At 39.9% G+C, this 72,089-nt stretch overlaps 1 non-coding gene and 2 pseudogenes across 2 annotated transcripts; all 3 read right to left on the bottom strand.

Moving 5' to 3' along the window:
* Positions 1 to 14,673: 14,673 nt before the first annotated feature.
* Positions 14,674 to 57,385, bottom strand: LOC126929777 (putative ankyrin repeat domain-containing protein 20A2; annotated as a pseudogene). Its single transcript, XR_007717260.1, has 16 exons — positions 56,906 to 57,385; positions 52,796 to 52,910; positions 52,460 to 52,633; positions 48,452 to 48,558; positions 47,231 to 47,372; positions 44,540 to 44,596; positions 38,010 to 38,035; positions 37,078 to 37,082; positions 35,316 to 35,385; positions 32,085 to 32,169; positions 29,590 to 29,618; positions 29,425 to 29,497; positions 23,355 to 23,425; positions 19,286 to 19,449; positions 17,747 to 17,927; positions 14,674 to 16,254 (listed from the first exon to the last, which is right to left on the bottom strand). The product of XR_007717260.1 is annotated as a putative ankyrin repeat domain-containing protein 20A2 (transcript).
* LOC126929885 (U6 spliceosomal RNA) lies at positions 45,753 to 45,859 on the bottom strand. The gene has a single exon (XR_007717323.1). It is a non-coding gene; the product is annotated as a U6 spliceosomal RNA (small nuclear RNA).
* An 8,936-nt stretch (positions 57,386 to 66,321) lies between the features above and the next one.
* LOC126929720 (uncharacterized) lies at positions 66,322 to 67,086 on the bottom strand (annotated as a pseudogene).
* Positions 67,087 to 72,089: the final 5,003 nt, after the last annotated feature.

Raw genomic sequence — 72,089 nt, 5'->3', positions numbered from 1 at the left:
TACCACTTGACACTTTGGGTTTAGGTTGTGATCTACCAAAAATTAAATTAAAATCATTAATATTTCTATTTAGGGAAATTCTGACAAGTAATCTTATAACAAGATCACTTTATTAATGATAAAACTTCAAAAATACTTAGTGAAAAAAACTAACAGATCAGGTTAACTACATGAGACTTTTCAGGGGAAAAAAGCCATACAAAAGCAAAAAAACAAAAAAAAAGTGAGAGGAGAGACAGAAACTATCCTTGACTAACATTTTAAAGGTAAGATTATTTACTAACATTATTTTCCAAAATTACATGATCAAATTAGCGTTCACTTCCTACTAATATCCTGAAGCCATCTCACTAAAAATTATGCTTTCAAAACAAATTAATGAGCTTAATTCATTCCCTATGAGTGTATGTTTTGACTTACTTCGTTAATGTTTTTGACACGGAATTGTTAGCTTTCAATGCTATTGCAAAAGCTTCCTTATATTCTTCTAATTCAGTTGTAACCTCTTTATAAGCAGTCTTCATTTCGGAGAATTTACATTCCGCATCTTTAAGCTCGAGTTTCTTCTTATTTAGTGAAGTCATATTATCCTTATTTAACTGCTCTAATTGTTTTCCATACTGCTTTCCCTAAAACAAATGAAAAGAATACACTTTTAAAACAATTATAACCTAATTATGATGTTTGTTGCCTTTCACTTTGAGTCAGTGATTCAAAGAGCAATTTTGAACATGTTAAAAAAAGAGGCTGAAGCTTAAAATGTTTATCAGCAATATCAAAACTAATAACTGAATTCACAATTAAGTCTGATTTATAAAAATTTGAAATCATAATTATGTTAGTATTAATGTAATCTGGTCATATAAAAATAGAATCCATTCATAATTTTAAAAAGTGATCAATGAACGATGTACCTAAGACCAATTCAAAAGTATCACATGATTTCTAAATCACAAGTTTTTCTTATGCCAACTGGTCTTAATCATCAAATGACTCCATAGTGAGAACCAAGAGTTTGAGGCTGCAGTGAACTATGATCAAACCACTGTCTCCAGCCCGGGTGACTACAGTTGCCCAGAGCCCAGACTACACTAGCAAGATCCTGTCTCTTAACAACAACAAAAAAGCTCAAAGAACTAGGGGAAGGTAGTTTGGTTAATGGATATAGAATTACAGTTAGATAAGAGGAATGAGTTCTGGTATTCTGCGGCATTGTAGAGTGAATATGGTTAACTATGATTTATTGTATATTTTTTAAAAGCCAGAAGATTTTGAATGTTCACAATTCAAAGAAATGAAAAATGGTTGAAGTAGTAAATGTGCTAGTCAGCTTGATCATTACATCCTATATACGTGTATCAAAATATCACTAACCCATAATTATGGATATATGTGTCAAAAGAAAAGCTATATTCATCCCATTTAAAAAAACCGAATATAGGCCAACCTTACTGACTTCCTCCTAATGAATAGAATGCAGTAAAAGGGATACCATGTGGCTTCTCTATCCCAGACTGCTTTCACTTAGAATCCAGCCCCCAGATTGTCAGCACACGCAGGCCACAAAGAGAACCTGGCAGTGCCAGTGTCAGTATTCATGCTGCCTGCCCAAACAAAGGTTCCAGCCAATGGCCAGCATCAACCATCAAACACATGGGTGAACAAAGGCTTCAGATGATTCCATTTCCCCAACTGATCAGCTGTTCCTAGGGAAGCTGAGAGGAGCAGAGACAAGCTGTCCTGGCCAAACTTTTTCCAAACCACAGGTTCATTAACAAAAAAAATGTTTTTCTTTTAAGCCACAAAACTCTGGGTAATTGTTAGAAAAATAAGTTTCCAAAAGAGACAACAGGAAACACAACATGCAACAGAAAAGAGTCTCCTTTAAAGTAGGATATAATAAATGTTGAGGTTAATTTATTGATGGCAAACATTACTGAGAAGCAGCAGATAACCAGGAGAGAGACATAAGCTGCTGAGGAGGAACTTTTCCTAAAACCCCTTCAATTATGAACTCTAATAACAAGGCAAGGGTTCCCCTCAAGTTAGGAAATAAGACTGGGAAGCAAGAAGACATATGATTTGAAAAACAACTAGAAATACTTGGTTACATAATCAAAATCAGACATTGACCTAATTTCAATTAACTAAATTTCTAAAAGGTAAGCTTTGAGTGTTTATTAATCAATCTAGTATTTAATTTTTATTTTCCTTTTCTCAATAAGGAAATAAGGAGAACATTATGGAGTGATTTTCTGTCCTCGCAGAAGTAAAATAAACAATGTACTTTGAGTGTTAAGAAATCCAATGCAATTTCTCCTTTACCTTACTCCAGGCTTGTTTGTATGGAGACATTAAGACCATCCCATCTCTGTGTTATACCACAAGGGCTTCTCTATAGCACACAAGCTGGCTCTGAAATTTTGAAAGTCAAAATACTAATCTACTATGTGTCTCTGATAAATTGCCTGAACATTACCTGATTTTTAAGTGCTGCACTCCTAAGACTTTTTCTTGGAATGAGTTAAACTTTATATTCTAAGAATCCTCTACTGAGCTAGAAAGCAGAGCTGTGCATCTCTGTTTCAGTAAAAGGAGCTCTACACAGGGAGCTGTGGTTTCTGAGAATGCAAGATCTGCACCAAGAAAAGGATTAGCCACACAGTGCTACACAACAGAACTAGCTACCGGGTGGAAAGAGGATCTGCAAACTGAAAGATGATGACTTCACTTGATTTCCACTGAGGAAAGCTGGTGGCCCAGACTTAAACTTCTCCTTCCTGGATGGTAAATATCTATGGGAGATTCTATGAATTATAATGAGTTAGCAAAACATAATGCACTAAATATTAGACTATGTCAGCAGATCCTGTGACCAAAACTTTTTTTTTTTTTTTTTTTTTTTTTTTTTGAGATGGAGTCTCACGCTGTTGCCCAGGCTGGAGTGCAGTGGCGCGATCTCGGCTCACTGCAAGCTCCGCCTCCCGGGTTCCCGCCATTCTCCTGCCTCAGCCTCCTGAGTAGCTGGGACTACAGGCGCCCGCCACCGCGCCCGGCTAATTTTTTTTTGTATTTTTAGTAGAGACGGGGTTTCACTGTGGTCTCGATCTCCTGACCTTGTGATCCGCCCACCTTGGCCTCCCAAAGTGCTGGGATTACAGGCTTGAGCCACCGCGCCCGGCCTTGTGACCAAAACTTAATGAAAATAAAATGACAGCAGGAGGCAATGGAAAAGGTACTACAGATTTGAATGGAGAAAAAAAGAAATAAAGTATGTCTTGTAGGCCTGGCTTCCCATCAAATCTTAGAGTAAGTGAGGTATAAGCTGTCCAGAGACTCCTCTGAGACACAAAAGGTGAAGTTAAAGATATTCCACTAAATTTAATTTTTATTATGACATAAGACAACTGGTAATATGCAACATGATTAAAGAAACTTCTCAGTAAATTCAATTTGACCTTGGCATAAGAATAGACATAAACAAACTAAGAGTTGATGATCTAAAAATAAACCTGCACATTTACAGTCAATTGATTTCATATAAGGTTAACAAAAGAACAAAATGGGAAAAGAATAGTCTCTTCAACAAATGGTGCTGGAACAACTGGGTATCCACATGCAAAAAAATAAATAAATTTGGACCAAATATCTTATTTAAAAATTAACTCAAAATAAAACAGTTAACTGTAACAGCGAAAACTATAAAACCCTCAGAAGAAAACACTGGCATAAATCTTTGTGACTGCATTTGGCAGTGTTTTCTTAGCTATGACTCCAAAGGAAAAATGGATTCAATGAACTTCAAAATTGAAAACTGCTGTGCCTGAGAAGACAGTATCAAGAAGTGAAAAGGCAAGACACTAAGTAGAAGAAAGTATTTGAAAAGCATATGGCTGATAAGTGACTTACATATATAAGACATGTAAAGAACATTTGCAATTCATAAGTAACAAGATAACTCAATTTTAAAAATGGGCAAAGATTTTGAACAGATACATCTGCAAAGAAGATACAAAGATGGATAATGAGCACATTAATAGATGCTTGATGTAATTAGTCTTTAGGAAAATGTAAATCAAAACCACATGTGGTATCACTTCACACCACAGGATAAAAATCTTTGTTCAATAAAAAAAGAAAGTAAGTGTTAGGAAAAACGTAGAGAAATTAAAACCTTACCCAATGCTGCTGGGAAAGTAAAGTGGTGCAGCCACTTTGGAAAACAAACTGGTAGCTCCCCAAAAAGTTACACATGAAGTCACCATATAACCCAGAAATTCCAGTCATAAGTATATGCTCCAGGAAAATAAAAACATATGCAAGCACAAAAACTCATACATAAATGTTTACAGCAGCATTATTCACAGGAGTCAAAAAGTAGAAAGAACCAAAACATCCATCACCTTTGGGTGGGAAAGAACCCAAAAGTCCATCACCTGGTGAATGGATAAATAAAATGTTTGACGTATCCATACAATGGAATATCACTCAGCAATAAGAAGAAATTAAGTACTGATACTGATAGGAGGAGGAGACAGCAAAATGTCTAGGCAGATACAGAAGGGTCGCCAGAGAATCTCCAACCAGCCCTTAAGTGTTTACACCAGATGTTATGTGCAGATAAAGGAAACTGGACTTGTCTTGCCTAGACATGCTGGCAGCGAACTGGAGGCCCCCATGCATTGCGGGGATGGGGTGTAGCCACCAGGAATTCACATCTTATGCAGGGGAGGAGCCTGGCCACTTCAGCTCATGTGCTCCGGGTATTCAATTGTGAGGTCGAAACCTGTTGGCAGGACCCCTCTCTTTGCTGAGAGCTTTCCTTTCACATAATAAATTCTGTCCTCCTCACCCTTCAGTGTGTCTGCGTGCTTAATTTTTCCTGGTCACGAGAGAAGAACCCAGATTTAGCTGAACTAAGGAGAAAAATCCCGCATCAATACCTGCTACAACACAGATGCAGCATGAAAAATTATGCTAAGTGAAATAAGCCAGTCACAGTAGACCACTTGCTTTTTATTTCAGAGGCTTATAGGCAAATCCATACAAAGAAGGTGGGTGGTTCCCTAGGGCTGAGGGAGGAAGGGAAAACTAGTGAAGATGGCTAAATGATGTGGGGTTTGTTTTTAGGGTGACGAAAATGTTCTAAAATTGATTGTAATGATGACTGCATAACTGTCTGAAAATATTAAAGTCAATGACTTGTATATTTTAAATGAGTAAATTGCATGGTGTGTTCAAGATTTCTCAATAAACCTGTTACGCACCACCCCCCTCCCACACAAATTAATTTGGTACTAGTGGTCTGGAGACAGGTACTGCTTCGTTTCACATCACTTGCCAGAATTCAAGACATAAGAGAATCAACAGCATGTCCTTTTTATAGAAAAAAAAAATTTGTATTTTAAAAACTATCCTTTTTATTAGTATCAAGTCTGTAAAATTAAATGAAAAATCTTTCACTGCTTAAAGCACTGAGAGATTTATATTGAGGAATAAGACCTTGTTTCCTTTGGCCCCAATAAAGGGTCTAGGAATCGCATGCTTCAAACTATAAAATCTCATCAGATGGGTTTTTATTAACTCTTATAATGTGGCTTACTTTCTAACCTGATTCTGGTACAGCATCACAGAGAGAAGCTGCTGAAGGAAATCAAAATATTTAACCCCAAATATATACTTTTTACATATTTTGAAATGGCTGCTGCAGGGCCAAGAGATTCAAATGGCCCTCATTAATGTAACCCAGTCTCTCCCCTTCTAGGTCTTCCCAGATATGGGGAAGATTAAAAGCCTGAAACATTTAAAGTCTGAAAAGATATATTTACCCTCTATTTTCTCAACATATTTTGACAGAATTTGGGCTTTTCCACTATTAATATTTTCCCAAATTACATGACTTTTAAGCCCAAAACTGATTTAAAATTACCGTATGTTGGAATATAAATTTTTCTATTACAAAGATACATGCGTTTGTATGTTCATTGCAGCACTATTCTCAATAGTAAAGACATAGAATCAACCCAGATGTCTATCAGTGATACATGGGATAAAGAAAATGTGATATATATACACCATGGAGTCATAAACATGAATGAGATCATGCTCTTTGCAGGGACGTGGATGAACTCAAAGCTGTTATCCTCGGCAGACTAACGCAGGAACGAAAAACCAAACGCTACATTTTCTCACTTATAAGTGGGAGCTGAACGACAAGAACACGTGGACTTGGGGAGGGGAACGACAAACACTGGGGCCTGTTGGGGTCAGGAGGGAGAGCATGGAGATCAATAGCTAATGCCTGCAGGGCTTAATATCTAGGTGATGGATTGACAGGTGCAGCAAACCATCGTGGCACACGTTTACTTATGTAACAAACCTGCATATCTCACACAAGTAATCTAGACCTTAAGATAAAATAAATTTTTTTAAAAAATTACCTTATGTTTTAGCTTCTTAATCAGAATATCCATTTTCAGTTGATCTGTTTTTAAGTCTCGATGGCAACCGAAGTCTTCATTTCCAAATGCACTTAACATATTTATTGCCATTTCCAGGAGTTTCTTATATCTGCAGAAATGCACAGAATTAGTAAGTATTTTTAAGAGTAAATATTTAATAATTGTTTAAACAGATATTATGTCATGGCATATCAAAGAAGCAAATCTATAAACTATGATCCTTTCAGTTTCAACTGAGCATAGTTTGGAAGCATTCTATATGAAATTATAATCTTAGATACATAATATGAAGAACATTTTATGGCATATATGGCAGGCAAAGCGGTATTATAACCCTACAGTTTTTGTTTTTGTTTTTGTTTTTTGAGATGGAATTTCACTCTTGCTGCCCAGGCTGAAATGCAATGGTGTGATCTCAGCTCGCTGCAACCTCTGCCTACTGGATTCAAGTGATTCTCCTGCCTCAGCCTCCCAGGTAGCTGGGATTACAGGCGTGTACCACCACGCCTGGCTCATTTTGTAGTTTTAGTAGAAATGGGGTTTCACCATGTTGGTCAGACTGGTCTTGACCTCCTGACCTCAAATAATCCACCCACCTTGGCCTCCCAAAGTACTGGAATTATAAGTGTGAGCCACCACACCTGGCCTAACCATCCACTTTTTGTAAATAAACTATTCATATCCATGTTGGTATGCTAAGATAAAATAACCTATTACTAAATATAAGCCATAACCCAGAGATTAGTAACCAAGATAATAAAGTAAAACACATAACATTTGAAAAAGACACAAAAATAAATTTTGATACCCACTGACCACATTCCCCAAGAAGAAAAAAAAGTACACACAAAAAGCATCAAGGACATTATTCAATGTAGAAAGAGAAATAAGAAAACATCTTTAATATCTGAGTTAAGGAGAAAAAGGAAACAGGCAGTTTTAGAAAAAAGGAAAGGGGCAGAGAGACGTGTAATGATTTAAAGACTTTGAAGAAGAGATCTAGAGATCTTTGCTGACGTAATGTCAACAAAATGAAAGAGATACAAAACCATATAGAGAAAGGCAATGACAGAAAAATGTCGATTAGAATCAGAAAACCAACTTAAGTGCTCAGTAAATAAACAGAAAAGTAGCTGAGTTCAGGGATTCAAAGACACATTCCATTTAAAAAAAAAATCTGGGCCGGGCGCGGTGGCTCAAGCCTGTAATCCCAGCACTTTGGGAGGCCGAGACGGGCGGATCACGAGGTCAGGAGATCGAGACCATCCTGGCTAACACGGTGAAACCCCGTCTCTACTAAAAAATACAAAAAACTAGCCGGGCGAGGTGGCGGGCGCCTGTAGTCCCAGCTACTCGGGAGGCTGAGGCAGGAGAATGGCGTAAACCCGGGAGGCGGAGCTTGCAGTGAGCTGAGATCCGGCCACTGCACTCCAGCCTGGGTGACAGAGCGAGACTCCGTCTCAAAAAAAAAAAAATCTGTGATCAAAACATGAATGCTCATTTTACTTTTAAGTTATACATATATTTATATACATATGGAATTTATTTCCATAAGACAGAAGTTTAATAACACATATACTTCATGTATAGAACGGAGGTATCTGTGTAAAATGAGTAAATTTCCATTGTTTTATATCTAAAAGAAAAAGAAGCAGAACAAAATATAAGCTACATATCAAGATAAATTTTGATGTTAAAGAATGACACAAATAGGTCTTCTTTAAAGAATCTGAATGCAGCAGAGGATACTACAAAAGGAAGAAAAGATGACCACAGACAGCAAAAGTATCTTCAGAAATAAAAATTCAAACTAGATAATGAAGAGTGCACTTGACGTTGTCCAAAGCTTTGTCATTGTTTTCAAAATCATTAAAGAATAAGTGGCCAGGCACGGTGGCTCATGCCACTTTGGGAGGCTGAGGCAGGCAGATCATGAGGTCAGGAGTTCAAGACCAGCCTGACCAGCTTGGCAAAACCCCATCTCTACTAAAAATACAAAAATTAGCCGGGCATGGTGGCACACACCTGTAATCCCAGCTACTCAGGAGGCTGAGGCAGGAGAATTGCTTGGAGGCGTAGGTTGCAGTGAGCCGACATGGCGTCATTACAGTCTAGCCTGGGAGACAGAGCCAGACTGTGTCTCAAATAAAAATAAAAATAAAAATAAAATAAGTATATTTTGGCATTCTAAAATAATTTCAGATTATGTTGTTTCTCTTATATACATATTTTTAATATAAATTTTTTCATCCCAACCTTGCCCCAACAGCTCAGCTGACTCCCGCCCCCCATGAGGCACATGCCTATAAAGTTGTGTTGTGAGTTTCTGAAATACATTTTAAAGTAGAATTCGTTTAATTATGAAAATGTAGACATAAAATGAATTTGTATCTTGATTATAGTCAAGTAAAATTATAGTTAAATCAATTAATAAAGGATTAACATGTTCTACAACATTAAAATCAAACCCAGTTGCCTCTTCTTTTAATTCATGATTTTTCTTTCTTATTTGATTCACATTATACTCCAGTGATGATACTAACTCAAAAAGTTTTCTTAAGTCTTCATTTTTTTCTTCAGGCTTAAAAAAAGTGTTTAAAATTATTTTTGTAAAATCCAGAGACCCTCTTTTATCTTAAAAATATGATTTCTCATAAGTTGATGAGTAATATGTATTTAGGCAGGGCTATAAAGTGCATTTTATAAACCTGATGCCAATAAGGGCAGATTTTAAAACTAGTCACTTTTCTCAAAATGCTAAAAATGATTCATACTTTCATCATTATCTTTTCTGAAATTTAAACTGTCAAAAATGTTTGTTACAAATGAGGGGTTTTACACACAAAATACTGAGTTAGTAAAAAAAAAAGGAGTAGTTATATTTACATTTTAGTTTTTAAGATGCTCTAGAAACATTTTCATTAATAGTTTAAGATATTCCAACTTTTCTTAAATTACATCTTACTAAGACGATTTTTAGAAAACTCTTATCTAGTTCTCATTACATTTTTGGTCCTCATCTGTCTTCAGGTTGAGCTAAATACTGTCATTCTCTGTAAGTATTCACCCATAGGTTTCAGTTTTTCCCTTTCTCTTAACCATTTCTTTTTAAATAAAGTTTTTTTTTCTATAATAAACAAAAACACAACTTTTGTCTACGTTTTGTGGCTTTTCTATTTTCCTGTTTCTCCCCTTCCATTGGACTCTATGACACATGGTCTCATCCAGTAATCTATTTTTCATCACTAGTTGTTTTTAACAGTGAAATCTAATTTTTAATAATTCCAATAAAAAAGTCCAAGGGTCATGAAGGACTTTATCCTGCTTTACTCAGCAGCAACTGCGAGCAGTGACCAAATGCTCCCTCTGCTCCTCTGACCCCACTTTATTTCTAAATGCAGCAACCTGTTGTTCGGCCCTATGCCTTTCTGTTTTTATTGTTGTTGTTCTTGTTTTTGAGATGGAGTCTCCCACTGTTACCCAGGCTGGAGTGCAGTGGCACGATCTCCGCTCAACACAACCTCCACCTCCTGGGTTCAAGCAATTCTCCTGCCTCACCCTCCCAAGAAGATAGGATCACAGGTATGTGCTACCACGCCCGGCTAATTTTTCATATCTTTAGTAGAGACAGGGTTTCACTATGTTGGCCAGACTGATCTTGAACTCCTAACCTCATGATCTGCCTGCCTTAGCCTCCCAAAGTGCTGGGATTACAGGACTGAGCCACCACGCTCAGCTGCTATTCCACTTTTTAAATTCTCTCAGGACTGCTAAAATCTCAAAACTTTGATCTAGATTCTCTAATCTACATTTCCAGCTCTGACCTTTTATCTTGAGGCCTCTTCCTTCTAGTACACATATTATAGACAATATTCTCAACCACACACTCATACATTGCTACTTTGTGCAGATTACTTTTGCAGATAGTGAATCTTGTATATTCTATTCTTGTCTATTCTGTTGGTTCTTATTGATATTACTTTGAGTATACTGTTATTTTCTAATCTCAAAGGGGGACAGTCTCACCATTATGATACTGACCAGTATACTTTGTCCCTTTTTTCTTTCTTTCTTCTTTTTTGGACCAGTATACTTTGTCCCTTTTTTCCCTTTTTTGAGATGGAGTCACACTGTGTCATCCAGGCTGGAGTGCAGTGGTGCCATCTCAGCTCACTGCAACTTCCACCTCCTCGGTTCAAGTGATTCTCCCGCCTCGGTCTCCCAAGTAGCTGGGACTACAGGTGCCCACCACCAAGCCTGGCTAATTTTTATATTTTCAGTAGAGACAGGGTTTCACCATGTTGGCCAGGCTGTTTTTGAACTTCTGACCTCAGGTAATCCACCCACCTCAGCTTCCCAAAATATTGGAATTACAGCACCCAGCCCTTTTTTTCCATCAGATTATCACTTGTTTGCCTTTGTTTTCTTTTAAAGAGTTTCCTTTGCCATAGAGATATAGCATGATGAAAGTCTTGTTCTAAAGTTTCTTCGGGGGACACTCAGCTATATCATTGGGAAGCTCCAGTCAACTAGAGGTCTCCCTTCCTCCTAATCGAGATACTTCATCTCAAAATGGTGTCCACCAAATGTCTTAATCCAGGTAGTCTCTTGCTTAGAAATTCATGAAATAAGAACATTCTCAAGAAGTTAGAGGCTATTGATTGAGATGGTTTAATATTGTCCCTTATATGTTTTACTCCCAAGGCAGACATCAAAGTGGCTAATAACTCTAAGCCTGATGTCTAACTCACTTCTATGGGAATCTATACAAAACTTTTTATTTATGAGACAGAGTCTCGCTCTGTTACCCAGGCTGGAGTGCAGTGGCTTCATCACCGCTCACTGCAGCCTCAATATTCCAAGCTCAAGTGATCCTCCTACCACAGCCTCCCAATGTAGCTGGGACTACGGGCATGCACCACCATGCGTCAGCTAAGTATTTAATTTTTTTTTTAATGTTTAACTGAGGACTAACATGAAGCACTTAGAAGAGTACATGGAACATAGTGAGCTACAAAAATATTTGTTCCTAGCATAATAATTGAATTGTGTATCTTAACAAAATTGTGTATGTTAGGCAGGTGGCATGCCAATGGAAGTGGTCTCCTATAACTGCATGCAATCATTCTTCTCATCACTGAGAGTTGCAGCAAATGGGGGCATATATTTATAACTTTTCTCTCTGTGTGACTCAGTAGGCAATGACTATGCATGTACTACCATGTAGATAGCACCTCCTGGATTGAATAGCACATAACTGACATAACCAGCAGAGACAGGCTAAAGACACTGAGCCAAAAACCCTGGATGCTACTGCTAAATTGAAGTTCCTGAATCAGTTCCCTCTGACCAACTGTTGCTGTGGTGCTGCCTTCACAAGCATTCTGCTGAGCACTCAGATTGAGGGGCTGTGCTATCATTCATCAGACAAGCTGCAGCCAGAACTGTTCAGCTGACAAACTGGTAGCAGTCCAGAAAGACAGTTCTGACTGCATCGTGAAAAAAGGCCAATTTAGATTCTCATAGTGAGAAAAACATAAACATGTGATTGATCGATTCTCCTTTATTAGACTAACTGGTTTAGATTTGATAGTTAATTGCTAAAAATACATTTAGAATATAAACCTTACTGTGTCAAGGTCTCAAAAAAGAAATAATTGGTATGGTATAAAGTATTTAATTGTATGCTAAAAACTTCTAAGCTAAAATATTTTCAATTTATGCAAGGATAGGTGGCATACCTATTATATGTTATTCCCCTATTAAGCAAATTTATAATGAGAGAACATTATCTTCCATAAAAAAATAAAAGCCATGTAAAAATTAAGGACTAAGTTCTTCTGCACAGACTAGACAACAATTGCTAACACATAAGGTCAATGAGAGTCAGAACAGTCAGAGAAAGCTTCAGGAAAACAAAAAAATTGTCTGACAGGTCTGAATGAATGAGGCTAGATAAACAGAAACTAAGAAGGCAGAAAGGCTAGCATGAGCAAGACAAGTGCTGATATCTGCCCAATTAACTCTGAGGATAAAGTCCAAGAGCAGGGAAATAAAAACACATGTTCACATAGTAACCTGTAAGTGAATGTTCGCAGCAGCATTTTTCATAATAGCTAAAAAGTGGAAACTAACCTAAAGGTCCATCAACTGATGAATGAATGGAAAACAAGTATAGCCATGCAATACATATCATTTAACTATAAGCAGAAATAAACTATCAATGTGTGCTAAAACATGCATGAATTCTGGAAACATTATGCTAAGTGAAAAAGCCAGTCACAAAGGACGACATATTGTAGAACTCTATGTATGTGAAATATGCAAAACAGGCAAACCTATGGAGACAAAGGTAGATGGTGGTTGCCCACAACAGGGGTAGGTGAAGGGACATGGAGGAAGGCTGCAGTCATGCCTAGGAGATGTGGGGTTGCTTTTCAGGGTGACAAAAATGCTGTGAATATACTAATAGATACTGAGTTGCACATTTTAAATGGTTGAACTGTCTGATATGTGAATTATATCTCAGTGAAACTGTTTTTAAAATCCAATGGCAGGATCAAGATAATTTTCTCAGCTCTCAATTTTTGATGTACATACTATATCAGATCTAAGTATTTCTACACTTTTATAATATATTTTAAATAAAAGATAAAGAGAATGCCTAACTTTTCAAATAGTTTGTAAATTAACATAAAACATGTACATTTCAAAGAATAGTATAATGGCCTTTCTCTACAAGTTAACCTAGAATCTGTGAAATAAATAGATACAGATTCTGTGTCCATTCACAAAAGTGAAGAAATAAGACAATTTTCTGGAACATTCCATTAAATCTTCCCCTCTGATTTAATCTAGCCTGCCTCATCATCGCAATACAAAAATTACTTGAAAATATGTTGAACAGGAAAAAAGTCAATTTTCTGTGAGGAAGGATGTAGAATTCTTAATTTTTCCAAGGGTACATACTGTAAGAGAAAAGTTATGCAATGGTTTTACAAAATGGTAGAATGAAAGCCACAATATAAAAAAATAAGTACATTATAAAGATAGTAAAATGGAAATAATTAAAATGAAAATACAAAACCAAGCTTCTGCCAAAATCAGTATCCTAAAACATGTTATATAATTCAACCAGCTACAGAATAACTGTCGACATGTTAAATTCCATACATATTTGACTTTCCACTTGAAATAATTTCTTCTTTGAGGCCTGTGTCTTATCCCAATTAATGTGACAATGTGATGTACCTTCCAGTGGAGACTCTAACGTAGTTAATTTTTTACGGGGATCAGCCACTTCTTGAAGTTGCCTCACAACCACCTGATAAAATATTTTTGTTACTGATTTTATAAATTGCCTTCTTATTATGTTAGTAACATTTAACTCGAATATACCTACTTTGAAAATTATCACCACACACATCAATTCACTTTCTTTTCATCACATGTACACACTTTTATTTATTACTGAATTCAGCGAGGGAGGCAGAATGTGTTACCTTCCTGCCAAATTGGTATTCTCTTACTTAACACAACAGATTCATCCCACCATTTGATCATCTTAGAAGCTCAACTCAACCTCAAAGTTCCTAGCATATTCAATCACCTGTTCAAATCCTTCCAACAGATTCCTATCTCAGAATAAAAGCCAAATTCCAATGGCCTTTGAGGCCCTAGGTAAACAGGCCTCTACCTCCCTCTCTGACTTCAAGCTTCTACAACTCCCTCCTGTGCTCACTCCATTCCCACTGTACATAAGCCTGCCACCCCTCTTTAGTCTGAAAATGGGAATCTAATGCCTAACTCATAAATCACAGGCAGCTACAGTATCTTTGTACTGGACAAAGTTATATTCAAATGATAGTCATTGAGTCTTGAAATAAAAATTATGAGCTAATTATTAATAAAAATATTCAAAGTAAATTATAAATTCCAGTGGGAAGACCAAATCAAATATGGTTTTGCTAAAATCTACCACATTTATCCTAAATTGTAATTTTATAACAAGTAGGTGCCTTTAAAACACTATGTGGTCATAAAAATACGTAATTTGAGACTCACATTTTCAGATTTAAGTTAAATTAATATGAATAATAACAAAGCTTATACCAACTAAAATATATAAAAAGCTACTTAAAGGAAGGTATTAGAAGACACAGCAATACACTTCAGTTCATCTGGGGAATCTAGAATTAAGTGACAAAGCAAATCACTTACTTAAATTTTAATTTGAAAATACTCATTTCAGGTGTAAACATTTCCATTTATACCTTCATCATGGTCTTAACATGTGGCAACATAAAGACATTAAAATTATTGCTTCAGCAGCACAGGACTATCTACCTTAAAATATGACTCTGTGCCTAATAAAATTTCATAGGTGACACAATGTCTTTTCTCAAAGTAAATCATCTCTCAGCTCCACCTGTTATTTCCTGGAAGCAAGGTATGTTTCTAAGTTGATATAATAAACACATTTTTTCTTTTTTTTATTAAAAAGCTTTATTGAAATATAATTTACATACTATAGAATTTAACATAAAGTTAAAAGATTTTTAGTAAATTTACTGAGTTGTGCAGCCATCTCTACAACCCAACTTTAGAGCATTTCCATCACTGCACGATCCCTCATACCCATTAGCAGTCACTACCAGCTTCCAGCCCCACCCTTTGTAAACATTAATCTACTTTTTGTCCCTATACATTTATCTTTTCTAGATGTTTCATGTAAATGGAATTATACAGTATGGTAAACACACTTTTTATCTATTGATTTTTATATTCAACTGGGTTCGACATGTATCCAGAACCAAATGTTTAAATTATCTTTCTAGAAGTTTGAAAGTATTTATCTTCCTTGACACTTACTACTCTTTCTGTTTTCTCTTTCTCATACTGAAAGACACTTTCTTTTAAATGATTATATTCATTCATTCGCTTCTTATTTTTCTCTTCTAGCAGGAGGTCTTTCTTTCCACTCTCAATAGAGCCTCTTTGGATATTAATTACTATCTCTTGATGATCCTCTTTCTGATGAACATCGTCTAGTTGCTGTTCAAGCCGCAGATTTTCACGTTGGAGTTGACATATCCTCTCTTCTACACAGTTCCACTTTCCAGTGGATTTACTCACTTTTGCTTCTGCATTTTGATACATCTCTTTCATTTCCTTTATTTGCTGCTGTGTTTGGCTTAGGTCATTGTGTACAGTTTCTAAAGCCAATGACTTTTTTCTGAGAGTATCTCTTGTCTTACGGAACTTATCTTTTAAGGTAATTAATTTAATTGCATTTTAGAAAGTTGTTCAGTAAGAAACTCATTCTTATCTTCTACTTCAGAAATATCAGAAGTCATTTTTACTTGTAGAGAAACGTCTTGTGTTCTTTCTAAAGCAAGTCTTAGGTTTCTTTCTGTTTTCACACTTTCACTGTGTTTACTTATAGCAGCAGCCAGTCTAGACTGATACGATTCAATTTCAGCTTCCAGTCTTGCCTTGCTTTCTTTTTCCTTCAACAGTTTGGAATTGAGCCCTGTATTCTCAGCCTTGAGATCATGAAGCTCTTGTATCAATACTGGAATGCTGTTTTGTTAGTTTCCTCATTGAGTTTTATACTCTTTTCAAGGTAAGCATTTATTTCCTTAACAATTTTAATGTCTGTAAGACATTTATTTTCTTTTTCCAGGCTGTCATTTTTCATTGTGCATATTTCCTGTCTGAGTATAGCAACATCTGTCTTCAAAATGCAATTTTCATCCATCAGATCTTTCATTTCTTCACGATTACGAAAATCCTAAATACAACAAAAAGAAAGTTTTACCTAGTACTCAATAAAATAACGTATCATGATTACCTCTGAAGGGAATGAATAAACTGCACATCCATACACTAACAAGGTTACTGTAAGTGGATGTCCAACTGGAGAAAAAGTTGAAGCAAAACTTTGAACCTTATAGAGCATAAATTCCAAAAAGTTCAGAAATGTATTTAAAGTCAATGAATTTATAAAAGTAAACACACACACACACACACACACACACACGCACACACGCACACCAGAGAATTTTTAAGAATATCAGAATTGGAAGAGCCTTTCCCTGAATTACCACAAACCCAAAAGCAGAAATTAATGCATTAACAAATTTGATTAAATTAAAATATATCAAAAAAATTGCATTTATACTTTAATATCTAACCCATTCACCACCCTATAGTAAGAATCTTAGCTCACATGTATTTGGACAGATAAAATTTCCCAAAGTTATTATACTTCTGTTTCACTGATAATATTCTATTGCAATTTGACTCTTTTAACAATTTTATAGTCAGTTGTAAGAATTACATTTACTAAATCATAAATCTAGACATTATACTAGTCACTCCTATATACATTCATTGATGAACTCATCTAGTTACCACAATTTTGAAAAAGAAAGGTTAAAAATATAAGCAAGTGCCAGGCACGGTGGCTCACGCCTGTAATCCCAGCACTTTGGGAGGCTGAGGTGGGTGGATCATAAGGTCAGGAGTTCTAGACCAGCCTGGCCAACACGGTGAAACCCCATCTCTACTAAAAATACAAAAATTAGCCGGGTGTGGTGGCAGGCTCCTGTAATCCTAGCTACTCAGGCGCTGAGGCAGGAGAATCGCTTGAACCTGGGAGGCGGAGGTTGCAGTGAGCCAAGATCGTGCCACTGCACTCCAGACTGGGCGACAGAGCAAGAATCCGCCTCAAAAAAATATATATATATAAGCAAGCTACAGGATTTTCCCCAGGACTTCTGACTCTACTTCTAGTTCTCCAACAGATCACAGTTACTTCTGCGATGTAAATATATCAATACAAAACTTTTATTTCAAAACACCAATAGTAAATAAGATAAAATTTATAGAACTCTTCTTAGAATATTATGAGATTATTTGTGACTGCAATAATTTGTTTCTTCTTTATAATATTAGGTAATCAGTATGAAATAAGGGAAAGAAAAAGGAACAATTTTACTGGGAACAAAATTTTTATCAATACGTTATCACTAAGTGTATATTATGGTATATAATTGTTTTCAAAAGCTCTTTGTAATAAAATAGTATTCTATGTGGATGCCAAGATTTATAATAAATATTAATAATTGTACCTGTAAAAGTCATCATTCATTTTTAAAAATGAGATAACATTTCTGGTTTGTTTTAGACCTAAATAATATATATTAAATCAAGGGGATATTATAAGTAACATTGCTAAAATAAAGTTTAAAATACAGAATTTTTACCAAAGATTGATTTACCTGATTTGGAGTATTTCTTACAGTCTTCGGTTTCATCTCTAGTGACTGAACAGTCGGTTCAAGTTGTTTGCTTCAACTTCTTTCTTACATTGTTTCTCCTTCCTTTCTAACTCTTCTCTATTTTTCTTTGTACAGCATATTAATATTTGTTTTTTCTTCATTTTCTTGTTTTAAGGTGCGTCTGCAGATAAAGACATTTATCTTAAAATTCATTTTGTTAAAAAATAAAAAGTTCATCTTCTGATCTACCTCTTCATATGCTACTATCCTAACAAAATTTCTATGTTCTGGATTATTTTTCCTTTCTAGTTCTCAGATATTTAATTTCTCACTTCAACATCTTCAAAAGAATGCATATACTTGAAAAGTAGTAAGGAAAGAATATTCTGCTAAAGTTTGTGTTTCTAGTCCCTCTAGTATATATTATAAAAAAGGATACTGGAGATTATTCAGTAAACTTACAAGTTCAAAATTACCTTTTTAAATCACACAGTCATAATTACTCCCTAATTTAAAAAGATCATTGACAATTAACTAATTTTTTAAAGTTACTATTTATTGACAAGTGTATAAGTTCACCAGAAATAAATTTTAATCTTTATGACTGACGGTATAAGATGGCACCTTCAGATGTCTTTCACACAAACTATCTGCAGATTACTGTAATCCAAAACTAGGCTAAAGAGTCTAACATATCCATACTTTTTATATTTCTTTCTTAATACTTTCAATTCACCTTGCTATTACATATATTTTATATATTTATTGGCCTACTGTTCATTATGTGTAATATATAATTAATGTCCTTAATAAATGTGTATATGTTTACACAAGTTATGCTTTCCTGTGAAATCTAGTTCCAGAAGTGAAGTTGTTGAGTTAAAGGGATGTCAGGTTATTTGAAATTTTGATACACAGCACTAAGTCACCCTTCAGAAATAATTTAATAATTTCATATACCAACAGTGTGTGAGAATGCCTTTTTCCTCACATTTGCCAACACTAGTAATTACTTTTTAAATATCAGCATGACTTTTAAAAATGTATCTTATTTAATGTTAATTTGCATTTTTCTGATTACCAGACAGGGCTAAATATCCCTGGTAAAAGTATAAAACTTGTTAATCATAAAGAATATTAGTCTAATTTTGAATTAGTTTATAGCACAATGACAATTACCTGCTGTTAAATACTGCAATAGGTGGCCAGGCACGGTGGCTCACTCCTGTAAACCCAGCATTTTGGGAAGCTGAGGTGGGCAGAACACCCGAGGTCAGGAATTGGAGACCAGCCTGGCTAACATGGTGAAACCCCATGTCTACTAAAAATACAAAAAATTAGCTGGGCACGGTGGCACATGCCTGTAATCCCAGCTACTATGGAGGCTGAGGCAGGAGAATTGCTTGAATCCAGGAGGCAGAGGTTGCGGTGAGCCAAGATCACACCATTCCACTCCAGCTTGGGCAACAAGAGAGAAACTCCATCTCAAAAAAAAAAAAAAAAAAAAATCAAAAAACAAAACCACCGCTACAGGCTTACTTATCATGCTCTTCCTTCACCTCCTTGGGAAACTGCTGAGGCTATGTTTTCCCAATCTTTCTTTGTTGGGTTAATCTGCCAGCAGCAGCAGCAGATGTGCAATCACATAGACTTTCTGATAGTTGTATTTTTTCACTTTTGTTTGTATTATTTCCTTCTTTGACCTTTAATAAAATAATAAATAATTATTTTATTCAGTAAAAAAACCTTTTTCCCTGATTTTTTCACTTGATTCAGGTTGTCACCATTTTAATCATAAAAATATTTTGGGCTTAATTTAATTTTATCATTATACATAACTATGATAATTGTAAGATATTCTTATTTCATCAGTGAAATATTTTTGTAAAGTCTGCTCATTTCTGTTTGAGTGAATAGAAGAATTTTCCAAAATTTCAACAAGGGCTCTTCTCCACTTCGTGCTTTTATTCCCATCCACTCTTTGCTACCCGATATAAATTTTTATGCTATCTGACTGGCAGAAACAGAGAAATAAAAAGACACAGACATAACATATGTCTTCTGTCTTTACCGCCTGGATTTTACATGAAATAGCCAGATTAAGAGGATGTGACCTTGTAGGGCTTCGGGAACAGTAAAGAAGCTTAAAGAAGCTTTCCCTTTTCAGCACTAAGCTATTCTTTTCCCCACTGCCTTTCATGTCTCTTTTGTTTTTTCATTTGAATCCTGGGATATCAAAAAAGTAAAGGTGCTCTCTGAACTATGGGAACAAAAGTTTGCCACAACACAAAAAGCAGAGTGACATTGCTGACCTTCTAGTGCAGAATTCTGGAAAACAAGACGCTTCCCAGATTTCACATTCAATTACCACAAAAGTTTATAGGTGGAAAACATATGGTACAGTTACCTACTTTAGCCCCATTATCTACTGCTAATGGGAGTCAAACCAATCAAGACATATTCAGTGTTTCATCCAAAGCTCCTAAGGTGGCATTCCCTAGCATTTCATGGCACCAAATAATATGATACAATTTCATATTCCTGAATTACATAAATTACCAGATAAATTTATCAAATTAGATATATTAAAAGTCTAACTGAAGCAAAGCAATTTAATGCCCCAGAGGGTGGAAAAAGGCCTCATCTGCTTTACTTTGAAAGAAGTAAAACTCCAGATTGTTGTCCATCTTTAGAACACAATCTACAGAACTCAACTTTCTACTAAAGAGTCAAATGCTAAATTTTGGGTTGAGAAGTTATGCTTCTTATATGATAAAAATCATACATGTCAAAACTTACCATATTTTATTAAACAACATAATATAAAGGTCTGATTCAACAGAAATATTAGAGAGTGGTAATGTTTTAAAGTATGTGGAAATATATATTTGTTTTCAAAAATATTTGAAATAACCATGATGGGACTGTAAGTTCAAACAGTTTGAGCTAAGCAGATAAACTTGCACGCATGAAAACACATTAAACAGACTCCTTTGGCTGGGAATAGTCGTTGTAACTCTCAAGGCTAGATGTGTTTTTGTGGCTCTTCTCAGTCATTGCTTCCCTCCCATTGTATTCTCATTCTATCATTAAATAATGTAATTCATCTCTAAATGAATACAGAAAAAAATAATCTAGAATCTAGACCTTGTTTCTTCAGCAATTTCTTTATTTATCTGGTTCAAAAGGTCACATGGTACACGGCTGAATTAGTTTCCCAGCCCATATGCCACTTGGGAGACTGACGATGAGACTTAGGTTGATTAATGAACAAACATGATGAGAACAATCTCCAGAACCATTATTTAGATAGGAGAACTAATCTACTTTGACACATAATTACACATTTAGATAACCCCCTGTAACTGTACACATGAGATTTTCTTGAATAGAAAATTAGACTGAATCAAATAATTGATAAAGAGAAAAAAGGGAAGCAGCAAGTGAACCTCTGTATTTCCGAAGTTGAACTGTCTCTTTCTCCAAAGCCAGGAACTCAACTTGTAACATGCCTACCTCATTCTTAAACCTTGGAATATCTTGCTGTAAGTCTTCTAGCTATACTTTTTATGTTCTCTCACTATGTGGTAGAGAATAACTCACATTTTATAATTCAAGATTCACGCTTTTGTAGTTATTAGCACTGGGATTGTCATATAGTGGCTTCTGGAACAAGCACTGTATTGGTTTTCTGTTTTTATACGTATCTGTAACAGCAGATTTACTGTGGCTTTCTATCTGAATCATATGCTTCATTTCTTTGGGGTGGGTAAACCACAAATTAAAAAGACTTTCAAGATCTCTAGACTGAGGCCAATGCCTAATGTCTAATTTCCAATTAGTGGTATTTGGCTTTCTATTTTTTGCCATTTGCATGTTAAACTCTTAATCTCTTTCTTTCAATCATAATTACTGGGTTCCTTAATTTTTATCATTACAAACATTTTCTTCATCTGTGTTAGAAACAAGCTATGTGTCTAGTTTGTTATCATTTCTTAGTCTGATCTATTTTCATTTAAATGAAGCTTAGAAGATAACTGGTAACTGTATTTCAGGGACCTGGAGTGTGAATGGAATGAAAAGATATTTGACATGGACTTCCTCTGTCAGGAACTGCCTGGAATGCTACAGAGTTAGACCCTCCAGATGCAGCTCCTCCTCAAAATCAGGGACATGATTCATCAGATTAGAGGGCACTCTCTTTAAGTTCATCCCTCTTTATAGTTACTATGTAGGAGCTCTTCCTCAGGGCAAGCAGTAATTTGGGAGTTTTCAAAACTGTCACCAATATTCAGCTTAAACTTGTTTGTAATGAATTTTAAAGGAAGTCCTGAATATACAGATATATTCCCTTTATCACAATTCCTACCCAGTTCTGGTTCCTGAGAAATTTTTTTTCCACAGGTGCACAAGTGGAAAACTAATTTGCTTGTTTTGTTTCTCAGATGTCTTTTCTGTCAGAGTGCATGTTTTAAAAATAGCTTTAATCAAGTATAAACAAAGAAATATCCAAAAATAAATTTAACTGTGAAACTTAATCTATGTGTTGCTACTCTTAAATTATGGGATTGTAACTAAAAAGTGAAATATAATTTGCCTTGGCTTAACATAGGAGAAAAACATGAATCGGCAAGCTGAAACTCTCAGTGTTTGTTTGGACTAAACTTATTATGTGTTAAATCTACCAGAAATGAATTCAAAGATGATATGTGGTATTATAAAAGCTTCCTCTCTTAAAAAGATGTTACCTCAGCATACCGGTGAGCCCCTACAGTGCATTTATATTTCTGAAGATTAGAAGATTAGAGACTAGGCAAACACAAAATTATTAAGAGCCAAACTGAACACCAATCAGAAAGGGAAGCAAAATTTTAAGTTCTAATTCAAATGATAAACTATGATAGTGTTATGTATCTAGATAGATTTTCTGCTTATATCCACTTCTAATATATTCTAAGTTCTGCTAGTGATAGCGGATGGATTTTTAAAATTTTAGTAATATTTACTATTTATTTATGCTGAAATAAAGTTATTGTTTGTACCCTGACACCAACGGTCCCATTCTGCAAGGTATAATTCTCTTAACAGACAACTGGGTTGACTTTTATGACCCCATTCACTCCCTGAACACAAACACTGAAGTCAACTGGCAACCACAAAACAGAATAAATCTTTAAACTCGGCACTGGTGACCAGCAATATGAAACTGCAAAATTTGAACCACTAGCAATGATGACTCCTTTAACATTAGTTTAACTCAGTGGCCATCATTGTTAAATTGTTCATAATTTCTATTCCTTAGTAATATGACTCAATATTTCATGTTACCTTCTGTATTATGAGTAAGGTTATAAAAATAAAAGAGCGAGATAATACTGGAAATTTCTTGCCTCAATTCCAAAGGTGAAGACAGCTATGAGTTACCACAGATGGTAGGAATATCTTAAGTTTCATAAGTGGTTAAATGTTTTAAAAATTAAATTTAAAATTATGATCTATTGGATTCTAAAGGTATAGTCTAAAAGGTCATGTCATTTGGACTACACTTTGTTATTAAAGCAAAAAAAAACCCACCAATATTAGACAAGAAACTTAAATTTTTATATACCTGTGGTTGCATCTTTTCACTTCTTTCAAGCCTTTCTCGTTCTTCCTCTGAAGCCACTAGTAAGTCTTCTTCTGTTGAAAAATTCATAGGTTTAGTTCAAATGAACTAAGAACAGTTAAAAAAATACTATAATCTTTATACAAATAGAGAATAAAATTTCTTTGTATTTTATATTTTGAGAGTTTAAATGAAGCTTAATGTTTACTGAAATATTTACTTATTTAAGAAATACTTCTAATTATCCAAAACTTTAACAAACCACTTGGGGAGACACTAGATACCGCCAGGTTCAAGCCATACACAATCTCAGGGTCACTCACAAATTGTTCCACCCAACGTAGATAAACAAAAGTGTTGCAAACAAAACAAAATTTTAAAATACACTCAAAATATACAATGTAACACTTTACTGTACTTCATAACAGTATCTTTTTAACAACACACTAATTGAGTTGGCAGTTACTAATAATTTGCAAAATTATTGTTGTTTATACTGTAATTAGTGTGCACCCCGTTTTTTACATCGCATATGTTCTACAATTCTGAAAAATGTATTTTCATCTTTTAAGACTCAGAATGTAGGCTGGGCATAATAGCTCACATCTGTAATCCCAGCACTTTGGAAGGCCAAAATGGGAGAACTGCTCGAGGCCAAGAGTTTAAGACCAGCCTGGGAACCATAGCTAACCTTGACTCTACAAAAAATTAGACAGGCATGGTGATATGTGCCTGCAGTCCCAGCTACTCAAGAAGTTTAGGTGAGAAGATCCCTTGAGCCCAGGAGTTTGAGGTTGCAGTGAGTCTCGATCATGTCATTGCACTCCACCCTGGGCGACAGAGTAAGAACTTGTCTCCAGCAACAGAAAAAGAAAAAAAAAAAAAAAAAAGGCTCAGAATGCTATGTGAAGTCTTCCTTGATTCTAGCTATCTTTCTCCACATACACACGTTTCTGCTTCTTGGGGCTCCCTTAGTACTTTGTCAATTTTTCTAGTGTCACTTTACCACCTCAACTGCACATCATGTCTTTACATGTCGATCCCCTTTGCTGCTAGACTGTAGAAGGCAATCTTCTGAATCATCTTTGTATAAACAGTCTTAACTTTGCCAAATAATTAGCTATTGAGTTCCTGTTAAGTGTTAGGCATTGGGGTATAAGGAAGGAAAATAAAAGCTGTCAAGGATGGCTTTCCTAAAGATCATGCATGAGCTGAGACTTAGAGAGTAAGGTTAGCCAGATTAAGTGAGGCGGAGGGCAGGAAAGGATGAGCACATGCCAGGCAGCACCAAGAGAGGGAGAGAAGCCTCCAAGAGCATGTGTATTTCTCTGCAAAAGAGGAATGGTGAGAGGGGCATTACCAGCAGCTCAGTAATTCCAGAGAAAAAGGCAGATGGGGAAAGGGCTACGGATGGAGATTTGGGCACAAGTCAGCTTCTTTTTCTTTTCTTTTTTTGAGACAAGGTCTTACTCTGTCTCCCAGACTGCAGTGCAGTGGCATGATCTCGGCTCACTGCAACCCGGCCTCCCAGGTTCCAGCAATTCTCCTGCCTCAGCCTCCCAAAGAGCTGAGATAACCGGCGGGTGCCAGTACCACCTGCTAATTTTTGTATTTTTAGTAGAGATGGGGTTCCACCATGTTGGCCAGGCTGGTCTCGAACTCCTGACCTCAAATCGTCCACCTGCCTCAGCCTCCCAAAGTGCTGGGATTACAGACATGAGCCACCGTGCCCAACCCAGAAGTCAGTTTCTGAAAGCCTTATATAAACCTTTAATATGCTTGGACATTAGGTATTCAGGAGTGGTTCACAGATCTATTTACATTAGAGATAATTAACTCTAAATACTGTGAGGAGCATAAAATTCTGAGGCATATAAATAAATGAACAAAGATAAAACATAAGGCAATGTTGCAAATGATGCAGGTCTGAGGAGATGTTTTTAGAAATATTTAGAATATAAGTATCAGTGGCCATTATAAGAATGAATTTTTATTGAATGAATAAATATATATATCTGGGTCCCCAAAGAAATACATGCTGCTCATTACTTTACAAAAATTATCAAATGAGAAGTAAAATAACACACATAAACTGTTTCAGTTACTTGTATTTACTTGATACTTTTTCTGTTTCAGTTTTACTGTGCCAAGAAAATGCATTTGGGTTTTGTGGTGGTGGTGGTCATGGTTGTTGCTGTTGTTAGAGATGGAGTTTCACTCTTGCTGCCCAGGCTGAAGTGCAATGGTGCGATATCAGCTCACCGCAACCTCTGCCTCTCGAGTTCAAGCTATTCTCCTGCCTCAGCCTCCCGAGTAACTGGGATTACAGGCATGTGCCATCATGCCCAGCTACTTTTGTATTTTTAGTAGAGATGGGTTACTCCATGTTGGTCAGGATGGTCTCAAACTCCCAAACTCAGGTTATCCGCCCACCTCGGCCTCCCAAAGTGCTGCGATTACAGGCACAAGCCACCACGCCCAGCCGCACAAGCCACCACGCCCAGCCACATTTGGGGATTTTGTTTTAAAAGTTCTGCTTGCTGGATCTACGAAGCTCATGAGAAAATAGAAGCAAATAAGTCATTTGCATAGGTAAGAAACTTTAGATTTATGGCTTGTCATCACTACTCTAGAAGATTACCATAAGGTTTTATAAAACAAAATGTTAATTCTAGACATAAAGGGAAAAAGAAATTAAAACTATAGGAGTGAAAAAATAATGCATAATTTATTACTGTTCACCTGATCATATGACTGATTAAAGGCACTGAATTTAACTTGTATGTAAAGTAGACCCCATAGTTCTGCAGTTAATCAACAGACTGTGTGTTCTAGCAGAATTAAATTTGATGCTCATGTGTTATCTTGAAATGATACAGCTCTGATGAAAACCCGTACTCCTAGTGCATGATTATCCATCCATTAAGACAAGGTGATGGAATGTGTGAGTACAGCCAAGGAGACACTACAAGGCAAATGCTCAATGGTTCCCATTAATATTGGGAAAATCAATACTATAATACAGAAAGCCATAGACATCATTTAATATTTGGTTTGGGAAGGTATTTTTAGTGACACTGCATATAATTATACCTAATAATTGCACAATTAGAGATGTAAAAATGAATCAAAGCCAAATTGTGTTTGAGTAGGAAATCTGTAGACATCTACTTCATTTTCCAATCGAGGCCCAAAATTCTAAATATAATCATGGTACCCACACACAAATTTATGTTAAATACTAACCTCAATGAAATTACTCTTTCTCCTCATTCTCTTTGTTATTTGTATGTTGCTTTCCTTAAAGGAAGAATACAAACGCCTTGCTAAGAAGCATTATGTTTGGCTGTAGGCTGCATAAGGGGAGTAAACACAAAGTACATTTGACCACAAAATGACTTTACAAGCCAGAACTACGGTAGCATGAAGCCAACCGAGGGAATCTAGAATAAAATTTTCTATGCTCCTTTCCCTTCCTTGCTCTCTTTCTACTGTAATAGCTGTGATTCACACAGGTAACGAAGAGTATAATTCCCTGATAGAAACACAGCTTCAAGATTAAGCCTTTCTTTAACTACGAAGTTTGTGTGTCCAAAGTTTGTAGTTGCTGTCTGATTTTTGATCACTGATGGTGATAGATATTTATCATCAACTCACAACTTCCCAAATTTTTGAAAAGTCTTACTATTGATGGTTCAAGTAGTAGAAATATAATCTAAAACATCTGAAAATCAAGTTTTCATTCATTAGAATGTAAATAGTAATACAAATTATAATGAAGTATAAAAATTCTTTCTTCACTGAAGCAGTACCATATTGTCCTCTACCCCACAAACACACTACTCCTTCATGGTCTAATGTATTTTACAAGTCCTGTAATTGCTATTAACTCAGACAAGTTTACTTAACTAGAATTTCTCACTTTGTTCTGAGCTTTTGTTATTTACTACAATTTACTTTGAATCACTCAACGATGTCTATTATATATTTTGTTTTCCACGAGAAATTTTTTAATAATTAAGATTCTTCAGAGATAAGAAAATATTTGAATAACTAACTTTGTGCATAAACACATTAAGATGAAATACCCATGACATTATTTTGTGTTTCTGTGTACTAGAGACAAAAACTTCAAAAAACATTTCAATGAATATACATTAAATTAAAAACTGCTTTCATCTTCCCTCAACGCATGAATACCTTCAGAATTCATATATGAAGCCTTAAACATAGACCAAAGATTTGCATAAAATATAATAGCCTTAAAAAATCTTATCTGTAGCCGGCACAGTGGCTCCCACCTGTAATCCCAGCACATTGGAAAGCTGAGGTGGGGAGATCACCTGAGGTCAGGAGTTGGACAGCACCCTGGCCAACATGGTGAAATCCTCTCTCTAATAAAAAGAGAAAAATTAGCAGAGTGTGGTAGCATGTACATGTAGTATCAGCTACTCAGGGGGCTGAGGCAGGAGAATTGCTTGAACTCGAGAGGCAGAGGTTGTAATGAGGCAAGACTGAGCCACTGCACTCCAGCCTGGGTGACAGAGCAAGACTGTCTCAAAAACACAAACAAACACACACACAAAAACCTAATTGTTCCCATACAAAAAGAAGTCTAGTTCACACTAGATCTGAAGCATACACAATGCCGTGAGACAGGACAGAAATATATTTAACAAGTTCTATTCCCGGTTTCTGTATAAATAAAACTGTTGAATTTAAGCTTTTAAGACAAGTCAAGGAAAAGAGCAAAAAAATGTAAAAGTGAAACTTGAAAGTTCATTTCACCATCAAGGGCTCATGATCACTAGACATGCACAAACTATATATATTGTTCAAAACATTAGTTCTGAATTTTGATCTGAGTATCCCCGGAGTTTCGGTTTCATTCAAGGATGTCCAAGAGGTCAAATAAGACAATGCCATTTGCTCTTTTCAGTTTTCTTCTCTGAGAACAGCACAGCAAACTTCTTCAGAGAAATGAATTGTCCTAACTTCAGAGGCTAAAGGCTCATGAATCATAGTTCTAAGGACATTCATAAACTATAGCGGTGCATGCTTGCACTCTGAACTTTTCAGCTTTAAACTCTTGTATAGTAAACACGAATAGGTACAACCTGATTAAACAAAAGCCTTTTTAATCTGACATTATTTTTATTTTTCTTTCTTTCTTCATTTATCAGCAACAGGAGAGTCTAACTAAATGTGGTAAAGTGGTTTAAGGGAATACAATGAAAAGTGTAAAATGAATTAAACCAGAGATAATCATGTCAATGTGGATGCATCTGGAAAATAATACAAAACACACCAAAGAAAGTGGCAGAAAGGTATGTAAAGTGTATAACTCACTCACATACCATTTTAGGACACAAATAAAAAATTCTGCATATTATTTCTGAGCATCACACAATATAGTTAAAGATTTCAAAAGGGCATTGAAATGAAAAACAATCGATTTATGATGTTGGTAGCCTCTATGCAATCATGTTTCAAAAACCTTAACACCAAAAAGTCTCAAAATAACCCTTTTAAAAGACTCTACCAGTTATAAATGAATAAATACTTCCCTAATTTTTAATAATCAAAGATGCCACAAACACACACATACACACACCTATACATACACATACACATACACACACAGTCTGCTCATTGGAACATCTGATTGGCTTCAGATCATCAGTGTAATAACACTAGCAGCAAGTCTCTAAAGTTAAAACAGAAACTGACACGTTAATAAGCAAAGCTCTCCTCTAGGTAAAGATCAGAACTCCAACTAGCACATAACTCACTGGAAATATCCTAGAGTTTCAAAATTCGCTGCTTTGAATCCCTGACAAGTATAAAAATTTTATATTGAAAACTTTATGCTATTCAAAACATTAAAACAGAAACATCTGAGTTACAGCTTACATTTTTAAAATCTTTTTTATGCTTCTAAATTTATTTTTATTCAAATGTAGATACCAACAAATAACATTTATGTCAATGAATTAGGGGTTAAGAATAATGTCAGTACTTTCAATCATTTGATGTACTTATTTCCAGCATTCCATTTGTATTGAAAACGTACCTGCTCTCAATGTCTGAACATTCTTTCTTTGTACTGCTCCTTTCACAGCAGGATCTTCCATTTCAGTGCTAGGCTGAAAGGCTTTTAAAAGAAAATGATTCATAAATCATATATATTTTATACAATATGGAGTTAGTGATTCAAAAAATATACATAATTAATTACCTTCAAGGAAGGATGTTTTGCAGGAGGCTCTACAAAGCAAAGGGGATATGTCATCAATTACATGTAAGTATGAGTATGACAGGGCCAACCAAACATTCATGCAGTGTTACTATCAAGCTGAGTTTTCATGCCTGGCTATAAAAATACTTAAGGTTTTGAGGTTCTTCTTGACATCTTTTCATTGCCTAGGACAGCAACATGACAGAAATATGAGGAAAATAGGAATATAGGATTCCTAAAACACAGTTTACATTTCAATAGTGAGATTATGTTTCTAATGCCTATACATAAAATAGAAAACCATGGATAGCACCGTGAACACGTGGACTAATGAGGAGAAAACAGACCATTAAACAGAGGACCAAATCAAACCTGAGGGAATCAATGTCAAAGCTGATGGTGAGTGTACAGAGTATTTTCACTCAACACATCAGAGGCATGGCTGCCAGCACACCACAAACAAATTCCCCTGTCCTGTCACTGAGGAATACACAGTTGAGATGACAGTTCGGATGAATGTGCAATTCACCTCTCATTAAAGAGAGTGTTCTAAATTGATCAGCTAGGATACACACTTATGAAATGACAGCTAATCAAAATACTCATTTTTCCCATGACCGCATGGGCTACTGCAGCACCTACGTTTCTCCTATCTCCTCGTTTGGCCTTAAATTAGAGCTCCTTGATCCACTCATGCAAGGCAGTCCAAAAAACACACCAAACAAACCGTGTAGAATAAGCTTCCAATATCAAAACATTTATCAAAAAAGAAAACATTGAATTACCACAGACTTGCTGGATACGAATACACTTTCATATTGCAAAATTAGTGCAATATTTATTGAAAATGACAATTTTGGTATTCACAGAATGAATTTTACAATATTATTGCTTCTAAAATTAGCTAAGTTTGGTATATATCTTACACTGTAAAGGATTTTTATAAAACACCTATCATATCAAAGAACTGACTGTTTCGAAAAAAAATTAGCCAAAGTATCTATATGCAACTTAATCACATCTTATTCACTCATGTCAATGAGACGTCTCTCTCTGAGACCTGACAGTTATGAAGTGAGATGAGCTGCTGTGGTTTATCCGAATTCTAGCACTCCCTCCTGCCTCCAGTACTCCCCACAGCAATAACCTCTTTTGTGAGACTGGGTATATGCTGAAGCAACTGGAAGTGAGTTGTCTCAAGTTTACTTAGCTTTAACTCCCAAGACCCCAGCAAATGTCTTTCTTTCCTCCCTCCTTGTCCTTTCACAATCCCTCTTCCTTTGAAAAAGTGATTTTTAGATCTGTCGTGCTTCCCTTCCTAACTGCTTTTTATGGATAATTGTGACCACTGTTTACATCTGTATTCAGCAATAGTATACACCTGTAATCTCTCTTTTCATCTCATTCTCCTTCCCCTATGGCTAGAATCACACTCAGAAATAAAAGGAAATTAATGCTTTCCCTTGATTCTGCTATTTTTAAAATTGCTGTCCAATGGTTCTTTTTCCAGATTTCGCTAAAGGAAGGCTATTCCCTTGCTATTCAGAGCTATGTCCAAGGACCAGCACCAACATCACCTGAGTATTCATGAGAAAGGCAGAATCGATCAGAATGTGCATTTTGCAGAAGCTCCTCAACTAATTCATGAGAATTTGAATGCCCTGTTCTACACTGATATGCTTCCATATTTGTTTACCCTAGTTGCCCTTTTTGGCCTAGCCTCAATTTCTTCCCTATTATGTCCCTGAATTTAATACTACATTATAAGCCATAGTGTTCCTAATGAACTTTTAATCAGGCAATACCTTCTCTAATTAATTTCTTCTCCATAAATCACCCAACACTCTTCTTTTCAATTATGTTAATTTGACCTATATGATACTATCCCATGAGGTTACAACATTTTCTATAAAACTAAATTATAGCCATACATGGCTGACCACTTTTGGTGATGCTCATCTATGGTAGATAAAACACAGGTCTGTGTAGTAAAGTACCTCAATCCTTAATGCCTTCCCAGTAGTGAGGATGAGAGCAAGAGTAGGAAAATGTTACTCTAATTCTCTGACACATTTTGGTACTGGAAGCTCACTTTATCTTCTTTCCTATTTCTAACACCATGTTCTTCCTTCTTCTACAGAACAATTTGAGTTTACTACCCTCCATTACATACACCCGCATTTTTTTTTAAATTCCATGTACACTCTGCCCTCCTCATTCTTTCTCTTTTATTCATTTCCATTCCCTCTTTCCTGACTTGCCTCAGGTCTTAGAGTGTCTTAAAATGGAGCTCGTAACTCAGCTCCTTTAGTGGTATTCCCAATAGAATCAACTGCTGACCCTTGGTTAGAGACACAACTTATCACCATTTTACTTCTCCTTTACTTATTATACAGTTAACGGGACATTTTCTTTAGCTATTCGACTATATTAGTGCTTATATTTTAAAAGAAACATTCCATCAAATGACTTTTTAAACAAAATACGAATCTCACCTTCTCCTTTTGCATTGACTATTCTGTTTCCTTTTTCACGGGAAAGTCCAGGTAAAGGCTCTGACACTTTCTCGGGGACACACTGCTAAGGTAATATCAAGAAAAAGTTTCCATTTTAAAAATTATAATAAGTTGCATCAAGAGTTTCTTATCAATCTCTTTTTATGAAACTGGGTCTCACTCTGTCAAACCAGAGCTAGAACGCAGTGGTATGATTATGGCTCACTACAGTTTCAACCTCCTGACTTCAAGCAATCTTCCCACCTCAACTTCCCGAACAGCTAGAACTACAGGTGCATACCATCATGTCAGGCTAACGTTTTTATTGTTATTTTTGTAGAGGCAAAGCCTCATTATATTGCCCAGGCTGGTCTCAAACTCCTAGGCTCAAGGAAACCTTCTACTTCTGGCTCCCAAAGTGTTGAGATAACCACTGTACACCACCACACCCAGCCCTTTGCCAGGTTTATTTAATCAATTCCTTTAAATAAACCTTAATATTGCCCAGGCATGGTGGCTCACACCTGTAATCCCAGCCCTTTGCCAGGCCAAGGTGGGTGGATTGCTTGAGTTCAGGAGTTTGAGACCAGCCTGGGCAACATAATTAGAACACATCTCTACACAAAAATACAAAAAGGAGTCAGGCTTTATGGTGTGTGCTTGTATCCCAGCTGCTCGGGAGGTTGATGTGGGAGGATCACTTGAGCTTTAGAGGCGGAGACTGTAGTGAGCCAAGATCATGCCACTACACTCCGTCCTGGGCAACAGAACAAGACCCTGACTCCACAAAAATTTCGACTTAAAATGTGAGAAAGAAGGGAGATACAAACAAAAAACAAGCCTAACTGGTCAATGAAACATGAGCTTAAGCCAAGAAAGAAAATAAACAACATGAAGTACAATAAAGTAAATGGAGAAACAGATCTATAACAGAGCCTTTTGGTCTTTCATATCCCTAATAATACTAATTAATATGTATGCTACAATTAGTTTTTTGTAAGTACTTCTGTGATAGAGTTTATTACTCTAAGACATTCAATTACTTAAATATGGTCATCTACCACTACCTGAAAGAATATTACTATAACAAAGAGAGAAACCTGGAACTTTCAACTTTCCACCTAGAAAAAGAACTGGTCACCAAAATTCTAAAGAGTCATGTATGGCTTGAAAAGGTAAATTTCATAGAACATGAGTTGGGGCTAATAAAAAGCACAAGAAATGTTTATCTAAAATCACAATGTTAAGATTCCAGTTGAATGATACTTGAAAATACATTGTAATCCTCATTGCTACTGATGACCTATTTCTAATTTATTTCCTTTTTATGTATGGCATAATTTCTCAACATAACACATCAAAACTTACACATTCTTAAATATTAAAAAATAATGCAAATGTAAGCAATATTTTAGAAGTTTAATCATTAGATACATGAGGTATATTATATTACTTATAACCTTGCACTATATAAAAATTCATTTGTCTATTCAGATTAAGCAACTATTAAGGCTGAATGTCTCATGCCAGTAACCCCAGCACTTTGAGAGACTGAGGCAGACAGAACACTTGAGCCCAACAGTTAAAGATCAGCCTGGGCAACAAGGCAAAACCCTGTCTCTACAAAAACTACAAAAATCAGCCAAGCATGGTGACACAGGTCTACAGTCCCAACTACTTGGGTGGCTGAGGTGTGAGGATCACCTGAGCCCAGGAAATGGAGATTGGAGTGAGCCAAGATCTTACCACTGCACTCCAGCCTGGGTTACAGAGTGAATCCCCATCTCAAAAAACAACAATTAAAATGCTTCTTACATGGAAGACTGTATTCTACGTACTCCAGGATACATGCAAATATGTTTACTGACCTCCAGTAGCTCATGGTATTCAGGAGTTTCCAATGATTAAACAACTAAACATAAAAACTTCTGAAACTCAAAATTTCAGAATGTGATATAAGGACTTTGAGTGGTTATTTTATTTCATTTTTTTAAGATGTAGTCTGGCTGTGTCACCCTGGATGGAGTGCAATGGTGCAATCTTGGCTTGCTGCAACCTCCGACTCCCGGGTTCAAGCGATTCTCCCTCCTCAGTCTCCTGAGCAGCTGAGAATACAGGCATGTGCCATCATGCCCAGCTAAGTTTTGTGTTTTTTTTTTTTTTTTTTGAGACAAGCTTTCACCATGTTGGCCAGACTGATCTCAAACTCCTGACCTCAGGTGATTCCCCCACCTCGGCCTTCCAAAGTGCTGGGATTACAGGCGTGAGCCACTGCGCCTGGCCAAGTAAATATTTTAAATAAACTACAATGACAAAATTATGATGTTAAAAGTCTTACCATATTGGTATTACAAGTCTCTGCTTCTAGAACTGTTTATTTGCAGCAAAATACATGTTATTCAATTAGATGAAGTGTTTTATATAAACTCTTCATGGACAACTTATAAAACACACAAAAATCCCTTTGCGATACAAACTTTGAGAGCATAAATTTAAATTTTTACATTTCCACAGTTTATATTTTTAAGACAGATAGTCTTGTTATGTTGCCCAGGCTTTTCTCAAACTCCTGGGCTCAAGCAATCTTCCTGACTCAAACTTCCAAGTAGCAGGGACCACAAGTCTACACCACCACACTCAAGTGATTTTTTCTGCAATTTTTAATACTATTTTAGTCTCATTACAGAACCAATAATATAAGTAGAGAAACAATCTCTCCTAAAAACTGTATGATACCAAAATTGTAAGTTTCCAAGGAAAAAAAGCTCTATGCTATGTGCTCAACAATTTTGCGACTAAAACGTCCTGGGGGAGTCCATGATTACTGCAAATAATTTGATCCACTGAAGATTTATACAGGCATAAATATTATGAAAGCCACTCTCGTATGATTTAAAAATCAAAGTGTTAGTATTTATCCAAATAAACCTTAACCAAATTTCATGTTTCCTCTATTGGAGAAAGCATTTCCTAATTTGATTTTCCTGTCACTACTTACTTTCCAGTTCATTTTTTTCAGCTCACACCCTGTCACAGGACTTATCAATCTTTGTTAGTTACCAAAGTTAAACAAATGTTTTGAATCAACTAGCCACATGTATGTTTTTCTCTGACCAACTTTCCATTACCACCATAAAACTATGATAGGTATACCACTGCTAAGTTTTAAAAGTAAATACTACGCAAAACTGGATTCAGAGTGAAAAATAATTTTACAAGAGACCACTTTACCTTAGTAGCAACACTCAAGTCTTCATCATCCGATGCAGGCAATGAATCTACACACAGATCACGGAAAATGCTTGAGAGCAAAAACGTACAATGAAAATGAGCAAGTTGATTTCTTTACAATTTTTTTAAATGCCAGTTTGTATCCAGCTTCCCCCTCAAAAAAGGAAACCATAACCTGGGGAAAGGTCAGTGATCTACATATTAAATAATGATTCTTGATATAATTAAAATATGTCCTCTGTAGTAAAAGATTTTAGTTACCTATTTCTGCCTCCACCTGTCTAAATCTATAAAATATTCAATGAAAACTGACCTTGAGCTCTATAACAAATAGTGACAGTCAATATGTTGGCAGAGCCTGACAATAATTTACCCTCACAAATTATCTCTCCTGAAGCTGAACTTAAAATTCAGTTAATGGGTGACATACATTTTGTTATCTAATCTGGAAGAAAACCGATGACCTAAAACAAGGTAGACAGATCCACTGTCTCTTGTCCATGATCTACCTCTGGTTAAAAGACTAATCTGCATCACTTCAAAATGGCAGTCTTGAGTCCTCAGCAAGGAAACCACTTAAGAAGGTCATATTGCTTTCCTTTGCCCTAAATCAGTACAGGGAATCCCCTGCAATATCTGAAATGTATGAAAGCTAAATGTACAAAAATCAAATAATGAAGGTGTATGTTCTTACTGAGAATACTTTGCCCAGAAAGACTAAAACATTAACAATAATAAAATTCCATTATTTCTACTCTATAGGTCCTGCCTTATTCAGATCCACATAAACTAGCAAGCCCTTAAAGATTTTCATAGGTGCTTAGACACCCAAGGAGAGAGCCTGCTGGAAAAACAGAGTCCTGCTAGTTGTGCCTCTATTTCCCTAAGTACTATCTAAATATCTGTCTTCCTATGGGCTCCTGCTTCCAGATTCCACTTCTGCAAGGCTCCACAGAAGTCTCCAATCTTCAAATATTCAGTCTATGAAAGCACAGATTCCTGAAAGGATGGCCTCAAATGACCAAGTGTAGGAGCCCTCTATATCCCTGCTCCTGAAAAACAAGCTAACTGGAATCTCCATCACCTGCCCCCAGCACAGACACACTACCAAAGTCCCAACTGAACTCCACGAATGATTTGCCAGACAATCATGCCCCTGATCCAGCCTCCATGAACAAAGGAAGGACATCAGTGAATTGGGAAAAGAGGCAGAGGTGAGGAGACCACCTGTCCTGGGCCACAGATCTGTGTAGTTCAGCAGTCTCCAGTCCCTTAGGTATTCCAGGGGCTCTACGGCACCCCTCTGTAAGTCAGGATGGAAGTAGATGATGCCACATTTCTATCTGCTGTAGACACTCCTCCCAGTGTCTCAAAATGTTTTAGCATCTTTCAGTAAAAATCTTCCAAGTTTGTCAGTCCTTGATAAATAAAAAAAAAAGCAGCAAATTTTTTAGAGCTCCTTTGAATCTATTTTAATGTGCCTTTGTAGATAATTCCCAACATCTTGTGTGTCCGTTATCTTTATAATTTATTGATAAGTGTTTCTCTTCAAACTTGGCCTTCCTCTGCTCATTCCATTCTTACCCACTTTCATTGGGTTCACTAGCTAATTCCACCTTCCTTCTATCCACTGGGTGCAAGAGACTCACTCCCGTTTGTATTATTAAACACACGCCAATAGGATATAAAAAGAAGGAAGAGTACTGGGCTTTAAAATGAGTACAAATCTCATTTCTGCCAATTCCTATGTCTAAAAAAAAACCTAATCTTTTTGATTCTCAAGTTCTCTATCTAAAGAATCACTTCACCAGAATATTCAACACATGTGAAAATACTACAAGGTATTTTAATTCATTCTAAGATTCCTTAAAATTCTGTAATTCTATGTGCTTTTGATTCTGTCTATAGGAAAACTGGGAATACATAGCAGAATTTGAAAAAAAATAATAGAATAAAAGAAACACCAAAAAAAGCAGAGAAGAAAGTTTTAAAAAATCAATACAAGATTATGGAAAATTCATGGAAAAAGAAACAAGACTAAAAAACGTATTATGGAAGTAAGCAAAAATACTAGCCTAAATGGAAAACAAAACCAGGAAATCAAATAATTTCTAAGGCTTGCCTAAATTTGATTTTGTAAAACTTACAGTCCTATGGCCATAGCTAAGTAAGATCTGCCCTAAAGCCTTTGATGGTAAAAATAAGATACTGGTTACCACTGAAATTGTCAAATTTATCAGGACAAACTCTTGGACTAACCACATTCTAATGATAACCTTAAATGAGAGTTGAAGGTATTTAAACTCTCATTAATTTAGACATTAAATTAATGAATCTGATTAATCTGATTCAGACGTATACCTTGATCCAAGGGCTACACAGATGTCTATCAATCTATGCTGAGGAGCAAGAGAAGGGATTTGGAAGGCAGGCAGGCTGATGATCAAAGTGGGCCAGCGACTTTGTTAACTATGGGATCATGAGCCAATTAATCAACTGCTCTAATCCATAGTTGTTTATTTAATAAACAGTAGCTTATAGAAACACAGATGTTGTGATGGCTTTATGAGATGATAAATGCATAGACCATAACAGGATGTCCAGCCCAGACTATGACACTCAACAGATACTAGTTTCTTCCATCTATATTTCCTTAGTTAACATAATTTTTAAATCTATAAAATCCTATCTGACTGCAGATTCATCAGAACTTCCAACATCTATTAAAGAAAAAGGCAAAATGCATTTTAAATCAATCATGAATATACAGAATATTAAAAGCAAAAAAATGCACAGTGATGCATGCCTGTAATCAAAACTACTTGGGAGGCTGAGGCAGGAGGATCACTTGAGGAACCCAGAAGTTTGAGACCAGCTTGGGAAACATAGCAAGACTCTACCTTCATTAAAAAAATTGTGCACACTTGTGTGTATGCTTTAGATCCTGTTGTTGTTGTGTTGTTTTGGTTTGGTTTGTTTTTGTAAAGCACATGACTGATGCTTTGTTACAAAGAATTCCTTTGGGAGCATACCTGGGACCTTATTAGAATTAACATTAATTATACCTATTGGTAGGTAATTAATGCATTAAGAACTGTTACTTCCCTTTGTATTTATTAAAAGCAAAGAAGAATAAGTTTATTAAAATTTGGTATCTACAAGTAAACTGCAGTATACAAGTCATCCTAGTCAAACCCTATGAGACTGAGTAAAAATGTTATTGTTAGCGGAACAGGTGTGATGAGTCAACAGTGTCAAAGAGCATGATATCTGGACCAAAACATGAGGGGCAGTTAAAACAGAGTATACAGTAGTACCCCTTATCCACTATATGTGCAGAAAGACATACTTGACATGGTTTTGTCTGCTGTCACGCCACAGCAACAATCATCAACAGAGAAGGCTTCTGTGACCAAATGTGTGGAGAGTTTTTCCCCACCAACAAACAAGCAATCATTTCTGCTGATGACACAATTCAATTTTCACACTCTATCTGCAGATATCATCAGATTTATTTTAATTTATAAATTAAAGTTTATCCTAGATACATATGTGTAGGAAAAAACAGTTTGTGATTCAGTACTACTTGTAGTTCCATGCATCCACTGGGGGCGTTGGAATGTATCTCCTACAGTTAAGGGGGAACTACTGTACTTATTTTGTTATAACACAACACAGCCTCTCTAGCTCTTCAGTTCAAACTGTTCAGTTTAGGATAAAACACCCTATCACCAGAAGCCAGCAAAATATAGGAATCCGATCAGAAACAGGAATCCTTGCAAAGACTTTCCAGCTGCTAGTGGAAAAGAGATCAAAAGAGATCAATGTGTTACTCTGGCTACTACTCTTTGGGGAAGGTGCTGGGTGGTTTACATAGTTGTAGCTATTTGCTCTGCCCTACGTATAACAAGGCCCAAATTCACCTGCCATTTTACCTCCCACAGAAAAATCACTGGAAATATCACTCCTTTAAGAGCTTATCCACTACGAGGCACACCTCACATTCAGAGAGAAGCTTAAGAAACACTGGGGAGGTGTGGCAGGCTGCCAGGCAGTACTATATGACATGAAAATGTATAGAAAGAAAACCATATCAATGCCCTTTTACTACCAGAATGTTCCAATGTTTGCCCTTCTCCCTAGTAAGGGAAAAAAATTCTTTTTCACCTTACATAAAGCAAAACTCTCTTGCCATCCCTTATGACAGAATCTAGTTGTAGGTGAGTCATGTCATTTTAATAGCTTGTTGTCAAACTCATCCCTCAAAGGAAGAGGATCAGTGAGGAACCTATGTATTTACCCTATAGCATTCACTGTCTGCTCTTATTTCTAACCAAAGGTAAGTAAGAAGAACTTTGTGACTCCAGTTTTATAAAGTACAACCCCTGGAACTTGTCCCCTTTCACTGCTAGAGAGTCTATCGGGACCCACCTCATAGAGCAAGAGGCCCCAGTTTGTGCTGTGTGGTACTGCATGGTGTCCTTTTCCTCAACCCTTTCCATTATGTGACAAATACCTATACAAATCATGTTTTCTAAGTATGTAAGGAATATGTCATCAGCATATATCTTTCTTTACAATGATAAAGAAGCAAAGGAAAAACAAAAGGACAAAGTACATACATCTTAAATGACTACATTCAATTACAATGGAGCTTTTTTTAACTATTCAAAAAGATACCCAATGTATTATTCCAACTATATGACTCTTCTGAAAAAAGTAAAATTGTGACAACAGAGTAAAGATCAATGGTTGCCAGGAGTTGCTAGGGAGAAAGTGAGAGATGAACAGGCATATCAGAGAGAATTTTTAGGGCAGTGAAACTGTTCTGTCAATAATATTACAGTAATAGATACATATCATTACACATTTGTCCAAATTCACAGAATGTACAGCATCAAGAGTGAAGCCTGAAGTAAACTATGAACTTTGAGTGATTAGAATGTGTCAATGTAGGTTCATCAGTTGTAACAAATGTACCACTCTGGTGGAAAATAGTAATAATAGGGGAGGCTACGCATGTGTGGGAGGCATGGAACATATGAGAAATCTCTGTACCTTCCTCTCAATTTTGCTGTGAACCTAAAACTGCCCTAAGAAATAAAGTTACTGACTTAAAAAAGGTATTCACAGCTGGGCATGGTGGCTCATGCCTGTAATCTCAGCACTTTGGGAGGCAGAGGTGGGTGGATCACCTGAGGTCAGGAGTTCAAGACCAGCCTGGCCAACATGGTGAAACTTCGTCTCTACTAAAAATACAAAAATTAGCTGGGCATGGTGGCAGGCTCCTGTAATTTCAGCTACTCAGGAGGCTGAGGCAGGAGAATCACTTGAACCCAGAAGCGGAGGTTGCAGTTAGCCAAGATCGTGCTACTGCACTCCAGCCTGGGTGACAGAGTGAGACTCTGTCTCAAAACAAACAAACAAACAAGCAAACAAACAAACAAAAAAGGATATTCATTGTCTATGCATCCCAGGATCTTCCAGAACAAAAATTAAAAAAAAAAAAAAAAAGATGGCCAGGTGCAGTGGCTCATGCCTGTAATCCCAGCACTTTGGGAGGCCAAGGCGGGTGGATCACCTGAGGTCAGGAGTTTGAGACCAGACTGACCAACATGGTGAAACCTCGTCTCTACTAAATACAAAAAATTAGCCGAGCATGGTGGTGTATGCCTGTAGTCCCAGGTACTTGGGAGGCTGAGGCAGGAGAATCGCTTGAACCCAGGAGATGGAGGTTACAATGAGCTGACATTGTGTCATTGCACTGCAGCCTGGGCAACAAAAGCTAAATTCTGTCTCAAAAATAAAAACAAAAAATAAAGGATATTCACTGAACCTGTTGTTATAATATATTTAAGCAAGACACTGTGACCCTAAAAATTAGAGATCATTGAAGACCAAAGTAACAGCATGTGGTCATTATTTCACAAATTGAAGAATATATGATAAATAAATAAATTTAATTGCATGCATAGGTAAGAAAATATTGATAAAATGATTGAATATTTTATCTTATTTCATAATTCTAAACACGGATTTAGCACAATATGAAAACTAGATTATTCATGTAATCAAAATAAAAGACCATTTTTATTCTAATTTTAACTCGGAAATTATGCTTATTTAACATTTTACTGAAAGATTAATGAGTTAAAAAGGACAGATTATAATTACCTAACATTGCTATGGTAACTTACATGCAAATACCTGTTAGTCACCAAAAGTCAAAAAAGCAACTGGCTTTACAACTTCAGATGGATCATACAACAGAAACTAGTACCAAGTTACCTTATAATATTGAGTGTTACTAAAATGAAATTTTAAAACAACACCAAAGTTTAAGTTGGGGTTATAAGTGTTGTGCAGAAAAGATTTCATATAGCAGGCAAGAGACTGCCATCCTTAGAAAGGCCTGCAGCATGCAAGGCTGGCCCTTGGCTGGTGTTTAGGAAATTGGAATTGGGAGGGTTTCCACCATTCCCTGAGAAGAGTGGCTCACTGTGTTTAAAGTGTTTATAGAAACAGTGTGGTTACTCTGAACAGCTGTTTTCCTTCTACAAGTCTGGAATTTGGATACCTGTGAGGGAGAGTAACCTCCATATAAAAACTTGGGTACTTAAGTCTCTAATGAGACTCTGGTACTGACAGACATCACTGCACCTATGTTGTCAAAATGTGAGCCTGGGAGAATTAAGCAGATCCTGGGAACTCCACAGGAGAGAAGTCCTGGAGGCTTGTGCCTGGTTTCCTCCAGACTTGACCACTGCACACCTTTTTACTCTACTAATTTTACTTGTCCCCTTTCTTGTAATCAGTTAAAGATCTGAGTATGACTCTTTGCTGAGTCCTGTGAGTCCTTCTAGTGAACCACCAAACCTGGCGGTGGTCTCGGGAAACCGGGACACATATGCATTGTATACGATTTTTATTAAGTTGATATGATACATGTAACTGTAATCAGATGGCTATTTCACAGAATAACTTTCCCTAATCTGTTTTTCTTTTTTGGCCTTGATGTTTGACTTGGAGATTCTTGTATTTCTATATCTATCCAATTGAATAAAGCCATAAAAGAAATAAACGAAACAATAATGTCACAAAGTAATGTGAAATAAGCAGCAATCCTATTTTAACCAAATAAAAAATAGAGGATCTGGGTGATTGACAATATGTCCTATAATATGAATGTTTCTAGAAAAAAAACGAAAAGGTGGTCAATTTTCTGCAACTCAACTGGGCTTCATTCCTTTATATAATAATTGTGCAGGCCATGAGCAGTGGCTCACGCTTATAAATTCCAGCATTTTGGGAGGCTGAGGTAGGAGGATCACTTGAGCCCAGAAGTTCCAGACCAGCCTGGGCAATATAGTGAGACCTCATCTATTAAACAAACAAACAAACAGAAAACCCTCAAAAAGAAAATTAACGAAGTGTGATGGTGCATGCCTGTTTGGTCCCAGCTATGTGGGAGGCTAAGGTTAAACATGAAAGGCTCATTTAAGGCCAGGAAGCAGAAGTTGCAGTGAGCCAAGATGGTACCACTGCACTCCAGTACCAGCAACAGAGGGAGACCCTGTATCAAAAATAAATAAATAAATAATTGTGTATCAGGCCAGATGTAACTACACAAGACTGTAGGTCCCAGGTACTCAGAGGATGAGGTAGGAGGACTGGTTGAGCCCAGGAGTTCAAGGCTACAGTGAGCTGATTGTACTGCTGAATAGACACTGTATTCTAGCCTAGGCAACATAGAAAGACCCCATCTCTTATAATAATAATTGATTCATTGTGCATCATTCAAGTAAACTGTATAACTGGAGAAAAACATATGACTATTGAATATACTGTAATAGTCTACTACTGATCATAGAGTTCCTGTTTACTGCTTCTAATCTTTTTCTTCGTTTCTTATACAATTAAAAACACGATTCACCCATTAAAGGCAGTTCATCACAAAACAAGTCAAAAATCCAAAGAACTGCATCCAAACTATAGGATGTGTTATCCACTGCTCCCTGTAAACAGTTGGATTTGGTCACTAAGAATCAGCAAGACTTTTAACTTTGTGTGTGTGTATATGTGCATGTGTGTATGTGTATGTGTTTTGTAAAGTATGACAGATAAAACCACTTTGCTTGTGTTAAGAATATGTAATATAACTTGTGCTTCTCAATAAGGAATTGCTTTTCTGTCTTCTGTGCTCAGTAGCTATCTTCAAAAAATAATCTCCTATTTGTATGGATGTATGCTGTTCAGTTTTACATTTCTTATTGCATTTATGGTACCAGAAAGGGATTGCTGAGTTCCCATTTCTAAGATAGTTACTTTCTTAGTGACGCAAATCAACATGTAATACAGTTCACCCTTCCACAGCAAGGGTTTCAACTGCAGGGATTCACTTATATGCAGATTTTCTTCTGCCTCTGCAACCCAGAGACAGCAAGATCCACCTCTCCTCCTCCTCCTCAGCCTAATCAACCTGATGATGATGAAGACCTTTGTCAGGATCTACTTACGCTTTATGAAAGGTCAATATGCTTTTCCTGATGATTTTCTTTCTAACAGCTTCATTTCTCCAGCTTACTTTATTGTATGAACACAGTGTATAATAACGCAGCACAAACAAAACAAGTGTTCATCAACTGTTTATGTTATCAGGAAGCCTTCCAGCCAATGGTGGGATATTAGTAGCTAAGGTAAAGGAATCAAAAGTTATACTCAGATCTTCAACTGCACGGGGATCAGAGTCCCTCACCCCCACATTATTCATGGGTCAACTGTAATTCTTTATTTACTAAATATAAAAAATTTATTATAAAAATGAAATAGAAGATCCATTTGTATAACAAGTTCAATTTGTTATAATGTGACTATAGAGGAAACCTACAACATACTAACTTAAAAATCTTTTTTCTTATTTATGCAAAAATATTATATAGGATTGTAGGGATCATGATTAAATGAATTTTTTCAGACAATAATGTTTGAGATTATAAATTAGCTACAACTACCTTCTTAAATAAATCTGAATTTCAAACTAAAGTTAAATTTAAAAAATTAATTTACTTATGTAAATACACATATACACATGCAATTCATACATATTTCTAAACTGGCTTTTTTTGATTAACACTAACTACCTTAATCTTGTATCTTACTTTTCATTTTCTTATCAAGAGTAGGATCACCAAGAGAAATAAGAAATTCACTATCAGAAGTCTTACCTGGATTACGATTTTTAAGTATTTTCTTTTTAATGTTCCAAAATTTGTTGTTTAATTCTATGTATACGAAAGTAATAAATAAAATTGCTATTTTAATACTGAAATAAAAAATATTTACCAAACATATTAAATTCTAAGACAATTTCAGGCAATATCAGACCTAATGTCAGAATTTTAATGTCCCATACATTTCAAATTTTTTAACCTTACAAGCTGATTAAGCTTATAATTGAAGAAGAAAAAAAGTGAAGTACTCATAAATGGAGGAAGCACAGCTCAGTAAATTAACTCTAGTTAGCAGGACCTCATGCAAAGTGTCCTGCACTCAGAATAAGTCCTCGCTCTGTAACCAATAGGTATTCTGTTTACAGACAAGTTGCTTCTCGTAGGCTCCATGGTTTCTTCTAAAAAACAAGGATTTTGCTACCTACCTCACTAGGTTGTTAGGAAGATGTAATGAGATTACATGTTTAAATGTTCAGAGAAATAGTAAAACAATGGAATAATTTATTCTTGAACGTTATTGCTGAAACAATTTTTGGAATCCCAAATAAAGCTCAGTGTGTGTTTTTCTATAAGTCCTAATATTCAAATGTTGCAGTTTTCAGAAAATGTTATTAAGTGCTAATTTTGGTTATTAGTTGGATTCATTGTGGCTTGTAATTCAGGGCATTTTACCTAATTAATAACTTATTACTAATATATATACACACACATATATATACATATATACACATATATATACACACACACATATATATATGATGTCATTAAAATAGATTATCTAATTGTCTCCTATCACTGAGCTCATCAATCACACCAAGGGCAGAAAACTAATAGGTATCAAAACTTGGCTTGGACAACTACCACTCCTTCTCTACCTCCTCAAACTCGGAGCCAGCAGATCTGTGCTAGGATGCTGGATCTCCATGGTCCTCTCCAACTAACAGACAAGACAAAACCCTGCTTTGATTGTTTTTCAGATCCATGAAGGAAACACAAGCTGACATTTTCTCATTCCCAAGACATGTACTAACAACATGTAACATCCCCTTACTACTCAGCTCTTTTCTGATTTCAGAGATCACTGTACATCATTAGTTTCATACTGATAATCACAATTTCAATATTGGGTGTCTCCTGTTTTGATTTCACTCACACTACTTCCTTGGAGCTACTCAACAAACAGTCAAATGACCTTCCTGGGGCTATGCAAAATATGGAATGCTTTCTGAATTTGTGTGCCATCCCTAGGCAGCAGCCATGCTTATCTGCTCTGTATTGACCTAATTTTAAAATATGTACTGCGGAAACAAGTACAAGGTCCTGTTTGATACATGGATACTCATGAGTCATGGATGAGGCTTAGCTCTATTAACTCCAACTCACTTAACTTTAGATTCAGAGAATTTTATTGAATGGCTTCCTGTGAGGCAGAATTTTAAAACATATTTAAAACTTGAGAAAGAGTTGCGATTAGCCTAGGAGATTTTCATTATTATAAAGACACACTACTTGAGGGGCCAACTGCAAGTTGGTTCCCACTACTCGCTGGAAAGGTAACACGGAACCTTCTGCTATCTAACCTAAGCTGCTGCACAGGATGTAAAAAAGCCTCAAGGTACCAATCTGATAGCAAAAGGGAAAGGGAGCTCTGATCTTTTCCTGCAACATTATTTGAACATCCCTGACTGTTGAGAACAAGTCCAACTAATATTGGTTAAAGAAAAGACAAACATGGCTCTCAAAGGATAACATACCATGAAGGCCTAGGCTAAGTCTAGCTAAGAGGTGGGCTCCAAATAAGGTTTTTAGTGTAGGGCAAGCATCAGCTTGCTCAATGTTTGTGTGGGTAAAGCTAGGAGGCCTAGCTGCCAGAGCAGGGTGCTGGGGACAATGATTGAACATAAATACATAAACTAATAAACACTGTAGCTTTGAACTCTATGTATGAATCACCACGAAAACTGAGGGGTCTGAATCAGTTATGGCATTCTGGTGGCAAAGGTCAATCATTATCAGATTGTAGGACCAGTTACAATGGCAACAATACAGCAAGTGAGTCCGATCATTCTGGAGACAACAGAATGATTAGAATGGCCTTTTTCCCCTTCTTCTGACTTGTGAAGAAAGGTTGCCTTCCTCGGACTTAAGAAAGCCCTTAGCTTCTTGGAAAATTCAAAGAAGGAAGACACAGGGGATAGCCCCAGGGGACAATACAAGATTTTCTGCTCAATTGGACATTTCGAGATCCAACAACTAATTAGAAAAGTCAGGCCAGGCATGGTGGCTAGCACTTTGAGAGGCCGAGGCAGGAGGATTACTTGAGCTCAGGAGGAGTTCAAGAGCAGCCAGGGCAACAGAGCAAGACCTTGTGTCTATTAAAAAAAAAAGCAAAAGAAAAGAGGTCAAAGATGTGGCTCCTTTTATCCCATGCATGGGGATTATACTTAGAATAAAACGAACAACATTGAGATCCCTAAGGACAAAGGTCTTACAAATCCTGAAAAAAATCTTGCCCTCTACTTCTAACTAATCTAGATTTCTGCTTGATTTCTGGCTAAAAGGTAAAACTCACTGCTATTTCAAACTACCAGAACCAAACTATGAACTCTCACCTAATGTATAAGATGGAATAATTGCAATTGTTTTAAACTTCCATTTAGTATTAACTGGTCTTTTAACATAAACCCTTATTTTGTCAACCCACGAGAAAGAGCATAACCTTCTGCCTCTCGTCCACATGTCTTGAGTGAAGACATTAATATTTTGCTTAAGAAGGATGTTGACAATACCTGGTGAGTCATAGTGCACAGCAAGCGTGAGGGTTGTTCTAAAATAACAAAGAAATAACTCCACTCAACAACTTTAATAAAGACTTTTTTAAACAGCTAGTTTGATACGCTTTACTATTTTAATATCTGCCTGTCAGTGTAGACGTAATAACCATTTGCATGTACTAGCTTGAGTCTATAAGCAACTAGGGTGCTCAAGTGTTCATCTTTGTAAATTATCACCAAGGCTAAAAGGAAGGGACAACAAGGAATCCTCTTGTCCCACAGGGGTATCACATAATACAACTTGCTAACTTATAGTCCTCTGGTGGCCAAGAAATTGTGCTGGGGTCACTTATCTAAAGTAGGCAAAGATTTAGATGAAGATTTCCCCATTGCTTTCCTAGTCTGATATATTATAATTCAAATCAGCTAGGGGTCAGATAAGAGTTATCTGCAGGCGGAAAACAACAACAACAACAAAAACAATAATAATGACAATACTAGTAGTCGTAAACTAAAAGTCCACACCTTAAAAATTAATAAAACTGGCCAAGTGCAGTGGCTTACGCCTGTAATCCCAGCACCTTGGGAAGCCAAGGAGAGCAGATCACGAAGTGAAGAGATTGAGACCATCCTGGCCAACATGGTGAAATCCCATCTCTACTAAAAATATAAAAATTAGCTGGGTGTGGTGGCGTGCACCTGTAGTCCCAGCTACTTGGGAGGCTGAGGCAGGAGAATCACTTGAACCTGGGAGGTGGAGGTTGCAGTGAGCCAAGATCACACCACTGCACTCTAGCCTGGCAACAGAGTGAGACTCCATCTCAAAAAAAGAGAAAAAAAAATTAAGAAAACCAATACAAAACCCTTTAGCTAATAAAAGATTACACTAGCAAAAACATCAGATTATAAATAACAAACACTCTATATTATAAGAAAAGATGAATTCTACTACATACCGTTCTTTATGTTACTCAGTTCAAATATTTGCTGGTCTACCTGATTCTTCATGGTGGTATTTTTCACTATATGACAATAATTACATTAATCTTATTAATATTTCTGACTTGACTGTTACCACTCTAGAATATACAGGTTTTTATTTAAAAAAAAAAAAAAAAAAGAACTACTGTACCATCTCAGCTTATCAACGGCATGTACATTTGCTTTGTTTTTCAATAAAAAATCTACCATTTTCTCTTTCTTGCAAATTACAACAAATAAAAGTGGGGTATTATTGTCCTATAAAACAGCAGAAAAAATTAATAATTCACAAAATTACGTATTTCTCAACTGAATTGAAAATCTTATCTAAGGTGCTTTGAACTTCAACATGCAGTATAGAAAGCAAGTAAATGAAAAGCAGGCCCTTCCTTCTCACTCCTCTGCACTTTCTGATGTGCTGCTCGTTGCCTTGCAAACAACCCTCCTCTGTCTCCCCAGATTAACTGTGGTCATTACCAAAACTCACTTTAAACATTTACCAGTCCCAAGAATCCTTGCTTTGATCACAGCACTTAGCATGGTACATTGTAATCATTTCATTGTTTCCCACTGAAACCAAGAGCTTCTTGAGGGCAAAGGCTGTATCTTTTGTCTCTATAGCCCCAAAACCCTAAGACATAGTAGCAAATATTTTGGGTTTTTTACATAAATTAATGATCTAAATTATTCTCTCTAAAGCAGTGTTTCTTAAACTATATTCCAAAGAATATTTGCTTTACCAGAAGTATACCCCAAGAGAAAGACTCCATGACCATCTGCATTTGAGAAATATTACAAAACTGTATTTTATGTCCAATAATCAAGAAATCTCTTGAATGTTACCTAATCCCCATTTGATAATACTATTTGTGGCAAACATTAACATTTGAGAAATTAAGAGTTTCAGAGAAACAGTTGCCAGAGCTCCCCATTACAGGTGGAGGTTTCCTCTGGGTGGTACAAACTTGCTTGATTCACTTCTATCAGTGGTGTCAGGATCCCAGATGCCAATGTCAGGCACTCCTGCTCCAAATGGTCACTATCAAAATGAGCTCTGAATTAAGAGAGACTGGCTTCAAATGCACTTATTTTCCTTATTATTAAATAGTCCGTAGATGTTTTTCCTAATACAAGAGAATAGATTTTTATCTTTACTTTTAGAAAGCTCAGTATGTTCTGTGTAAGAGAGATAGGTTTAAAAAACTTAAAAACAAATACTTAAAAGACCAAAGCTCAGTAAGAAATACTATTCTCAATTACAATGGTAATCCCGGCACCCTAATGCAGTTCTACTTTTTAAATCCATTTTTATTGGCTTCCACTTAAATGGCTATTTAAAATTATTTTTTATTTTAGGGAAAACATAAATCAGAAATAAAACATAAGTGCTTGTCAATAAAAGTTCTCTTACTGATCCATACGGATTATTTCTAGCATAATGAAAGCCAGTAAGTCACTTGCATTTTTAAGGAAGAGTGCTGAGGAGAAAGATGTAATGTCTGCAATATTCATAAATTATCCAACTATAACCAGGAATAACCTAATAAGGCTTCTAGGCATTCTTATGGGAAGATGACTATTTGTGGTATATATAAAGAAAAGAGTTTTAAAAACTTCTAAAATTCAACTCCATAACTGAGGGATTTATATACTCTATAGACTACATATTATAAACAAGCACATGCTGACTTAAAAACCTTGAAGTATTTATCAAAATATACTACAACGTAAGAGTTGTAAAGTCAAATACTTACAATGACAAAGGAAAGTCACCTGAGTAAGGGAAGTACTGAGGTGGGCACAGTAGCAAACTGGAGAATACACGCCTTCTACAAAGGGGCAACCTCTGAACAACAGACCAAACAGTGATAAAAACTCAGGGGACACCAGATTTGACTTTTTAGGATAAGCCTTAAGTCCAGATTTCTACACAAGTCTTCTAAATTTTACATGTTGATTCAACTTATACAGGCAACCAAATCTGTGTACCACATTAGAATATAGCCCTAGTGCTTTTATATTTGCTATAAATGTATTACTAAATGGTTGTGTATAATCCAAGTATTTGCATGTAAAATATTTTCTTTCTCTAGTGTCATGTTTTACTAAAAATTCAGGCTCTCATATATAATAAAAATGGTTAAAAAGACTTATAATACTTAAGAATTTTTCCAACATTTATTCATTTAAAATATATTGGTATATAATTTTCCCAGATTGTTAGCCAAACAGATCATCGGTTCACAGGACTGCTAAAACTAAATTATTGTAAGAATTCCTACCTGTATTCTTATTGACTTTATGGATTTCAGTGTTTAAAACTGACATTTTGGTTATGCTAAAGCTCTATAAACTTAACAAACATACTGAGATAGTTCATAATACAACTTCAACCAAAAAGAAATAGTTTAGGATTTGCTACTATTCTAACTGAGAAAGCCCAACTTGTAATGAATATTTGTTGACACATAATCACCTGCATGGTGACAAAGGGACATCAAATCCTGAAAGGGTCAGCCCCTACCTATTGAAAGATTACCCATAAGCAAATTTCTAAAGACTCTCTGAATGGTAGTGAATGATTAATGGTGGGAAGGGAAAGGTGTTATTCTGTAAGTTGAGAGATATTGCCAATAATATTTCCCTTTCACATCCCAGTCACAGATGTAGAGAAAGACAGATAAAGTCTTGAAAAGGAGATTGAAAAGGAAAACATTGAAGGAAGTAGCACCTATCAAACACAAACTCTTCTAGAGATTTCTTACAGTTTTGAAATACAGAAATTTATATATTGCACTTATCTATTCTGGGGTTCTTAATCAGGAGTGTATACAAACCCTTGAGGGTTTTTTTTTTTTTTTTTTTTTTGGCCGTTGCTGTTAGAGACAAGAGTCTCACTATGTTGCTCAAGCTGGACTCAAACGCTTAGGCTCAAGCAGGGACTACAGGAACATATCACTGTGCCCAGCTTCGAGAAGATGTTTTTAAACAGGTTCAGGCCTTATTAGGTCTATTACATCAAAATCCTCAGGGGAAAGCCTACAATTGTAGATTTTTAACAAAATGTCCTCAGGTCACTGTAACGCGCAATTCTGAGAATTAGTGCGGCAATCACTTCAGTCTCATCTCTCACTTGCATGGCTAATTCCCTTTATCAGTTGGACATGTGGCCAAAAAGAGAAAAGAGTAAGAGATAGAGTCATTTATTAAAGCTCCAGTTAAGTTTCCTGGGAATGGGTAGAACAGGGACAAGTAAACTCAAATTCCTACTTGATTTTGCTATTTATAAGCTCCTTATCTCCCATCTTCCCACCAAGATGTGCTAGATTTGAGAAGAGTCTTTAGACTCTTATCTAAGTGGCTGTTTCTGCCAGGATGGGCAATAAGTCAGTTAATAATCTGTTCCACCTTCTGCTGAAGTTTTTCTCACTTTGTCAACACATATTCACTGCCAATCTGGTTTCCTCAGACTCCTCCTAAAATTAATCTCCAGGCAAGTTTCAACTCAACTCACTCTCATTTTCAAGCCAAAAATTATTAGACCCAAAACTAAAGAGCACCTTGTCTCAACACATAAACTAGAAGAACTTAAAAAAAACAAAAAAAAACAAAAAAAAACCTCTTCCTGTCATTTTCCCTCATTACCTAACTTCCAAGTGACCTGCATATTTCTGATTGCTCTCCTTTTCCCTTCCTATGTTTCCCTCTTAAGCCTTGTGCCACTGAGAAATGATACATCAGATTTTCAGAAAATTATCAGCAGGAGCAACATGTCCATTTACTGTAAGTTGCTTTAGTTTTGTTTGAGTTTTAAGATAAAGCCTATTTCCAGGGCATATTTTCTTTCCTGTGTTGTTTTATACTAATTAGGAAAAAAAAAGAAGGAAAAGAATAACCCTGTGTAGGAAACAGTGAAAAGGTTTTACCTTTAACAAATTCACAAATATTTTCCAAAGTGCATTTTATAAAGCTGTGCCCTTTAATGATTCTTTAAAAAGATCAATATTTAAAATAAAATCTTAGACAATTAATTATTTCAAAATAACTTAATTTGCATTTGCTTTCAGGGAACGGTTGAGCTTCCAAATATAAAAAATTGACCCTTACCTATGTCAATGTTAAAACAAATATTTTGGAAAGAAAGTTGATTGAACTATACCTTGTCCAGTGCTTCAATATTTGCACCATGTGAAAGCAGTTTTTCTGCCAGTGAGGTGCTCTCACTACACACAGCATAATGGAGAGCAGTGTTGCCTTAGATATCCTTAAGGTCTGGATTGGCGCCATGTTCCAGCAGAATAACGGCACAAGCCTCTTCCTGGCAATGGACTGCCTGTTCATATTAGACCAAGAAATAGATTGTAAATTCTAAGAAATCAAAATACACATTTCACAGGTTTCACCAACTAGTTATATTTAAATGAGATCAATTTATTTTAATTCTACATGTGTACATCAAATCCATGTCATGCTGAAAGTGTTGGCTCTAATATACCTGTATCAAAGGCGTTCTGTTTTCTTTGTCGCAGATATCAGTCTGGCATTTTCTGTTAACCAGGAGAGTGACCACTTTCACATGGCCACTGGCACAGGCCAAATGTAGAGCAGTTCTACAAGAGTAAGAGGACTTTTTAGGAAACTGTAGTGCAACATCTCAAAATCTACCATCATTCATGTCATTGTAAAAATTGAATAGCATGTTTTTCCTCTGCTTTCAAAACAAATGATATTTTTTGAAGAAAGTACAATACTTACTAGCTCTTATTGCTCACTGCCTTAATGAAAACAGCAGCCTATTTGAGTAGAAAGAGCTCAGGCTTTGGATTCAGTTCGACTAGGGCTTGAGTCCTACTTTAAACCCTGTCACTTACCAACTATTGCTTAGCCTTTCTGTGCCTCAACTTCCTCATTCATAAAGATAATAGTAGCCATCTCATAGGACACCATCCTGAAGGCTAAATGAGAATCTATGTAAAGTATTTAGAATAGTTCCTACAATAGCTTAATAATTGAAACATTTTTGTTTATTGAGACAAAGTCTCACTCTTTTACCCAGGCTGGAGTGCAATGATGTAACTATACCTCACCGTAACCTGGAATGCCTGGGCTCAAGTGATCCTCCATCCCCAGCCTCCTGAGTAGCTGGGACTACAGATATGCACCAGCATGCCCAGCTATTTAAAAAATTTTGGAGAGTAAGAATCTCACTTTGTTGCCCAGGTTGGTCTCAAACTCCTGGCATCAAACAATCCTCTCACCTCAGCCTCCCAAAGTTCTGGGATTACAGGTGTGAGTCACTGCACCCAGCCAGATATTATTACTATTACTACTACTTAACAAACACATTTTAATTAGGTAAAATGATACAATTATACCTACTTTGCAGGATGGTTTAAAGAGTAGGTAACATTTTAACACCTCTGACATGGGAATGCCACTTACAATCCATGATTTATTATAAATAAAATTGGTAGCATTTTAAAAATTATCTTATTGATACATAAAATAACGGGGCATCACACAATCCGTGAGAGCTTACATTAAGTAGAATATGGTAACTCAGGTCTAGGGCAGTTCCAGGCATGTAACTAAAACTTAAATATATTTTAGTTCTTAAAGGGACTATGGGAAAAGAGCACTGAAATAATCATGCATTTTTTTAAACAAATTATTTGATTTTCAAACAACTTGAAGCCAAAGGAAACTCATGATTCAAATGAATACATGTATGGCTCATTTTATTCAATACTTATACTTACAGAATATATGCAAATAAGACTTTCCGATGATTAATATTAGTATTTAAGACTGACAAACTTTTGAAAGGGCAGTTAAAGGTTATCTTCTACTATTTTCTAACTTCAGAAATGCTTTTGTTTCAAAGGTGGGAGATAAAGTTTCAAGGAGATTCAGTCCCAATATTCCTATTGTAAATCTCTCAGCTTGCGCAGGCAGGGCAGGTAAACATGAAGTTTTTAAGGATAGAAGGGTCCTGAAAGATAATAGAATATGTCTGCTACATAACAGGTACTCAGGTTATGTTTCACGAATAAATCAAATGAAAGAATGGATAAATACAGTTGGGGAGTTCAGTATTTTTAAATAAACTCCTATAAAGTAACAATTTTGCAACAGTAATTATTTATATGTATTTTTATTTTTAAAGAATACAATTAAAATGAAACGATTACTCTATCATTGTTTGCATAAATGGAATGAATGTATAAGAAAAATGTACCTAATAAAATATATAGATAAAATCTGGAAACAGATAAAAACATTCCCATTTTACTTCTGAAAAGGCTAAAAGTTCAAAGAACAATACACACAATAACGATAAAAAATAGAAAGTGAGAAATTATTTTTATCAGTGCAAGATTCATATTCCCCTCTTCCCAAGGATTATTCCATTAATAATAAACTTTTACTACAATTTTGTACATGCTCACTGCAGTAATCACAGATAAGAAAAAGGAAAAAAACTTTACTTAAAATACAAATGCTCAGAAATTACAAGTTTTTATTTTGTACATATTTTTTTGCTAAAACAAGACCATAGTATGTTTGTGCAGATGTATAATTTAACTGATTTTTTCCACACTAGCTATAAAAATACACATCTTCACACATCAACGTACTTCTGTATCTATTGCTACCTTCAATGGTCACATATTTCATCCAATGGATGCAACTGAAATTTATTTATAGGATCCATTCTATGGGTCTTTTTAAAATAAGTGCTGTGAAAAATAAAGTGCATGTATCTTTATTTCCTAAGAGTATTTTAGTGTAATGGAATTGATGGGTAAAAGGCATACACATTTTTTAAATGTACTTACCACCAAATTATCTATTTGAAAAGTAATCAGCAACTTAAACTTTAAGCAGGAGTATAAAACAGCCTCACAAATATTGTGGATAAAAAACTGTTTCATTCCTCTTTTATTTCAATTCTTATACCAGAAATGCAAAGGACTTTTTCCTATGTGCATAAGTAACTTATAGATCTGGAGAAACGTACTTTGCCCAATTTTAGAGTTTTTAATGATTTGATTTGAAATAATTCCCTGTAAAATGAAAATGTACTTTTCATCTATATATAACTTTTCATCTAATGTGTATATATAACTTACATATATAACATCTATAATACATATGATATAAATATCAGTAATATATATCATATAATATATAATAATATAGGCCATGCACGGTGGCTCATGCCTGTAATCGCAGCACGTTGGGAGGCCAAGGTGGGCAGATCACTTGAGGTCAGGAGTTCGAGACCAGCCTGGTCAACATGGTGAAACGTCCTCTCTACTGAAAATGCAAAAATTAGCCAGGCATACTGGCACCTGCCTGTAATCCCAGCTACTTGGGAGGCTGAGGGAGGAGAATTGCTTGAACCCAGGAGACAGAGGTTGCAGTGAACCAAGACTGTGCCATTGGACACCAGCCTGGGCAAAGAAGCGAGACTCTGACTCAAAAAAAATTTAAAAAAAAAGGAATATAATGAATTCCCTATAAAATGAAAACATACTTTTCATCTGAATATATATATATAATAAAGACAATATTTTTCACATAAGCTCTCTTTCATTTCGTTAATTTGTCTTCCGAAACACAGGCAGTTTTAATTTTTAGTTTGCTAAATCAACCTTCAGAATGTCTGCTTAAGAGGTCATTCTCAGGAAGGCCTTTGTCAACATAAAATGTTCCTGTAAAATAAGCTTTTGTGTTTTCTGGTACTTTACTAATTTGCATATGTAAAAAATTCAATCTGCATTCCATCAGGAACTCATGCTTGTGACATAAAATTTCATTAGTTTTCTTCAAACAGCAGGCATTTTTTCATTAATAATTCATCCTTTCCTACTCATCAATCCTTACTTCTATCTTACACAATTTCAGTGTTTCTGGGTTTCCTACTCTGTTCCATGCGTTTGTCTTTTCAGCTGTCAGTAAACGATTTATTGTCGAAATTATAGCACATTTTGCTATCTAGAGAAGTGTTTTTTCACTCCATTATGAGATTTTTTAAAAATGTCCTCACAATAGTGAAAGACAGCAGGTGTCATACAAAAATATTAAAACCTTGATATTTTCATTGGGTCTATGTAAAATTGATAAACACAGAAAGGGCTCACATTTTGAGAAAAATGTGCCTTCCCATTCAAGAACACAGAACCCACCTCCCACTTCCAAGTTTCTCTCTAAGAAACTTCAGTAAAGAACCTACCTACACAGGTGGATACGGCTGTAAAACGGTCAGTTTTATCTGAGAACTTTTCACCTACTGAAAATAACTCACAGTATTTTTGATAGGGGAATGAGTTTTCTCATTAGGCACCTCCTATAATGTACATAAACCATGTTTTAAAGGAGTTCGTTAAAAATAACACCATATATGCTTAACTTTGTGAGTTAAATCACTCAAATTCTCCACCTACTCCAGCCAGGGAATTATGAGGGATGGAAAACAGCTGAGGGCCTGTTTGGCTCCGCCACTGGGAGGGTGCCCGGCGCCCTCCAACGCCCAGTCCCAGGGGCTGCGGGGAAGCCGGGCCTGGGGCCCCCCTCCAACCCGGGGCTGAGCCCCTACTACCTGTGCTGCTTGTCCAGGGCGTCCAGGTGTCCGCTCCTGCGGGCCAGGCAGCGCTCCACCTCCGCCGCGTCACCCTTGACAGCCGCCCTGTGGATCTTCTGCAGTTTGGCCTCCCAGACTCGGTACCCTCAACCCGTGTAGTCGTGGTCTATGGAGCCCAGGACCGTCTGGCGCCTGCGGCTCCCGAAGCTGAACAACCTCATGGTGGTGACTTCTCAGACCCCCAACCACCGGCTCTCGAGCGGGGGCAGCTTCCTGTCACCTTTTCACCAGGAGCCCCTGCCCCCGCCGACCCAGCCCCAAATCCCCTATCCAACCCCAAGTCCCGATCCAACTCCAAATCCGCGATGCAACCCCCAGTCCGCGATCACAAATCTATGATATACTCCAAAATCCGCGATCCAGCCCGGTCCACCACAGCCTTCAGCAGGGACACTCGCAGCCTCCGACCTCTCAGACCAAGTGAGCTTCGCAAAGCCGTTGGGCGCGCGCCTTCACCGCGGTGGCCGCTGGCTCCCGGAAGTCACTCACAGGTGGCCCGCGCGAGCAGGTGGGGCTGCAGCTCTCCGCGGGCGCCACCAGGCTCGAGGATTCTCCTGGGCTGGCCTGGGCGGCCCCAGGATAGCACGCGTGCAGCCAGCCCTGCCTGAGGAGGAGGAACTGTCTGGCCTTGCAGCCCGCACGGTTTCTCCTCCGAAGGGAGATAGGGTGCTGGCAAGAGTACTCCCGGCCACCTGAGTGGCTTCGCGGATGGCCTGGCTTCACGTTGAGGCTCTGGCCCTGGAGTCTGTGTGGCTAGTGTCGGGTAGCGGGAAAGCCATGGAGAGTCAGGAGCTGCTCCTTCCCCCACCCGCCGTCACCGCTGCCAGTGCCCCACGAATGGTTTGCAGCTGCAGATCTGGCACTGGCAGGAGATGGCGGAGCTTCCACTAGATGGCGTCAGGGTCGCCGAGTGCACAGCCTACCTGGCCTGAAGGTGAGCTCCTCTTGGACATCTCTCGGGATCCTGGGCCCTGGCACTGGGCACTCTGTATCCACACCGATGAAACAGCAACCGCTGGTGGGGCCGATGGCCTGACTTTGCCGCCTGGGTGTCTGGCCTCAGGATTCACGCTACTGGGGGGCGGGCCTGGTCTGGAGTGTCCAGTCACTTGCTGCCCGTGCACCACGTCTAGGCTGCAGGTGCGGCTTCGATGCCAGTGGGGGCTGGCAGGCCTGGTACCTGACGTCCTCAGGGTCATGTTCATCGCAGGTGTGCTCTGACTTGGCCTCCTCCAAGAACGAAGGGGCTGCCGAGGCGGGCTCTTCGTGGTAACTGGGATGGTATTAACCAACAGGTTCCCACCCTGGTGCCGCTGCTGTGCGGACTGCCTGACTTGGGACCCAGGCACTGGCCCAGGGTCCGCGCGGCAGGTGTGCGGGTAGGGTGGGTGGTGCGGAAGGTCAGGGGTTGCTCCGTCATCTCTGCTTGTGTGCAACTTGCAGTTCTGCAGTTTTCTGCAACCGCTGAGGCACTGGCGCGGGAAAGCGGAATTCCCCTGGATAGCCTCAAAGTTGCGGACACAGAGCACAGCCCAGCAGGCCTGAGGGTCCGCTCCTTTTCCACGTGGTCTGAAGCCTGACCCAGATGCTGAGCACTCTGCCTGGGTGCGGATAGGGCTGACTGATTGGTTGCAGAGTGGGCCATCTGGCTTTACCACTGAGGCATCTGACCCCAGGATCCGTAGGCTGAGGTCGTGGGCTGGGGGTGGCCAGGCAGTTGCTGCCCACATGCAGGTGGCAGCGGTAGCTTGGGCACCTACGGGGATTGGCGGGGCTGGCACTTGATCTCAGGGTCGCCAAGTGCACCGCCTGCCCAACTGAGGATCTGTTCCTCTTTAGCCCGAGCCAACAGCGCAGAGGCCATGATGGCTCAGTTTCTCCGTGGAAACTAGGATGGGGTGGGCGGCCAGTTCCCGTCCTTTGGCCGCCTGGCCAACTGCCAGACTTAGCCGCTGCCGCCCAGGCATCTGTATCTGGGGTTGCCTCTACTTGGGTAGAAGTGAGGGTCGGGGTGGGCGTGGGGCATCACCGGTTGCCAGGCCAGCATTGTCTTTGAAACATATTCAGATGGCGGCGGCACCTGGGCAGAAACTCAGACCCAGTCAGCCCTCCCACCCAAGTGCCGGTTCCGGATCCTGATGCCTCCACCCACACCACAGAGCCGTGCCCACCGTGGTGTCTGCTAATCCGTGTCCGGCATGCCTAGGGGTCCCAGGCGGTCTCCGCAACACAGAGCGAGAGAGCTCGGGCCGGGGAATCCAACGCGAGTATGAGGGTCTTGCCGCGCTCAGGATTCCTGCCGAAACGCTGTGCACTCGCTGCGCTCCAGGAACAGGAGCAGGAGGTGGTCAGGTCGCCCTCTAGAGTCTGGAGGTCCAGGGAAAGGAGGAAGACTCCTTCCTTGGAGACCACTGCTGTTGCTGCAACCTCTGCCGCCACCGGCAGGGCACCCCCCGATAGTGCCCCTAACCAGCCGCCTGCTGTTGGTCCCAGGACAGCGCCCCTAACACCCTCCCTTCGCAGCTGCAGTGTAGAACCCAGTAGCCCCCCAACCTGTACCCGCGTCGGACGTTGCAGCACCAGATAACTCCCCCAAACTGCCCCCTACAGTTTGGGACACTGTACTGTCACTGATGGGACCCCAACCCATCCCCCCCGCGCTGGGCAGTGACGTCCCAGAAAGCGCTGCAACCTGCTCCCCGCAGTGAATAGTGCAGTCACAGATCCTTAAGGCCCCCAACTCGCTCCCCACAACGGGCTGTGCAGCCCCACATAGCGGATAGCACCCCCAACTATCCCCCAACCACAGGGAATGATGCCCTGAATAGCGTACCCCACCTGCCCCCCCGCGGTGGGCAGTGTAGCCCCCCACAGCACCCCTAACCCCTATGCTGTTGCCCAGATATGGTCCCGACAGCGCACCAAACCGGGCCCCCACCACAAACAGTGCAGCAGCTGACAGAGCCCTTAAGTCGCCCCCTACTGACCGCATTGCAGCCCACAGCCCACCCCACCACCCCGCCTGCCACTGGCGGGCGGTATCGCCCCCAAACTGCCCCTTGCACGGGCAGTGTAACCCCCAATGGCGCACCCAACTCGCCCTCTATCATGGGCAGTCTGGCACCCGATAGCACCCGAAACCACCCCTCCAAGAACCTTCCTGCACACACCCCCTTTCCCACCCCCCCAGGCAGTGTAGCACCAGATACTGCCCCTAATCTGTCCCCTGCGGTGGGCAGTGCAGCCCCGGATAGCACCCTCACCCCACTGTGGGCAATGAAGCCAGACCAGTCAGCACCCCATCAGTCCCCCCACCCCCACGCCGCCGGCAGTGTAACCACAATAGCGGCCCCAACCCACACCCTGCCATAGGCAGTGTAACACCCAATAGCATTCCCAACCGGCCCTACTGCTGCTGTAATGATAAAAGTTGGAATGTCTTATGTGTAAATATATATAACTGTATGTTTGATTGTTTTAAAGATAGTTCTAGAGTAGGAAAAAAGGACAGTTAGAGATTTAACTTGAAACCACTGGAGTGCCTGAGTTTACTGAGGGAAAGTGTGTTGAATGATAAAAATTTGGGAAAAACAGAACAAACAACTGTGAAAACTTAGGGATCAGGTATAGCAAGAAGAATCTGCACAGTTAATTGAGAGATGGAATTTTAAAATAAGTAGACCATCCATGGAAACATAAAACCTAAGCTAAGTGTGTGTTCTAAAATAAGGGGGAAGTTAACAGTGTTAAATTATTCTTAAAATATATGCAAGGTAAGGATTAAAAATGTTCTATTTTATTTAGCGACTTTTGAAACCTTGCCATGGAAAGGTTTATTGGGAGTGCTGGGTTAAATTTCAGTTCTTGGTGTACAAAGAAATGAATGGGAAATGATGTAATGTGAGTGAATAAAGAGACTTATTTTTAAATGAGACGTAAAAGCAGCTGTGATATTTCATTAACTTGCACGTGCACTTTTATGCGTGTGTGCGCTTCATGCTTGTTTGCTTTACAATATGGGGCACATTAAAAGTGGTAAGAACTAAGAAACTTAAGACTGAGAAAGCACAAATAATCAACGAAATAAAATTCCTGAGAAAGTCAGATGAAATACAAATCAGCTCCATGTGAGCTAAGATATTTCCTTTCCCAGATCTCCACAATGCAGAATTTTTCAGTCTTTAATACTTGAATGCACATTTTGAAATACCAAGAAGAGAATGCGCTGAGGTCGTATCAGAGTCAGAACTTCATTTCCAAACGCCATTTCCCTCCTGCCCAACAGTACTAGTAAACCAACATAGAATAACAAATGGAAGGCTATTTATTTTGCCAAATAGCAGAAGTACATTGGCTGTGTTTTGCCAAGAAAACCTACAGTATGTTTTCATTTTCAGGTTTATACTTAGTTTGGAAATATGCCTTCTACAGAGGAAATTTATTAAGAATAAAAAGTCTACATGAATATTCCCATCTCATAACCATACAATATGCTCATTGAGTTAAATGGCAGCATGGCCTGCTTAATTTACATGGATTTCTCCCTTTTTCTCAAGCAAATATAATAAGAAAAATTTGAATAAGAATACCATATGATTCTACTGTACTCTAGCATATGCAACATTCTCCAAATTACTTATTTATTATACAACACTTTTTACATATTACAGAACTGCATTTCACCTAAGGCAGGGCATATACATTCTCACTCAAAATAGAACAGAGTATACAGTATATGCTCTTGAACACTGTACAGAATGTGAAGGACATTCTAGCATCAGGGCTACCTTAGTCACTGTAGAAACTATTAGAAACAAATGAGTGATTTGTTTTTCTCACTCTTGCAGACAGTAGAAGTAAGTAGAGCTAGGTACAGTGGCTCATGCCTGTAATCCCAGCACTTTGGGAGGCCCAGGCAGGCAGATCACTGGAGGTCAGGAGTTCAAGACCAGACTGGCCAACATGGTGAAACCCTGTCCCTGCTAAAAATACAAAAATTAACCAGGCACGATGGCAGGCACCTATAATACCAGCTACACTCGGGAGGCTGAGGTAGAAGAATCACTTGAACCGGGAGGCGGAGGTTGTAGTGAACCTAGATTGCACCACTGCTCCCCAGCATTGGCGACAAAGCAAGACTCCATCTCAAAAAAAAAAAAGAAAGAAAGAAAGAAAAAAAAGTAACAATGCCATTTTCAAGACAGGTACTGAGAAATTGATAGAAAATATTGGACATACAAAATGTAGGTTATCTAAAACCATAATTTTCTTATTGGGTACTTTGATTTTAGTTCTATTAACCTCTACCAGTGATGACTGGAAATGATTCGCCAGAGTGAATCTTTATTTCCACTAATGCACATAAGTCTAGTATGATATTATCAGCATGCATAACAAGCCTATGTACAGTAGATGTGTCTGTGAGAGCTGATTCCCATTGAGCTAAGCATTCTGAAGTTTGCTCAATATGAGTTTTCTTTGTTCTCTTTGATAGAATTATAAACTAAAGGATCCACAAGATTATCATTCCTAACAATCTATATCCTAACAGGCAAATCGAACGGTGGATTCAAGAATTCTAACCATACATACAAAATACCAAAAAGAGGAGATACCAGAATAAATGTGAAACTACTATTTTAGGAGAATAAACTCTCATCACTATTCTTTATAATAAGCTCACCCAATTCTGTGCTTTTGAAACAGCTATAGTAAAAAATGTCTTTTGAGAGCATATGTAATATTTTAAGTAAGAAAAACATACCCATCCAGAACCAGATGCAGCCCCCGAGGCTCTCTCAGGCCTGGTCTCGGGGCCTTATTCCAGTCAGATGGGGTAGCCCCTGGGTAGGGCCCTTCCAGACCCGTGAGTAAGGATTCTTTTTTTTCCCAAACCAAATTTATTTTTAAAGAAATCTCCCACTCTGTTTCTCTAGCGTGTTCATTACATTCGTTGTTGTGATTAAGTAGGCAGATCTTAAAAGGAGTGATTTTAACTGCTCAAAAATGTACAATTGAGTGGCATTAAGGGCATTAGCAGTGCTGTGCAACCATTCCCAATACCCAGTTCCAGAACATTCTCATCACCCCACAGGGAAACACCATCCCCAGTAAGCAGCCCTTCCTCATCTCCCTCCCGCCAGCCCTGACAACCACTAAGCTGCTTTCAGTCTCTATGAATTTGCTTGTTCAGGTCACTTCATATACAGGGAATTATCCAATACATGACCTTTTGTGTCTGGTTTCATTCCTGTAGCATCTTTTCAAGGTTCATCCATGTCATAAAATGTGTCCAAATTTCACTGCTTTTTATGGCTGAATAATATTCCATGGTGTATGTAGACCATGCTTTCTTGATTCACTCATCAGCTGAGGACCACGTGGGTCCTCTCCCCTGTTTGGTGGTTGTGCACAGAGCTCAATGAACATGTGTGACAGAATTTGTCTGCAACCCTACTCTCGGTTCTCTTATGCATACTTGGGAGTGGAATTGCTGAGTTATATGGTGCCTGTTTCTGCTAGGGCAGCCACAGCAAAAGGCCGCAGGTGGGGAGGCATCAACAGACTTTTTTTTCTCACATTTCTGGAGACTGGGAGGTCCAAGATCAAGGTGTCAGCCGATGGGTTCCTGGAGAGGGCTCTCCTGGCTGGTAGCCACCTTCTCACTGTCCTCATGCAGCAGGGAGAGGGCCCTGGCATTGCTTCCTCCTCCTATAAGGGCTTCAGCCGTGTGGGATTAGGACCCACCCTGATGACTTCACTTAACCTAAAGATCCCATCTCCAAATACAGTCACATCGGTGTTAGGGCTTTGACATAGGAATTTAGCAGGGGATGTGATTCAGTCCATAGCAGATGGTAATTCTACAGATAGGGGTTCTCAGGGCAAGGGCAGATCAGGGCAAGTGGTAATTCTACAGATGAGGGTTATCGGGGTCAGGGCAGATGGCGCAGGTGTAATTCTACAGACGGGGATTCTCAGGAGGAGGACAGATAAGGTGATAATTCTACACATGGGGGTTCTCAGGGTAAGGGCAGATGGGGCAGGTGGTAAGTCTATAGATGGGATTCCTAGGGCAAAGGCAGCTCAGGGCAGATGGTAATTCTATAGATGGGATTCCTGGGGCAAGGGGAGCTCAGGGCAGGTGGTAATTCTATAGATGGGGTTTTTGGGCAAAGGCACATCAGGGCAGGTGGTAATTCTATAGGATAGGGTTCTCAGGATGAGGGCAGATGAGGCAGGTGCTAATTCTGTATATGGGGTTCTTGGGGTGAGGGCAGACGAGGCAGATGGTAATTCTATGCATGGGATTCTCAGGGTGAGGCAGTGAGGGTAACTGCAAACACTGGGCTGGGGGCCTGATTCCAAGAGTCACGGTCTCCTTGCTCTCTGCACCCTTGGGTGTAAAGTGGCAGATGTGGCACTCTGCCCTGTGCAGGGGTATCGGGCCGTGTGTGACGAGTGCCTGTTCCCCACTCCTGCTCAGGAACTCCTTGGACAAGGCTGCGTGTTCCAGGAGCGGTACAGCTGGGAACAACCGGAATGGTTTCATCCCCGAGGCCCAGCTCTGCTGAGTAGCATCTGCTGGGCTGTGCCGCTGGGAGGCCCTGCCCCGTCAACCCCCTTGCCCCTCTGTGTACCCCACCTCCCCAGGTGGCTCCACTGTCGTGATCAGTTATTCTGCACACACGAAGCCGAGCCCCACCAACCTGCCCCCAAGGCTCGCTGCATTCTTTGTGCCATTCACACAGTCCCCACTCCCCGTCCGCCCCGGCCAGACCTTCCATGGCCCAAGTGGGAAGGGCTGTGGGCAGAGCAGGTTATGTCCTGCAGTGGGGAGATAGCAAGAAGACTCCTCCAGGTTGCAGGAGGAATGGAGCAACTTCTAATTCTATGCATCTACTTTTGGCCACTGTGTTGGTTCATGTCAGGAGAGTGGGCAGTGGGAGAGTTGATGCACCCAGGGTGCTCGGTTTCACAGTGGCCTGGACTCTGGGCATCCTCTGGGGCCTCCCAGGGACCTGGATCCTCAGAAAGAGGAACAAAGGCAGCCCTGCAGTGAAGCCTGGGACCCAGGCCCTCGGGAGCAGGCAACGCAAGACCTCACGGCCAGCTGAGGGGTAGCATTTGATCCAGATTTAGGGAAATCAAAATCCCCTTCCCGGGGCTGCATCTCACCAGTCCCCTCTGGTGCACCCATCTTCCATCCCCATGGCAACCCGCAGCCCAGGACAGGCTCCAGAGCTCCAGGGCATCGGGAGGGGAGATGGGAACCAGAGCTAGCTAACAGGGCCTCGGCTCCGGGGTCAGTGTCCTCAGAGCCTCACTGGTCATTATCTCTTCTCCTGCTGGCCCCTAGGGACATGCAGTCTTCACGAACCCCGCGGGGAGGAGGGGTCTGGGCAGACCCTGCCTTGAAGCCTAGCCCACTGTCTTCCAGTCATATCTGGCCTTGGAAGCCCCTCTCCCCTGTCCCTGGGTGAGGACAGGAGAGGAGAGGAGAGGAGAGGAAAGCAAGAGTGAGGAACACACCCCAGGTCCCAAGATGGGCAGATTTTGCACCCCCACCCGGGAGCCAAACTGCATGTCCAGGACACCTTGGCAGGGATGCAGCAGGTGGGATGTCCCTGCTGGGGAAGGAGGAGACTCTATGCAGAGATGCCAGCAAAGCCTGACTCCATTACAACCTCACATTGGCTCCCACCTGTGTGTGAAAAGGAGGTGAGGCTGGGGCGGGCGGACAGGACTGGCAGCCCTGAGAGGCAAGAATTGCCCGCACCTGCATTCATAGCTGTGCCATGCCAGTAGTTAGGAGGGCAGGTAGGGGGGATTATCTGCAGGAGCAGAGGCCGAGGAGGGCCATGGGGCCATGGGGTGTCTGAGAGGGGCACAGATACCAGTGATGCCAAGGCAATGGCAGAGAAGCTGGACTCTGGAGCCCACGCACCTGTCTGGCTTCGTGCCACTGCCTGGGCGGTCCTGGACTTGTCTGTGCCCTTGGGTGAGATGTCACTTCTCTGCACCTCACTTTCTTCATCTGTAGAAAGAGGCATGCCTGGTAGGAGTGGAAGGCACTTTCAGCAGGTCCTGGCCCAGAGCAGGAGCTAGGCCTGGGATTGCCGTGGCTCTGGGGAGCAGCCCTGGCTGAGGTCCTGGGTAACCGTCTTTCCCTGTCGTTCCCCACCTTGGGGAAGCATCCAGCTTCTCCTCCAGCCTCCTGGGCCCCAGCTGGGCTCTCAGACCCATGAGGTGAGGCTCCTGCCTCGTTTGTACTGCTGTTTTGCCTGGACCTCATGGGAGCCCCCTGCCCGTGTCCACAACACACTTGCACTCACTGCAGGGGCTCCCCGAGGGCAGGGCCAGGCCTGACTCCATCATAGCCTCAGCGGGACCCTACTCTGGGGAGGGAAGTGGGAAGGGACAAGGAAAGGAGGCTGAGGACCACGTGTTTTCTTCCCAGGTCCTCGAGTATGACTACTACTGGCCTCATGGGAGCCAGTGCACCAAGACTACTACGACTAGAACTACGCCTACCTTAGGCCGTTGGGGGACGAGTACACTTTCCACTTCCCACCCCACCACAACACGGTGCATAGCTGGGGTCCACCGCGGGGGTCCATCCCTCTGCTTGTCCCTCGGATGAGCCTCCCCATTGGGCCGGCCCGTGGCTGGCCCCGCAGAGGCTCCCCTCCCACAGGAGTCTCTTCAGGCTCTGCATTCATGCTGTTTCTGGCGGACTCCATTTTGAGGAGGAATCATGCATTTTCCTCTCCCCCCTCCTCCCTCTGTATGGAGATTTTGCCAGCAGGCAGGCCTGAGCTGAAGTGGTGCTGCTGGGGATGGCGTGAGATGGGGGCTGAGGTGACGGGCTGGGGTCCGGTGGGGCCGCACTGTTCTGAGCCTCCCCCTCCAACTCAGCAATCCGGAGCTGCTCCAAGGCTGGCATGAGATGTGGTGCGGGAAGGGGCTCCTCCTTCTTGGAAGCCAGCACAGAGCAGATCCAAGACAAGGTGCCTGGAGGCTCCTGGGCATCAGGCCCCTATGGGCCCCTCCAACGGACAAGCAGAGGGAACCAGAGCTGGGAGGGCCATGGCCTGGAGCCTGCTTGCTGTTCCTCTTGCTCCAAAGTGGGCAGGCAAGGCTGGTCGCACAGGGCACCTGGCTCCCACAAGCGAGGGTGAAGGTGAGGAGTCTTGGGGGGCTTCCTCCCCTGCAGCAGCCTGCACCACACAGGGGCATTCTCCCCAACAGCTGTCCCGGAAGGAGCAAGGCCAGCGTCCGCCCTGGCCTGCCCAGCCGTGTTGTAAAGCACTCACAGGTAGAGCACAGCTGTTGTCCCGCGCCACCCCAGGGAAACGCATGACGTCTCACTGCGAATCTGACATAGGAGCAAAGCCAAGGCCTGAGCCCAGAGTCTCAGAACCCAGGGACAGCTTAGGAGGCATCCATGAGGGGATTTCTTCCTGGGGCCTCTGGGACAGGTGCAAGCCCAGCTTCATTGGGGTCTGACCCTGTGGTTGCCTGGGACCCCTTGCCCTGAAGGGCTCAGCTTGGATCATGCTCTGCTGTCAGTGCCTTGAAACTCTTCATGGTCTTTGGACAAGGCCCCCACTGGGTCCCGCACTGGGCTCTGTAGCCAGTCCTGAAGGGAAGAAAGCGTTCATTTCCACCATCTCCCCCAAAGCTTGCTCTAGTAGCAGAACATCTGTTCAAGGTGTTGGAAGAGGGAGCTCCTGCAGGAAGGATGTGTGTGTGTCATGAAGCGCCTGAGCAGCAGGGCCGGCTCAGTGCCCGAGTCCCTCGTCGCTGCCTCCCAGGGAGTGCTCAGGGCTCCCTCTGGCACCTCCACACCCACAGCTTCTAAAGCCTGTGGGACTCTGGCCGTCAAGGATGTGGGAGCTCATGGGAGATGCCAACTTGGCTTTGCGGCTTCTTCTGACCTCCGCAAACACGCCTGAAGCTGTCCTAAAGCAGGAAACACGTGCTTGTTCTCAGCGCTGGCAGCTTCCCCAGCCTCTAGAGGAGGCCAGCGCCGGAGGCTGCTGAGGGTTTTGGTCAGCAGCCCTGGAGGCATCAGCAAAGGTACAGCGGAAATTGACAAAGGGGAGCCCTGTGCTGAAAGACAGTGATGCCTGGCAGGGCTGTAGAAGCCACTGAGGACTCAGGAAGGAGACAGTCCCAGTGGTGTGTTACCAGCACAGATCTTACCCTTATGTCTTTGTTTCACGTCTAGTTAATTTTTGGACATGATGTAAGTTAAGCGACCAGCTTCTCGCTTCTGCACATGGCTATCGGATCCTCCCAGCACCACTTGTTGGAGACTCTTTCCCCATGAGTGGCTTCAGCGCCCTTGTCGAGAGTACGTGACCACATATGTGATGGTTCATTTTACTTTGCTTTCTGCAACTTTGCTGACTTCGTTTAGTAGTTTCAAGCAGTGTTTTTGCGTGGAGTTTTCAGGATGTGGAAAGGATTTAAACAAAACCTTTAGGCCCTTCCTGCTGATCTTCCACAATTCTGTGACTCCATCCATGGCCAGGAGTTCCATCTTGCAATTTGGGGCTTTCAGAGCCCACCTGAGCCAGGGTGGCCAAGGACCACGTGCCGGGACCACGTGCTTGGTACACACACACCATCCCTGGTTGATGGGTCAGAGGAGGGCACTGAGGCCAAGTGGGCTGACCCCCATGGGTACTGGGAGATGCTGTCCCCACCCAAGCCTGGCTGAAAGGGAGACCGTGTTCCAGATGTCCTCAATCGGCCTGTCACTGCTTTGGTGGAGAAAAATGCAAGATGCCTCAACAACCAGTGATTCTGAACTTAGAGAGGCCCCTGGATTTCCCCAGACTCCCTCACTTTGCCAGAAGGCAGGTGTGGCCCGTTTTCCTCCTTCATTCAGGGACTGTTTCTTGGGCCAGGCTGTGCATGGGGTAGGATGGAGACCCAGACCCAGTTGACCCCATCTTCATTGAGCTGCTGGAGCCAGGAAGGATGGGACCACTCCCTTCCTTCCACCCGTGAACTCTTACCCTCTCTCTGAGCTGGGTGACGGGTCTTTGTCTGAATAAGAGATCCACAATTGGAGGGCTGTGGACAAGAGCACTTTAAAAATTATTTTTCCTGTTTCAAAATGAGATTGGTTTTGAGCCCCAAGCTCCTCCATAGGCTGTCTAAAATTAGAACCCCGTTGACAAGGCCATCTTTGTCAGGGACCTAAAGCAGGGAAATGTCAACAGTACATTTTCCGTGTCAGTTCTGTGTTTTTTAAGAGGCGTGGGCAAATGGCAACTTAGAGCAAATTTGCGCTGTTTCCAAAGCTTTTAGAATCCAGCCCCTCAGCGGTCATATGATTAAACTGTCAGGTTTATAAGGAGCTGCTCCTGTGGATGAGAGAGCAGGCTCCACCCTTCTTCCCACAGGCATATTCCAGCGGGAGCTGTGCAGGGCGAGCGTTTCCACTCAGAGCAGCAGTGGAATCAGCTCCTCTGCTGTCGGGGATCCTGCAATCCACCCAGCTCTCTGCATTCTTTTTGTGAGCTCTGGTCCCAGGGCTGAGCACTCAGGCCTTCCCATGGGAGTCAGTGGGTTCAAGGGCTTGCCTGAAGGTGAGGACACAGATTCCAGTTTCTGGGTGTGGACGTGGCACGCACCTGAACCAAATGTGCAGAGAAAATCATGTCTCCTGCGCAAGGACCCTCCCAGGCTGCCTGTGGCCTCCATGGGCTGAGTACTAGCCTGGTGTGCAGGTGTGCGGGACACACCCTCCCAAAGACACCAGCTATCCTCCCAGAGCTGGGTGTCCCCAGCCTGCGTCTGCCTCAGCCCAGGGACATTATTGACAAGTGTTCCCACCATTGCATGGGCCGTAGGGGGATGAGATGAAGCTTATCCCATGAGCACATGATAATCAGCACCGTCACTTCCGCAGGGCTTGGGGCCATTGTGTCTTTCACAGTCAGGTATCCACAGCCCCACAGGCCTTTCTCTCCTGCCTCCCACCATGTCCGCTGCCCAGTGCTGGGCCTTTGCGCCCTCACCTGGACAGCCCCTCTGCGATGGCAATCTCCTGCTCTGCCTGCCAGCCTGGTCTGGCACCCCAGGCAGGGGCCTTGCTTTCCAGCCCCTTCCCCACCCAGAACATGGTTGTGCTTACGGCCGAACCAAGCCCTGAAGGGCAGAGGCTATGGCTGTCTTCAGAGCCCTGTGCTGGGCCGAGGCTGACCAGAATGGTAGGTGATGGGCTCCTCGGACAATGGGCTTGGCACCTGGCTGTCCCCTTCCCCGATGCCTCTGTCCCCACCAAGCACAGCCAGGGTGGTGTCCCCTGAGCCGTGCTTCCGCCTTCCCCCTGCCCTTTGCAGACATGTCTCAGAGCTTCTGAAACAGATAAAGCCAGGCTCCCAACCCCATCTTACAGACAAGGAATGGTGAGAAGCTTGCCCCAGGTCACTGCTGTGGACTGAACGATGACCCCAAAAACATATGTCTACGCATCCTAACTCGCCAGAACCTGTGAATGTGCCTTTATTTGGAAATAGGATCTTTGCAGGTGTAACTAACATCAGCGTCTCCAGATGATATTATCTAGGGCTAGGGAAGGTCCTAAATCCAGTGACAAGTGTCCTTGGAAGACAGAGACACAGAAGGGAGGTTGTGAGAGCTGAGGCAGAGATCGCAGTGATGCAGCCACAAGCCAAGGGATGTCTGGAGGTGCTCAGGAGGCTTCTCCCTGGAGAGTGGAAGGGTCCTCTCCAGAGCCTGCAGAGGGAGCATGGCTTACCTGCACAGTGATTTTGGATTTTGAGCCTCCAGAACTGAGTTTACTGCTATTGTTTTAAGATACCAGTTGTGGTCATTTGTTATGACAGACAGGAAACTAACCCAGTCCTGCAGAAGATCTGAGGTCCGCAAATGGCAAACCTGCCATCTCCCCCTCCCAAAGGTGACCCCCTACTTCTCCCCAAAGATTTCCAGAGCAGCTGGAGGGAGTTCTCCTTGGAAGACCCCATTTCTTGGTGGCAGTCCGGCTGGTACCCAGGGCCAGCTGGTAGTCATGGTGACAGTAGGAGTTGTCCACCAGGAAGTGGTGGCCTGGGCCTGGACCTCAGGCATCCTACCTGGCCACATCTAAGCCATGACTTTGTCCCCCAGGTCTGGGCCATGCGCCTGTCTTTCATTGGGGAGCTGGGCTGGGAGCTGCACATTCCAAAGGTGTCCTGTGTGACTGTGCACTGGGCTATGATGGCCATGGGTGCCAACCATGGCCTCGTCAATGCAGGGTGCCACGCCACTGACTCCCTAAGCACTGAGAAAGGTGAGTGCCAGGTCTGGACGGCGCAGGGGTGTTTGGGGAGGCAGGAGGGCAGTGATGCTCGAGACATGTGGAGGCTGAGAAGCTGTTTACCTTCCCTGTGTCATCACCCAGCTTCCTTCTTTCCACACCATGATTTCCTCCCCCAGCACGACATCCTCCATTTCCCCAAACCCTCTTGCTGCCCAGGGTCTTCATGCAGGGTCCCAGGGACAGTGTTGGGATCAGCAACCCCTATACACACCTAGACTCAAGAGAACTGAGGTGCTTCCCAGCACCTGGGGGGCAGGCCCAGGCTGGGTTGCAATTGAGAGCCTTGGTTTCTCTGAGAGCCGTGAAGAATGGAGCCGGGGAGCAGGTGCTACGGCCTCTGGAAGAAGGCCAGACCCTTGTTCAAAGCAAGGATGGAGGTCAAAGAGGGCACTGGGCAGCTCCCCTGGGCACCCAGCTTGGGCACTGGGCAGCTCCCCTGGGTGTTAGGCACCAAGCTTGGGCATTAGGCAGCTCCCCCTTCACGAGGGATGGTAAAGCTTTACAGAATTTTTTTTTTTTAATGACACAGAAACATGATCACAAAGCACATGTGTACCATAATACAAATTTCATGTACTTTGTCTCTTTGTATTATGTTTTCTTTCCATTTATGTCTTTTCAAGCTAACGATTCCTAGTCTCCTAATACAGTGGACCTTTCAAGCACTTACTTCTTTAGCTAGTTATTTTCTTTTAACTAGAATCCCACAGATAGAGTTATCAAAGCATGGAAAAGGATGAAGAACCTTGACTCCTTCCCCTCTCCATCCCCCACTGAATTCAATTCGGCCCAACCTTG

This window comes from Macaca thibetana, chromosome 10, assembly GCF_024542745.1.
Source record: "Macaca thibetana thibetana isolate TM-01 chromosome 10, ASM2454274v1, whole genome shotgun sequence".
Classification (NCBI taxonomy): domain Eukaryota; kingdom Metazoa; phylum Chordata; class Mammalia; order Primates; family Cercopithecidae; genus Macaca; species Macaca thibetana.
Note: the sequence above shows the minus strand (reverse complement) of the source record. Positions and strands in the feature narration are given on the sequence as shown.